At 37.8% G+C, this 60948-nt stretch overlaps 3 protein-coding genes across 4 annotated transcripts; 2 read left to right on the forward strand and 1 right to left on the reverse strand.

Annotated features, from left to right (window-relative positions):
* Positions 1–132: 132 nt before the first annotated feature.
* On the forward strand, positions 133–4729 carry LOC120418162 (DNA replication complex GINS protein PSF1-like). The gene is made up of 3 exons (XM_039580463.2): positions 133–333; positions 394–458; positions 4003–4729. The coding sequence occupies exons 1-3, from the start codon at positions 262–264 to the stop codon at positions 4448–4450; spliced, it is 585 nt and encodes a 194-aa protein (XP_039436397.1). The 5' UTR covers positions 133–261; the 3' UTR covers positions 4451–4729.
* Positions 4730–14339: 9610 nt separating this feature from the next.
* On the forward strand, positions 14340–23084 carry LOC120417688 (NF-kappa-B inhibitor cactus-like). Of its 2 annotated transcripts, none has more exons than XM_039579836.2 (5): positions 14340–15289; positions 15776–16128; positions 21062–21150; positions 21492–21752; positions 21883–23084. In XM_039579836.2, exons 1-5 carry the CDS (start codon positions 14880–14882, stop codon positions 21883–21885), a joined length of 1116 nt encoding a protein of 371 aa, XP_039435770.1. In that variant the 5' UTR covers positions 14340–14879; the 3' UTR covers positions 21886–23084. The 2 variants fall into 2 exon arrangements, with proteins under 2 accessions (XP_039435770.1, XP_039435762.1); XM_039579828.2 differs by having other exon boundaries at positions 14341–15289; positions 22510–23084.
* A 17227-nt stretch (positions 23085–40311) lies between these two features.
* On the reverse strand, positions 40312–59089 carry LOC120417533 (glycogen phosphorylase). The gene is made up of 5 exons (XM_039579619.2): positions 58638–59089; positions 47149–47380; positions 46789–47085; positions 45127–46733; positions 40312–41416 (listed from the first exon to the last, which is right to left on the reverse strand). The coding sequence occupies exons 1-5, from the start codon at positions 58878–58880 to the stop codon at positions 41267–41269; spliced, it is 2529 nt and encodes an 842-aa protein (XP_039435553.1). The 5' UTR covers positions 58881–59089; the 3' UTR covers positions 40312–41266.
* Positions 59090–60948: the final 1859 nt, after the last annotated feature.

Below are 60948 nucleotides of genomic sequence, written 5' to 3' on the forward strand. Positions count from 1 at the left end.
TATTGATTGAAATAAAAAAAAAATAATTCAAATAATGCTTACTCTACCCTACACAATTCCCACCATGTACTTTATCAACCTTGTGCACGCTACTTGACATTTTGACGCAAAGAAGAAGAGACAAACAAAATAACGAAAGCGCGCGAACCATTCAAAACAAACTAAAATTTAATGCAGTGCGTATTTAAGCTAGTGTAATTCGTGGATTAAAAAGTGAAATAACTTTGTTGATTAATGTTAAATTAGCCAAGGGAAGGCAGAATGACCACCGACAAAGGTTTCGAACTGGTGCGGGAGTTGACACGGTCCACCGAAACGATTCCTCCGTTTAATGTTAGTTAATTATTCAATTTATCAGATTGTTCCTAAAAAAACAAAAATTACTTTTTTTAGGATGATGGCGTTCGTTCCGTTTTGGAGATCATAACAGAAACTTACGATAGCAACTACACCCTTGCGTGAGTACAATTAAATTAATTAATTAAATTAAATATATTTCTATTACACTGAAACCCCGATGGTTTGACATAGATTGTTGTCAAATTTAGTCCATTTTTAGTTTGTGTAGAGGGTATACACAGAGCTCACACACTATCACGCAGAAAAATGTTTTGTAGAATCAGCCTGTACGAGGTTTGTTTCAACAACAAATTTATTGAATATAATCAACACCGATTTTGCGTTGAAACAAACCTTGATTTTCTCAATTCCACAAAAATCTTTTGTTGTTTTGAAAAAGTTGTTTTGACGTTTAGCGTTGATTCAACAGAAATCTTGATTTTTAAATCAACAAAATGTTTTGTTGATTCAAATATGCCTTATTTCTCTGCGTGATCAAACGTTTATTTTGATAGAGTGAGTGAGCTTCGTGAAAAAAGTGACAGTTCCACACTTTTTGGTTTGACGGTAAAACTAAAAAGTGTCCAACGAAAAGTGTCCAACGAAAAGTGTCCAACGAAAAGTGACCAACCACCGGGCGTTCAGTGTATTTTTAAGCGATAAATAAAAAATTAAGTTTGCACCTAAAATTCAACTTTATGTACGTCTGCACTCATTTTAAGGTGAAACGGGATGCCAGTTCCCAGTCAACTTCTAATCAACTTAAACCAATTTCAGAACTCGACAGATCTGCTATCGACTTATTTAGCGTCTGCAAAATTCAAAACATCGTATGTTACGGCATTTTACTTAAAGGTGCTTCCAAAATCTCGAGTCGTGGTTTCAATATGGCGCCGTCTTTCCGTTTCACCTTAGCAGTATATTTCTCGATGAGCTTAAGGTGAAATGGGATGTCAGTTCTTACACAACTTCTGTTCAATAAAAAAAATCTAAACTGTTGCTCGAAATCGATATCTATTTATCGTTTCACGCAGAAAAATAAGGCATATTTGAATCAACAAAACGTTTTGTTGATTTGAAAATCATGATTTTTGTTGAATCATCGCTAAACGTCAAAGCAGCTTTTTCAAAACAACAACAAAGGACTTTTGTGGAATTGAGAAAATCAAGGTTTGTTTCAACGCAAAATCGGCGTTGATTATATTCAACAAAAAATTTGTTGATTCAAACCTCGTACAGGCTGATTCTACAAAACATTTTTCTGCGTGTTACAAGACTCAGAACACTCTAAGTGAATATGGCGTTGTCCTGTGTCACCTTAAGGTCGTAGATGATGCAGGGTTGTTACGGACGGCGCGGATCGCGCGGATGGCGCGGATGGCGCGTATCGCGCGGATCTGGCGCGGATTTGCTGGCTAATTTTGCTCAGGCGCGGATTTCGCGCGGATAGCAATTTTGATAAACAAAATAATTGAGAACGATAGAATTTCTTTCAAATTACAAAGGAAAATATTATTAGGAATTAAATAAATTCAATCTTATTCGATGAGTGCGAAAACACCAATTTCTAAGAAGTTGGTAATGAAGAAAATTTTCTTCTAAAAATTATTGACTTTTTTTCTTAATACGAAACTTTGAAATAATCTTCAAGGAGCGATTTGTTGTATAAATTTAACATAACATTATAATTCATTATTTTTAAAACATCTGCCTAACAATTCAAATAAATACCAATTTTAATTAAATCAAAGTAACAAAATTCGAAAAAATTACAAAATTTAAAAATTTAAAGCTATGAAACTTTTTAGATTTTCTATGTTTTTTCAATATAAAAATTTAATTTTTTAAATTTTTGGTTTATTGAAAAAAATCTGTTGCCACTCTGATTGAGGTAGAATTGATTCTACTCCCAATTATCACAACATAACGAAATCCACTTAGAAATCTGCTAAAATCTCCGTCTAAAAGCGAATTGTAATGTTAAAATAAAAAAAAAGAAATCTGGAGTTCAACAATTTTAAATTTCAGAATTTACATATTCAAATAATAAAAAAAATAGAATTCATTATTTGAAATTGTCAAAACTTACAGACTCAAAAAACGTAAAAAGTACGAATTATTAAATTGAAAAATTACGAAAATATGACAATTGATATTTTTTTTGTTAATCTTTTATTTTTCAAGAATGTTCTTAAGTTATTAAATTATTAAATTATTAAATTTTTAAATTATTAAATTATTAAATTATTAAATTATTAAATTATTAAATTATTAAATTATTAAATTATTAAATTATTAAATTATTAAATTCTTAAATTCTTAAATTCTTAAATTATTAAATTATTAAATTATTAAATTATTAAATTATTAAATTATTAAATTATTAAATTATTAAATTATTAAATTATTAAATTATTAAATTATTAAATTATTAAATTATTAAATTATTAAATTATTAAATTATTAAATTATTAAATTATTAAATTATTAAATTATTAAATTATTAAATTATTAAATTATCAAATTATTAAATTATTAAATTATTAAATTATTAAATTATTAAATTATTAAATTATTAAATTATTAAATTATTAAATTATTAAATTATTAAATTATTAAATTATTAAATTATTAAATTATTAAATTATTAAATTATTAAATTTTTAAATTATTAAATTATTAAATTATTAAATTATTAAATTATTAAATTATTAAATTATTAAATTATTAAATTATTAAATTATTAAATTATTAAATTATTGAAGTATTCAATTTTTAAACTATTAAATTATTTTTTTGCCGTTTTCTTAGCTCGGATCATTTTCGGAGTCATATTTTTGTTCAGAGAAATTTAGAGAAGAAAATAATAGAAATTTCGTGTTTCCATTTTCCAGAGTAAAGTTTTGGCGAGAATTATCAATACTAAATCCCTAGATTTTATTATTTGGTGATTTATTTTATGGTTTTAATTTTTTTTAATTTTCTAATTTTTTTTTCTGAATTTGTTTTTAATGCAACGATTTTTAAAGTGTTGCAAAAAATGCTAATATTGTTTCAGAAATGGCAAAAAAGGTTCCATTTGGTACAGGAGGGATATGAATCCACAACTGATCAACGGTACTGATCCAAATGCCTTCTGTATTATTTTTTTTATCGTTTAAAGTTTCATTCATTATGTTACTCTCTTCTATGTTTGTAGCGATTTTTTTATATGGCGCGGATTTCGCGCGGATTGGGTTTTGGGGTCGGCGCGGATCTGGCGCGGATTTTTTCTCGACTTTTCCGTAACAACCCTAATGATGTCATTACAGCTAGGAATGGGCAAATCTTTTATGTCAGATAAATGTGCTTCTAAAAATGTGTTATAGAACCACGTTTTCTATGTAATACCACTTTTTGAGTCTTTATTGAGGTAATATAAAACCTTCCGGATTTACTTTTTTTTACTGTGACGATCAACTCTGCTTACATTACGGCGCATGCAAAACAATCATAACGCGCGCGAATCATTCTGAGAAAGTAGTGACGCATTTTTTCGAGATCACGGGACAGACGGGTTTTCCGTTGTTTGATCGCGCTGATTGATGCTGTTCCGGCGTGAGTGATTTCATGTTATGAGGGGGTTTTGAATTTCTCTTTTTCTTCCCCCTTTTTTTCTTGCAGGACCACCTATAACCAGTCGGGCGAGCGCAGGTTCTATCCGCTGATTCTGTACCGTCACAAGCTGATCGGCCGCCAGAAGCGCTGCCTGATGGCCTATCTGTACAACCGGCTGCAGAAGCTGAAGAAGGTCCGGTGGCATCTGGGGGCGACCCTGCCCCAGGACATCAAGGCCAACCTCACGGAACCGGAGCTGCAGTGGTTCAACAACTACTCCAAGATTCTCGCCAGCTACATGATGACGATCGGGGACGGCCACGGGCTGAATCTGACCAACGACATCAAACCGCCAAAGTCCCTGTTTATCGAGGTTCGCTGTTTGACCGATTACGGGAAATTCGAGCTGGAAAGTGGTGAGATCGTGCTGCTGAAAAAGAACAGTCAGCACTACTTGCCAAAGCTGCAGTGCGAGTCGCTCATTCGGCAGGGAATTCTGCAGCACATCGTTTGATAAGGAGGTAAATTAAAGGATAAATATAATTTTATTGGTAAAAAAACGAATGGTAATTTGGCTGAGAAATTCCTATGGGAAAACAACAACTGCTTACCATATGCGGGAAGTTCGCCGAGGATTTCCACGGTTCGAGAGAGACAGATAGAGAGACAAAGAGGTGGGCAATAAATTATTTAAAGAGGCAAACAAACCCAAAACCGAAGAAAAGAAATCCCAAAGTCATAAACATAAACGGCACAAATCATCTGGCCAGCTTCTGCTTGGCTGGGTAGAAAATCTCCCCCCGAAGATCATCCCTCCCTGGCGCCAGAATCTCTGGTCAACGAGGGAAAATTTAGAAATTATTTTATTTACTTAATAACTACGAATAGGATTACCTATTCTTCCCGTGAAAACATCAACACAGCTCTGTTTGTCCATGTGTGTGCCGCTCTGCTTTCCTGCGTGCGAAAGCGGAAATAATTAGGGAATTTCCGCCGAGGAAAACCATCCAGGCTGGAATTCCGGCCAGCCGGGGCAACCCTTTTCTCCGGGGAACCCCTCACTCACGGGGGAAAGAGAGAGAAAGTCAAGGGGTAGAAAGTGCGAAAGAGCGAGATGGGCATAGTTTTATGGTAATTATGTATTTAGCATAGGAAGAGGCGCCTAGCAAACAAAAGGAGCCCATTTTGGAGAGCTGGGATTCCTCTTCCGCATAAAAGTTAATCAACATAACCGTGTGCCGCATGCGCCTACATCTGGAATTCTGGGTAGGGGATGTTGGGCTTTGGTGGGGAGATTTGTGTTTCGATTCATGTCACTGTTGTTCTTTATTTGATGCAACTGTTTTGTTTCAAAGAATCATACTTTTATTGAATAAAATTGGTTAAAACATAAAATTACTTTTTTACCTGCACACAAAAAAATATTTCTGAATGTTACATCATTTATGATGTAACAATTTTGCACGTCATTAAACATTTAAATTTAAATGCAATTCAAAACATGATTTTACGTGTGATTCAACCGTTTACGACGAATCTCAAGTTTACATCAACTGAGTTTACATGTAATTAATTTTTTGCGTGTCGAGTAAATTCACATATTTTTTTCTGTGTGTGCTTGGTTTTGGCCTTCCCCTGTGAACATGTTGCTTTTGGACTGCATACCTTTTGAAAAATTCTACAAATAGATAATTCTTCTCATATTTCAGAAATTTGATAATCTGAAAAAAAAATTAATTATTTTTATTGAAAAGGTAAGAGAATTTCACAAAACCGATAGTTTTCGAGATATCGTTAGTCTAAAATTATAGGCTAATTAGATGACACTTTAAAAACTCATTTTCATTGATTAAAATTTTTGTGATGCTGTATCTCAAAGACAAGTAGCCTCAGCAATATTTTTTTAGGAGTGGCTTTCCTCTATAAAGCATTTTTTTAAACGAAAGATGTTAAAAAATTTAAAAATTATAACTTAAAAGTGGTTATAATTATAAAACGGAGCACTCAAACAAAATTTCGGTATAATACTTTTCGATAGCATTTTCATTTAGCAATTTTTTACCACATTTAAGATATTTTTCAAATACATTCCAGACCGAGGGGCAGGACACAGCTAATTAATTTTTGTACCACTAATCAATTAGCGCTTATTGTGGTCAATAAGTTAGTTAATTAGCGCTGATTTGACATGTCGTTTCCCACCTTCCGGCAAATGATCTTTGTACTTGAAGAAAAGTCATTCTGACAGCTGAAAAATGATTTTGCTCGGAAGAAAAAGTAGAAAGAGACAGTTTCAACGAAAATTCGATTTACTGCATGGTAAGTTTTAAAAAATGTGAATTCCATTGAAATAACTATCTATACTCTTCCTCAGAAGCTGGCTCGTCAAGATTCTGCTGATATCGGACAAAACCGTTTTCAGAAAACATTCCCCAATCGTAACCGGATGGCCATACCTCGGAATCGCTCTCCAGCAACCTGGTACCCGTCGAGAAGTTCCACAATCACCTCTCCTAAGCACACGACACAGCGAGAAGAAGATAGGATTAACCGAAATGACCCCAGCAGCGTCGTCGTTCGACTTCAAGATTCTGCAACGGATGCCGGAAAATCTCCTTCAGCGACTTGTCCAGGTCGTGAAACATTTGCAACGCACTGGGCTCCACTCGGAACAGGGTTCCCTGCGGGATCTTTTAGCCTGCGACGCGGGCGTTTCCAGCATGTTAGCGCAGCGTAGTAGCAGCGTGGAGTTCAACTTGCACGTCGCGTTATCACCCAGCACGGCCGGATAGTTTTTCAACCAATGGTTTCGACGATCGGTGGCCAACTCGCCCTGGAACAGATTTTGAGCCTGCTCTCGCAGCACCTCCGAAACGATTGTATTTTTGCCAAGTTGCTGACCAAGCCCAGATCGGACGATTTCTGAGCAATTCCGTAAATCTCCGTGGCGTCCACCGCGACCGGTTGCTTCCGCAGGCTGTTGATTTGTTGCAGCAGCTCAATTCGACTGTGTTCGCGTTTCACCCGTTTCACCGTAACGTAATCCAGCAGCACTTGGACGTTACATAGTTGCCTTAGCAGCGCCATCTTCGCCTACTGGAAGCTTCTGGCTCGGTCCAGCGCGGCCAAATCCGCCAGCCCGTCCTTCGCCACGAAGGTGTCGTCGATGACCAGCAAACAACCCAGATTGTGAACCTCGATCTCCATGTCGGCGTGGAACAGCTCTGCTTGCCGACCTTCCACGGTGTCAACGCATCGATGGCAATGAACTCGCCTGCCTTTTGTCAGATCCGTCCGGCATCGATCCGACAGTCAGTCGGATTTGCTACGTAAGTTTGCACTCAAGGTACCTGAAACGAAGAACTAATTCTGGTTTTCTTTCCACAGAATGAACCCTGACTATTCCTAGCGCAAGTCGTCCCACAAGTGCTCCAACTCTCAGGCCAGGTTTGGCTTGGAAACCCGAGTAATAGTACTGAAAACCCCACTGGAAGATGCCGATCAAGCGTTCGAGGGCGTTCACAACAGCGCTATCAGTCCCGAGGCCGTTCCCGGTCATCCGCGGAGGAGGTGAATGTGTCTCTGGGCGACTTCCCGTAGCAATCCCGTGGTCAATGGGGGGAAAAAAACCCGGCGCCAGAAGAAACGCGGTGGGCGTCCGGGCTTGAAGGCACAATCTGACCAGAGTCAAAGGTCGAGGAGAGGTAACCGTAACACGCGTCCCATGTCCGCTGGCGGATTCCGCGGATGCGTTCCGAGTCTGAACTTCAGCTGATTAAGGAGAATATATACAGGAAACGGATCGTGTCGTAAACCGAAGCGATATCACGTTGTATTTTTTTATGATAATTCAATAAAATTAAAATTCTGTTGTGTTTCTCTCTGGCCAGCACAATGTTGCGGTTGTCGACGGCAAGTCACTTCCTTACCGTTGATTTGGGACAAGAATGGCCCAGGAATGCAGAAGTCTAGGTTCTCGGTGCTTATAGCAGAAACTCGCAGTTTTTCATTTCGGAATATTAACAAGCGTGTAGCAGGTTCCGTAGCGCTTCTAAAACGTGAGGTGGTTTAGTTGAAGTTCATCCGATCGCGGAAGGAGTCGATCTACGGAACTGACTCCTACTCTGGGTCATTGCCCTACGCTTCGATCTTTACGTCGAAGATGATGTTGTACGCACCCGGAACATGGTCCCACAAGGAATTCACTTATATGAGTGAGGAAACGTTTACATCAGTATCGGAAAATGTAGAACCATCTGCTTCCGGCTGAGTGAAACGCTTCCAAACCGGACCATGCTGCAGCTGAATGCGCTCATCGCTCTTAAAGACAAGACATACATACACGTGTGCAAAGTGGGGGCGTCGTAATCGCGTACGGCTAAAACCACATCCCAAAGACCCTCCCGGCTACATTTGAACCACCTACAATTTCGGACGAAGACATATTTCGCTTCCGCTGCTTTCCTTTTCGTGGAGATAGTCTGGCGTGCAAGCTCCAAATGTCGCTGACGATGGAAATTTTACTGTTTCCAGCTCCACATCAGCCGGTAGTTGATTCGGGGTCAGTTTCCGCGAGAAAATAAAGTTTAAGGTTTATTTTCGTTGGCTTCAATTTGCAAACGTTTGCGTTTGTTTTGGTTTTCTGACGTCTGTTCGACAGGCCAAGATAAAATAGCATGGTGGGAATGCACTAATCGATTAGTGAAAAGTTAATCAACCAACTAATAATTCTTAATCAATCAGAAGAATATTATAGTTGATTAGGGCATGTGTCTCACCCCTCGGTCGGGGCAACTGCTGTGTGAGTTGGCGGAGAATGACCCAAATCCAAAATGGCGATGATGAAATATTGAAAAAAATGCATTGCAATCAACCATTCCAATTTGACTAAAATGGGGTCGCAGAACTCGAATTTGATGTTTAATGTAAGAAAATAATAAAAAACGAAAAAAAAAAAACATTTTTTGTTGTTCGTGATTCGATTATCCGAAGTACAATACAAACCTTCGGATAATCGAAATTTCGGATAATCGAGGCTTCGAATAATCGAGTCTGGACTGTACCACATCACAAAATAGGTTTTTTGGGAATTCAACTATAAGTAATAAAAAGTTGAATTGAAAAGCATAAGCATAAGCATAAGCATAGGTGCCCACCCAATAAAAAAGTTGAATTGAAAAATCGTGAATACAAAGAGACGAGTTGTTCCTTTTAATTCCGCTATATATTTTTAATATCTTGACAGATACGTATTTCGTCTACTACTTGCAGACTTCATCAGTGTTCTGTTCTCGACTGAAGGTTCATCGCTGGTGTATCCGTATTTGTAGTTACTGTAGGTACTACCTCCTCGTTCTTCTTTTGTGCCTGTATAGGTAACAGCTTAAACAGCCACGTTGAGCCGTTACCTGAATCCTTGTTGAGTAAACGTTTGTTGCCTGCCTTGAAGATTTCCAAACTTTCGGCGACAGCCAGCTTCGATGGGTTTGTTATGTGTCTTAAGATGACCGCGTCGCTAGTTGTGATGTTATGTTTTTCCTCGATGATGTGTTCGGTTACTGCTGACTTGAAATGGGGGACAAATCCTTTCCGTATTTCCTCCTTGGCAATTCTGACATATGTGTTTATATGCTCATCCAACCTGGTTTGCAGCAATCTCTTAGTTTGTCCAATGTAGCTCATATCACAGTGGCCGCAGGATACCTCGTAGATGCCGGGTTTGCCTAAAGTCGGTATGGGGTCTTTCGTTGAACCTAAGATGGATTCCAACTGGCTGTTTCTACTGCTGAACACTAAATCGATGCCAAATTTAGCCAGTTTTTGTCGTAATGGGCGTGTTATCCTGTAGTCGAATTCTACTGCTGCTCTTCGTAGTGGCTCTACTGATGGCGTAAGGGTCGTAATCGATTTTTTCAGAGTACCATTTTTTTCAAAAAGTCCTAGCTTTGAGAAGTTGTATCTCAGCAACTAGCATTCGAATCGACAAAGTTAATTATTTTTTGTAGATATGCGTTTTCTTCACGAACAATTTTTAAATTGCAAGAAAATGCATATTTTTTCGATAAATTTCTGCATAAAAAGTGGTTAAAAGTGTTGTCCCAATTAGCCCCATGTGTCCCGATTGACCCCAGTTTACGGAACTTGTATGAAAACCAATGGTGCAAAATGACTTCTTTTAACATGGACAAGTTTCATTCAAAACACAACATTTATAGAAATGTTGATTTGCGAAATCGTTAAGAATTTTTCTTTTTATGTTTATTTTTCTACAATTTTAGAGAATGAGACGTCATTTGAATTTGCTGGGGTCGATTTTTTGCCTTCCTCACTTTACTGAGAAAAGGCTATAAAATCACTCGAAAAACGAACTTTTTAGTTAGACTTTCTAGACCTACCTTCATTTGTACATATCGACTCAGAATCACCAGCTGAGCAAATGTCTGTGTGTTTGGCTGTATGTAGACATGTGTACTAAATCAATGTCACTGGAATATCTTGTCACAGGCTCAACCGATTTTGGCCGGAATGGTTTTAATCGATCCGTCTTAGCGTCCCCTAAGTTGCTATTTAAATTCATGCAGTTTGATCATGTATTTGAAAAGTTATGTTAAAAAAAAAACTGTTTCATATTAAATTAAAATTATGGTAAAAAGGGTGGTTTTTTCATGAAACTTTCACATGTTGTATATTCTTAGAAAGCATATGAGAAGACCTTTCTTGTGGATTAAGAATTTTCAAGATCTGACTTACCTATCTAAAATTACAAGCAGTTTTAAAAATGGTCTGAATTTACATAACCTCAAATGGTCCCGTCTGATCGCCACGAAAAAAGCCTTGTAGAGGGATGCCATTTTCCTGAAAGGCGGTGTCTGTATAATCTGACAAAAAGTCTGTAGGATGTCTGTTTTTTTTTTACTCGTCACTTATTTTTTTTAGGACCTCATAGGTGCTGCGATCACGTTAGGGGGGATCCATAAACCGTGTGGACACTTTAGGGGATTGTAATCACTCTTTAAATTAGAGGAAGGCACCAACCACCTAAAGGTGGATTAAGTTACGTTTTTTAAAATACCAAACTCTGAAGGACTGTACCGAGCTCCAGAGTGCTCAAAACTTCAATGTTCTATGCACTAAAACATTCGCAAAAATCTGGCCTACACGCCAATAATGTTGAAAGTTAACGCATTAGTGGCCTAGCAAATCTGAATCCTGAAAAAAAATTACATGCTAAATCCCATTTAAAATTCAAAATGTCATATCCTGTAACGTCCAAACAAGCTTACATTTGGGATTTGGGCTCAGTACGGCCACCGGAACAAGCTTCTTAATGCCCGCCAAAAAGTGATTTTTGTTACACTCTTATACTGCCGCTCTAATCGTGTCCGTCCCATATGTAAAAACAGAAAGCCGAGAAAAACGTGAGTCAAAGTTGTCCCATAAGGCTACGTGTTAGAATTTCACAAAAAGTACATTTTCTCCGGATTTCTAGAACAAAGTACTACATTTTATTGGTTTTTCTGATAGTTTACATGATTTTAGCTGCATCATTACCTCAAAATTGACGAAATTACATATGGGACGGACTAGCTTCGAGCGGCAGTATAAACAAACCATCAAAATTTTTAAATTGTTTTCCAACATAACATCATTTTTTTTATTTTTTGTAAAATTTGGTCATGTAAACAAAAACATAGAAAGTGATTCAAGATTCAAGCAATACCATAGAACGGTATTATTCAATAATTTTGGAATATTTTCTAAACCTAAAAGTAAGAAAAAACATTTATTTTGTTTTGCTAGATGCTTGCAAATTTGGGAAATTAAAGATAATTCTATAAATTTAAAAGATTCGTCTTTTGATAAAGAGACTACAAATTTCCTCCTCAAAAAAAAATGATCATTAACTGAAACCTTTTCTCTTCTGTTTAAAAAATCTTAATTGTAAAATTAGTAAACGAAACGAAACTATTGGCACTACGCCCCCCGGGGCATGGCCTTCCTCTAACGTGGGATTTCTGCTCCAGCGCCTCTGACGAGACAGGAGAAACCGGGACCGACGTTTTACTTCACCATCCGATAGAAGCTCAGTGGATAAGGCGGGAATCGAACCCGCGTCTCATAGCATCATCGGGATCGGCAGCCGAAGCCGCTACCCCTGCGCCACGAGACCCACGACAAAAAATTAGTAAACATATTAATCAAATAAATTCATTGACATACCCCTAAAACTAAGAAAATCCCCCCTCCTCAGAGGTACCACCATACGGCCAACTTCCTCTACGTTACATCTGTTTATTACGACCTGGGGTTTTTCGGAAGACGCTCGCTCGAGCCGGAATCGGAAATACCATCACTGTGCGGAAAAACAGCAGATGGCCCTCCAAAATCCAATATCCAATTGCTTATGCTTAAATTTTCCCAGCCAAAAGCTGCTGCGTGCCGCGTTCTAGCTTTTACCTAAACCTAATTCATAAAAACCGGCGCAAGGTAGACTTAAATTTGCAGTGGGTGTGTTTGTGTGTGGTCCTAGGCTTGGGAAAAAGTGAAGAACGATGTGGAGAAAGCGGAGAAGGTTCTTTCTTTCTTTCTTTTTTTCGGTGTGTCGGAGGTTTCGTCCTTGCCAAGATATTTGAGATAGATTACTTTGTGCCTTGCCGCTGTACTCAACACATCGTGTGCGATATCTAAGAGAGAGTTGTTTTTGTTTTGGTAGAATTGCATTTTTATGTGACAAGAGAGTGAAAAGTTGTATTTATTTAGTTAAAAATTTAAAGTTGAAGATATTTTTAAAAAGTGCAGCGAAGCATTATTCAAACAGTGTTAAAAGTTGTAAAAGCTGCTCAATCTGAAATATTTTAAAAGGTAAGTTCTCAAATAGTTCGCGACGCTCTTCAAATGATTCGATCTCTCTGCACAAAACGATTTCATTGCACAGCAAAGCTTAGCCACGACTTCCCAACATTATTCACTGCGGAGTTTTCCCTAACGAGATTGGCTCGGACAGTATCAGTTACAGTTTGTTTCCTTTTTCTGTTTTTGCACAGAAAAGAACGCTCGGATTATCCCACCAAGTGGCCTTTTATTAGCTACGTGGTTTGAGATAGTACTTTGGGATTTATGTTACGAAATATGTGAAATTTTTAGACGGAAATTTGACTTGACAACCAGACTTTGGTACAACATTATGTCGGTTAAGATTTCATAGTCGGGAATTAACACATTATGTATTGATTAATCCTTTTTAAATTGATTTCGCAACCAACTGGTTCGCCACGAATAAAAGGGTTCCCCATGTAAATTGGCTTCAATTTAGTCAGACAACTTTTTAAGAGTTACGTGAATGGGAAATTCTCAGTTTCTTAAGTTGAAGACAACTGATACAATTCCAAGCGATTCATCTTAATTTTTCGGAACCACAATTTCTACTGGCTAAATAGGGTGATTCATATTTTAAACGTGATGGAAATTCCTTAAAGTTAGGCCCATTTTACCACTCCGCATCTGCGCAACAGTTGGAACTGAATTCGCTTCAAAAACTACGAATTATTCATCAAAGCAAATATTTACTCGCGTGCGTTCAGTACCACCCGCGAAAGCACGTGCTGGCATTGACGTGCAAAGCGCGCGAAACGCCAACAAAAATCAGGGCAAGCTTTGATCTTAGTTTTGTTTTTATGACCGTGTCGGGTTATTTTTAAGAAGTTTGATATCTGTTTTATGTTTTTTTATGTTCAACAAATTATATTTTTTTTTTTTACAAAAAAAGCTTCTACAAAACTTGATTCATCCAATAATGCGTCTTTGACACCATATCGAAGAAACTTTAAAAAGGGTGTATCCTGCTCACTTCAGTGGATGTTTACATTAGGAGTGAACTCTTTGTTTACCAACTAATACTCATTTACATTGTTTTGATAGAGATGCGTTTTTACATAAAAGATTATGTAATAATGCAGATAACATGATTGTCTACAGTTCAAAAGGAATAATCTTTGTTTAAAAAAAATCATTGAAAACTTAAATTTTCAATACATAATTATCTTCATATTCATTGCAAGTTCAGAGAAAATTGAAGGAAAAAGTACGTTTCAAGTCTTCTTACTTCAAATCTAGTGCAACTTTTCAAAACGTCACGTGCATTCTTCGCGCACTGCGGGACACACCTTCCCCAAACGGACCCACATGGTCTCAATATCAGTCGCAAATCGCGCAATAATTCTCTCAAACTCAGGATTTCCCTGCTTTTTACGCTCTTTACTCACACACAATATCTCGCAGCCAGCTTGGATTGTTTTCATTCCCTCGTGATTCCGCGCGGGGGTTTTCTCACCACACCGCATCGCATACTTTGTTGGGCCTTCATTCTCGCGGCCCGTGCACACTCGACGTTAGTTTCGATCGGTCTTTCGCCAGGTTTGGACGTGCTCGTTTTACGCTGCCGCCCCTAAGGGAAAATTTCCGCATGTGCTCTTCACCTTAAACTTGCGTGTGTACGCGATACGGTTGTGTTTGTAGCTGCGTTGGCGCGTGTTTGTATTGGTGTATTGGGCACTTGACAGCAGCAGCACACTGTTGATTGTGTCATTCTTGCAGCCAAGTTGGGTCTGATTTGACACGGGAAGTGAATGTATCGAGGAAGAAGAGATATATTTTGGGCTAATTGGTGGAATTTGAGGATTTTTGGAGGGTGATATATCGGATTATTGAGGTTGACTGTGGTTGATAACATGCGGAGTGCGTTAAATTGGTGGAAAATTACTTAAGGGAAAACCAGCCTGCTACGCCATTTTGTGATTGTGACAGTCGAGCGCCCATAGGGTCAGATACCAAAACAGCTGTCTATTGTTTTATTGGGGCCCTTTAAACGCTATTGGAGTGTTGATTGTGTGCGTGTGCAGCACAAGAGATCGAATCATTTGAGTAACACTTGCGAAGAAGAAAAGATGTATCCCGCAAGAGGAGGAGCAGGAGGACCAGCAGCTGCCGCCGGAGATTTCATGCCCCATTCCCTTGCAGAACAACAGGACAAGGACAAGCTTAACACCGACAGCGGCGCGGTCGATTCCGGGTTCCACTCCGGGTACAACCTGAGCTCGGACAACTTTACGTCGTCCTCGTCGGTGGCCGCGGAACCTGCGATCCAGCAGAGCAGCGCCTCCCAGCAGCACAAGCAGGTCGTCGAGGAAGACTCGCAGACGTTCGACTCCGGCGTAGCGCTAGACTCGAGCGACAAGATGCGGATGAGCGACATGACCGACCTGTGCAAGAGTCTGCTCCAGCTGCAGATGTCCCGGAAAGAGGCCAAGTCCAACCCGTGGGAGCCGTACTTCCTCCAGAACGACGATGGTGATACGTAAGTGTATTGACTCTCTCACTCTTCTTTCTAATTACCCAACAACAATGGCCTCTTTTGTAACTCCTTGAAGATGGTGTTGTTTGAACAACATTGCCTTAAGCACGTACGCCACACACTTAGAGGCTGGAATTCCCATTATTGGAGCAATCTGCTCCAATAGATTGAGGGATTTCCCCGCGCGCGGTTTAAAGTTTGTTTTCTCTCGAACGTTTGATCAGCCTCTTTTTGCTACTGCTGCTGCGCGAAGCGATTAGCATTCCTTCCAGCTGTGGAGAACCTTCTAGCAATGATAAGTCATCCCCTCGCTCAAATGTCGTCATTCGATCCCAAGGACGAGCTAATTGCCGCGCAAATCCGAGAAAATCACACTCGATTCTCCGTATCGAGCACCCTTCAGAAACGGGTTTGCCTCTAACAACAGCAGCGCGCGCCCCGTAACGGGTGAAAGGTTCTAACGATGAGTTTTTTCCCCGTCCCCTCCAGGTACCTCCATCTGGCCATCATCCACGAGAACGTCGAGGTCGCGGCCAAGCTGATCCGCGGCGCGACCCGCACCTGGCTCGACATCCAGAACGACATCGGCCAAACCGCGCTGCACCTGGCCGTACTGACCGAACAGGCCCGCATCGTGCGCTGGCTGCTGGTCGCCGGAGCCAAGCCCGGTGTCCGCGACATCGAGGGCAACACCGCACTGCATCTGGCCTGCCTGCACCGGCGGAACGAGTGCGCCAAGCAGCTGCTGACCCCGCTCAGCCTGGCCGAACTCCAGACCAGCCCTGCCGTTCAACAGAGCCCAACCAAACTTCCACAAGATCTCGAACAGTGGAACTACAATGGTAAGTGTGTCTTCTTCCTTTAACCCCGCTCCAACAATCCCACGCGCGATCAGTTCAATGGATTCAAGCTGCTGGAATTTCCAACTCCAGTTTGCGCAAAAAAAAACAAGCCTTTGTCTCTATGCCTCAACCCCCCGCGCTCACCACCCAACTCTCGTTGAGTCGAGCTGGGAAAATACATAATTTCGCATGACGCCGATCGTAATGATCTCATCTGAGACGCGCAGCGGTTGGTCATCCAATTGTCTCACCACCACGACGCTCCGCGATGAATGAAACTGGGAAACAGGACTTTTTATGGTCAAAAGTTGGTTCCCAAGCTTGCCTCCTCTTGCGCTCATCTTCCCCTTCAAGTTGCTGGTAAAAATAGAAAATCGCTCTGTGCGCGAGCGCGCGCGGTCTCGAAAAAACCCAAATTACGCTGCTGCTGCTACCGGTCGTCAATCGTGGGCAGGGGTGTCCGAGCTCGAACACTTTTGTTTCTCAATAAATTTTAAATCCATTCGGAATGGTGTGAACTGACCTTAACGACGGGTTGGATGCGGGTAGGTGCGAGTCGACCATAGCCGAACCCAACCGCAACTGGAACGTTTGTTTTGACAAAGAACTTTGACCCAAGGGCTCTATACGGGGTTAGCAATCCAAAATTTCACGAAGCGAAAGCAAAATTTACGAATTCTAGCATTTTCACGTTAAAATTGTGCAAAATTGAACCTCACTTCAAACTCACTTGACACTTGCAACGAAAAGCCTGCTGTTGGGCTCGCTGCGCGAGCCTCCACTGTGACGTAATCTGTCAAACGCACCTACACTGCGCTAAAAGTCCACTAATATTTCTTGTTCGATTTAAGTTGAATCAAATTACGCAAACCTCAAATTTGACAACCCCTGACAACGCCTTCACGATGACGATGGCGATATTTTGCCAACATTTTTCCCTCTCTCTCTCGCACAAGAAAAATAACCCGTCGGTGGAATTTTCGCATCACGCGCGCCGCAGCGCGCTCTAAAATTAGGTTTTCCCGACGATTTAAAATTAGGAAATTTTTGCTCTTCTTCAACTTAATCTAAAAATTCACCCCACTAAAAGATGGAAAGAGGAGGAAATAAGTGGGACGATGACACTCTCGCCACTCCGGTTTTGTGTGTGTTTGTGGTAAAATTAGCTGGGAAGTTTGCGGATCTTAAGAAATACCCAAGAGTGCGACGCTCGCGCGAACGCGCTCAGGTATCAATAGTAAAGTCATGTGAATCACGAGCATCGCAGCCCGGTAAAACCGCCTTTGCCGCGGCGGCGATGGGAAAATTCCAGCTTCGTGCTGAATTATATTCGCGCTGGAAAGAAAGGAAAGGCAAGGCGGAAGGCGCTTCTCGCGTGACGACTCTTTCACCTGGCGGTTGTGGTCTCTTTCTTAATGCTTGGCTTTTCCCAGCCCGCAACCCTAAAATAACTGGCTGGCGTGAGATGCAATCGAGGTCAATCGTCCCGGGGTCTCGCTCTGTCTCTTTTGGGAATTCCCTGAAATTGCAGCTGCTTGCATAATGCGTCCAGTTTGGACGACCGACGTCGCGGTTCACGTCGAGATTCGCCTGGTCGTCTGTCCCCGCGCGCGCTCGCCTTTAAAACCGTTAAATCGCATTCAAACAGACCTCGACTTCGTCGTCGTCAATTGTTGGGTTTTCCCCAATGTCGTCGCCTCTCTATCTCCCACGTGGGAGTGTGTGTGTGAACGACCCACACCACCTCAGCAGGCCATCATTGCGGTAGGAAACGCACACAGAGAAGCAGACATCGTTGAGCAAGTATTTGCTATTTTTGTTTTGATTACCTCGGTTCGCTGGGGCGAGCATAGTGAGGGGGAGGTTTCCCCCCTTTTCCATCGGAACAAACCCCCCTTCGGGTGTAAAAATACCGACATCAATGAGGGCGAGAGAGTGAGCGAGCGCAGTTCGAAATAGAAAGATATTTATTATCGAGCGAAGGAAAAGCGTCCACCATTGGAAGGTGGTTGTGCCTAAATACTTACCTTTCTTCTTTGTACCTGAAGGAGAGCACACACTTACACAAATGAAAAAAATACACCTCTGTATAAATAGATTGATTGGCGCAAGTCTGGGGGTGATAAAAAGTGGTTTTTCCTGACACAATCACTTTGTGCGGTTCGGTTGATTGGGTTTTTGGGCACCGACCAGCGTTGCATCACGGAATCGCGCACACAAATCATCGTAAATTCACGTGTTCACGATTTAGTTCGTGGTCGTGATCCGATTTCTGGTGCGATTTGTAGCTAGGCCAGATTAGAGCCGGTATCGATTTTCTATCGTAGTAGGCTGCTTCAAGTTGGAACTTGTCACGCCTAGCGAAATGTGTAAAAGACGAAGCATAAACAAACAAAGTATCATTCTTTTGTCAGTTGATATTTACACTTGGACGAGCTATTTGTTGATATTTCATCTTTGACATTTAGCATTATTTTGTTAGAAAGGACCAAAATCGATTTGCAAGACGTGATTGACATTTCGGGGAAAGAACGATTGAAAAACATCCAACTCTTTGTTTTTGAAATTTGGAGTTCCAAATACTAGCCTTTTAAATTCACTGATCATTTTTTGTCCAGTGTAGTCTCAAACTGACATTTCTCACGACCTTTCTATAGTTTGGAGAGGTTTGGAGCGATCCGTGAAGTCCGTACTAGCTGTCAGTCGTCAAAGTTGTAACTAGTTACAACATCATTAAGCTAAACATTGTAAATTGGCCAATGTTATTTTGCAAACAATGATTTTCTACTGCTCACACATAATGTCGATTTTTTTTAACTTTGTTTGTTGTTTTTTTTCATTTCAATATTTTTTTCGTAAAATTTAAAAAAAGTGACATTTTTTTCTTTTTTTCTATCCGGAAAACGTATTATTAGTTCTTTTTCACATCATTTACTCACTTAACACAAATAAACACTTTTGTTTATTTTGGTGTTTAGCGCCAGCCAGCCGGTACTAAATGTATCGCGAACTAATAATAGTGTGTCGAGAGTTCTCAAACATCCGGAACTTTTCCGATATGTTTTTATAAACATTCATTACTAAAATTTCTGAGAAAAAAAGCACTTGCATTCCTCAGAGTCGGATCAAAACTCTTAAAAACCACAACTTCGTTATCGCTCATTCTTTCCCCGTGTCAGTATTTTGGGATTTTTTCTCGTTATCATCCCCCAAGATTGGCTGCAGCTCAGCTGTTGTTCATTTCAATTTCCTCGAATCGGCTTATTATTAGCGAAAACTGCGCGCAATCTCTTCGCAGAAAGTTGAAAAATCTCAAAGAATGTCCGCGTTGTAATGACCAACATCCCTTTTCAAAATTCCAATGAGTCTCGCACAGCAAGTTAACAGTCATCATTCCCTTATGACTAATGCAAGTGAACGCTTAGAGCGTGGGATCTTTTACCCAACCCGACAGCATAAACAACAACAACAACAACAACATAGTTCTTGTCTTTGTGCTGCAACGTTCTTATCAGAACAGTGGTTGACTCAAGTGCCTTGCCTCTCTGGAAAGTTCTTCACTTGTCTGATTAGAACGGAAATTGCGAGATTACTAAAGTGGCCTCATGACCTCGCAGAGCGTGCGAGTCATTATATGGCAGGGAATCCCTCGAATTTTTGTTCGGTAGATCGGTTTGTGCTGTGTCATTTTTCAAGATTTGGTTGAACTTTGCTGTATGAATTTCTTGGCAAACTATGCTTTGCTACTTAGGACGAGAATGCATATATACGCCCTTGTTTACTTTAACTCAAGCAAGAAATCAGCAAGAACGATGTGTTTTATCGGTAAACAAGGGCGTCTATGCGTACGATCGTGATGAGAATTTTAATTTCAAAGATTCTACTAACTTGCGTCAGGAGTAGAACTAAGCCGTTTTAGCAAACACTCCTTCCCAACCGGCAAGTCTGCGTTTCATCAATATTCATAACCCTCGAGATTTGCGTATTTACGCTCGGCTTAACTTGCATCAATCCTAACAGCTGCGTTTGAAATCAACACTCTCTCGCGCGCGCTGTATTGCTCAAAAACGAGTATGTTTTAAATATAGCGTGATCGAGCGCTCTTTCGAGGTTGATTTTTCAAAAATATCCCGCACATTCCACAGTGACAGCGTAATCGACTCGGCGTCGTAGTCGTCGCCGCGCGACGATGATGAATTTGGGGATATTCCTTTTGGTCGACCCTACTTGGAAGTTGGTCAGAGCTTAATCAGCGCAACAATGAGGATGTGTCTTGAGTACCAGCACCTCTCTGGGACGCCACCACCAGCGCGTGTGGAAGTGCTTGACTCCCTGCGAGGTTGAGCGCCGCCAGCTCACGTGAACACGTAGTGGCGGTGGGTCTGGGAATTCCCGGAGGGTTTTCACGTCGTTCGACCACTGTTGTTGTTGTCTCTGTTTCGCTCCTGCCGCACTCTGATCAACTGGTTTGAGTTTCGCAAAGCTCAGGTATCGTCGCACACAATGGCACCTGGAACCCCGCGCGCTCGCGCGATAGACAAAACCGGGCCTTAGATAAGACCGGCTGGCTGGCTTGTGTTCCGTCAATCAGTACATGATTGAGCGATTTATTTATGATTTTTTTGTTTGTTGTGCGAAGAAGAGAAGCAAAAAACCGTGGGCCTGTCCCAAAACCGGTCGCGAACCGGTTCTTGCGTACGTGCATCTCCGTCGCCTACGTTTCCCAATCATCAAGCGATCAATTTGCGTTGTACCACTTTGCACCGGGGCTTATCTAACCACTCGTTTAGTCAATTCTACTTAAAATTTCGCTGATTGTTGCGGCACATTCCATGGGGAAATTTTCGGGTGACTACCACACCTGCGTGACGAGTCACGCTGCGGATTAGTGTGAACGGACTGTTACTAATTGGGCTTCTTATTTCTTTTGCAGGAAAACGATGTGTTCATATTGCCGCGGAAACGTCCAACATTGAGCTGCTGCGGTATCTGGTCAGCGCCGGAGCCGATGTCAACTCGCGGGTAAGTTTCACACAAAATCACACGATTTTTTGGGAAATCTTGACGTTTGATTACAATTCTGGACTTTGAACCTTTTGAAATGCACGCTCGAGTTTGGTTGAAATCAAAGCAGGCGACCTTGCATTGATGGATCTTGCCAGCGTGAATTTTGACAGTTGGCGAGAAAAAGTAAACAATGGCACGTGTTGGATCCGTTGGATCCTAAATCGGCAGACTTTTGGTCAATTGGAAGTGTGGTCATGTTGTAATCAAGCCGTAGGGTGTTCCCCTGGTCGTTCGCTGTGAATATTTCAAAAATCGGGAACCGGAATCTAAGATATCTGTCTCTTTTCCGCATCCAGGAAGGCAAAGCCGGCCTCACGCCGCTGCACATTGCGATCGAGAACGGCAACGAGCCGCTGGTCAACTTCCTGCTGGACGAGTGCCCCAAGCTGCGCCTGGAGGCGGTAACGTACGCCGGCCTGACCGCGTACCAGCTGGCCGTCATCCAGCACAACCAGACGCTCCAGAACGGACTGAAGAGGCGCGGTGCGGAACCGCTGAGCCCGCCGGAAAGCGACGAGGAGACGGACGAGAGCGACGACAGCATGGATGATGAGCAGGTAAATTGGGCGGGAGATCAGCTGAGGGTCGATCTTAGCGAGGAATGAATCGTTTAAGACTGCAGGGCAGGGCAGCTTCCAGGGAATGTTGTCACTAACGCTTATGTTTTATTTTCTCCTTTCTCTCCAGTAATCGCTGTGTGTCTCTGTGTACTAAAGAATAGTCCTTATCACTTCTGTATGCCTCTTCTGTCTGCGTGTGAATGTGAACTCTGTCGTATGTGTCCACGCGAAAGATTCCAAATGGTGGCGGCATCTCTCTATCGCGCTATCGTCGGTGGTGTTGGTCGTCGTCGTCGGAACTGGGAATGCGTTCATCTCTGTGTTGTTAACTAGTTATTAAGAGATTCTTTGTGTAGAGGATCAGCTAGGTTTCTATCCCACTTGTACATACAAAAAAAACAGTAGTTTAATGCAATGCTAGCAAGCTAAGCAGTCATGTTCAAATATAGTCTATCTAAAATAGGAAATTATTTATGTTTATAAGTACTAAACTCACACACACAATACGCACAAATTTCTTGCTAGGCTAGGTAAATGGTTTAACACTTAAAACAAGCAGAGTGCGCGTGTGCGAGCAACAGCAAACTAACTTATCTGTAATAAGGACAGTCGTTTTGTTTTCTTAAACGATTCATTTCCACTACCCACTGATTGTAATCTACTGTCGAAAGCGGATTGTTGTGTTTTAAAAAAATGCGATCCCACAAAAACAAACTAAACGAACTGTGTGTCTGCTTGTTTCTATCCACCACAGATATCATCGTATTACGGATCCAATGCATTTGGTAGCAATTTCGCAGGACTTTCCACAATCAATGTAGCGTAATTTTGTTCTCCCCCTCCCCCACTTTCTGTCAAACCTTTCTAACCGTTTTGTTTAGTGACCAGACAAACAGAAACTATGTAATCACAGCGGAAGGGATTGGCCCCAACTACAAAGCGCTGACCCTTCTCCACTGAAGAGTTCTGGCAAACGGAATTTTTCCGTGTCAATTTCCACAAAAAAAAACTCGCTTTAGTTGGGGGCAATCCCGAACGAAACAAACACAAAAAAAAAACATTTTATTGTACCAAACAATATACTACAAAACAGTTAATAAAAAATACTAGCAAAAAGAGATGATTCACGAGCATCTAGAACGAGAGCGAGATTTTGCGTATAATCTGTAAGTTTCCTGTTTTTATGTTATCCGCCCCCATCCCCCCACTTCCCTCTTCGTATTTATATAAACTTACCCTAATTTAAAAGTAAGACAGTGAAAATCTTAAAACAGTTAAACAAAACAACTATACACAGTAGCTATGTAAATTAACACAAATAAACACACACAATTGAAAACAAAAAACCCAAAATAAGGCGGTGTGACTCGTTTGGGGGTCGTGCGCGCATCAATGTTTTAAGCTGTAATAAAAAATAGTTTATTTTTCGAAAAAAAAAACCAAACAAACTTCCTCACTGATTAAGAAGCGAAAGAACTGTCCCTTTAACCTGCTGACCTGGATTTCCACAGAGAGACGAAAAATATGATTCAAGGTTGACCGCGCTCCCGCGTTGGTTTGAAGTTGAAGCCGTTATCAACCCGAAAATTGAATGATTGAGAGATTTTGAATAAATTTTATGACCGCTTAAAATCGAAGATTATTCCCTCTCTGAGTCATCGCGATTTAAGCGTTTTCGCAGCAGGCACTGATTGATTTTGGTTGTGGATATAAGATGATTTGACAGAAAGGCTTTGGGGTGAGTTACAGATTTATGCACATCAATTTAAATTTGGCATTCAGCTAGCTGCTCATAATCACGTATCAGTCTCATGTGCACAGTAGGCCGTGCAATCTTGGTCTCATTTACAACTGTCTTCATTTCCGAAACAGTTAAGAAAAACTGATGTAAATCATTACTTCTAATGTAAAAAAAAAAGAATTTAAAATTTCAATGGGACCACAATGCGATTATGGCAAACTCGTACCGAAAGGCAAAACTGCCGAGTCATCGTGGCTTGCTGAACCAACAGTTTTGGGACCCGCTCTAACCGGCTTACGCTGGGTTTTTTTTTTCGATTTTCATGTGGTTTTCATCGCATTTTATGCATAACTTTTTGGAATGGAAAAGACCTTGGCAGCAGCTCTGCGGCTGGATCTGCTGAGCATAAAAATATTAACGTGTTTGGTTAGAGAGACCTAATTGGGAAGAGCGAATTTGAAGTGTCTCTTTTCACAGAAGCGTCCGATTTGAGCTTGGAGGTGATAATGCTGTTTGGGTTTTAAGTTTAAAAAATAAGCATCAAAATGGCATGTTCGTTTTCGTAAAAAAATTTTTTTTAAATTTAACCAGGGCTGCAGAGTTCGATAACTTTTGAAGCGACTCCGACTTGAAAATTACCACAGAATCCTTTAGCCGCGATTATAGTTGAGCAACTCTTTAACATTTAGCAATTTTTTTCGCGGTTTTTAATTTTTTTATTTTTGTATTTGTATGATACATCAGCCATTTTCTTCGAGTTGAAAATATTCGCATATTTTCTGGTAGGTTTGGTGTCTTGGAAAAAAGATTAAACTATAAACAGGACTATTACATAGTTTTGCCCTTTTAATATGTTAATCGTGATTATTATTTTCAATCGTGGTATTTTTTCTAATTTATCAAAAAAAAAAATCAGAAAAATAAGGACTGCGATAAAATCATTTTTTTTATAATTTTTATTCTCTACAAAGCTATATCTCTGCAACCAAAGGTCAGATCAACAATGTTAGAAAAGATAATCCAGCTAATTGAAATAGTAGTTGCGATAAGTGGATTTTCAGAACGAGGCGTAAGATTAACGATAAAAGATTTATCTGATTTCAATAAATTTTCAGTTCTGGAGATTTGTTTGAAAGGGTCCAATAAACCAAATTTCCAGTTTTTGCTTTTTAAGTGTTTTTGAAATCGCCTTGAATAAGGGGTATGAAAAAACACCCAAAAAGCAAAAACTAAAAATTTGGTTTATTGGACCTTTTCAAAAAAAAAAAAAAACTCCAGAGTTAATTTATATTTGTAATTCAAAAAAAATGATTGACGCAATTTCAGCAAAATAACTGAAATTTCAGCAATAAAAAACTACTTATTTTTCCTGACAAAAAAGATGTACCCATTCCCAGATGTAATGTTACCATGATTTTTTTACTGTGTGCCAAACTGAACCGAAAAATGCTCTTAGTTGAGTTTTATGTTGTGAAAACATTTTTTCGTTTCAAAGGTTTTTTCGGTTCAATTTGGCATGCTGAAAATCCCTACTGTAAAAGTCCGGTGAAATTTGCCCGGAAAATTATCAAATATATTGCGAAATTCCTACTAACTAATTCAAAACACTTTCTTTTTTTTACAAAGTTTAACTACCGAGCTAAAATGATAATATTTCAAAAAATATTTTTTTTTTTATTTTACAGAAGTTCTTTTTGATTGCTAATTAAATTTTCCATTCAATAATGATTTTTTGAACTTTTATCTAGTAATTTTTTTCTAACTTGGACAATACAATTCATCCATCATGCACTGAAGAGCAAAAGTTGAAAATTTGAATAATAATTTTATTTTTTCAATTAAATATCTGGTTTTGGTTGCAAAATTAAATGTACGCTAGAAAATGATTAAATAGTGCGACCTCCTGTAAACCGACAATTAAATTAAGCAGTTAAGAGCCTTATCCGTCCATTTTTGGTCGCATTTTCGGTTTACACCTAAACAATCTTGAATTTTTTCATGCGGATTTGTGATTCCTTTCGTTTTATCATTCCCTAATGCACATCAACAAAAAAAAAAGCATCTTAGAACTAATAAATATTTTTATTTTGAAAGTTAACATCTACTTGTCAGTGAAAACCGTTTTTTATGTTAGTAAAAGTACTCCATAACCTTTGATAGGACGTTTTTTCCCTCCAAGCTATTTCTGAATTTAACATTTTGCGATAAGCAATTCACCATTTTATTACTGTCAAATCAAGTTTAAAAGACCAGTTGATCAGAACGAAACCAACGCGAGACATAAAAAGAATTGCCATTTGACTCAGAAGGATATTCTTAGACGTGGGTTGAAAACTAGTTTTTTAAGATCGGAAGATCGTTGAATATTTATGGATTTTTTTTTTATTTCAACACCTGACGATATCTAATAAATTATCGAAAAAAAGCTATGTATTTGAAACGGATAAATCGTAATATTCAAACAGAAAATTGCAGCATTTGGTGAAGTTTGATTTCACTCACTTTACTTCGCTTGAAAAAAAAAGTCCGTAAGACGTTATCAAAGCTGAGTTGTTAACATTTCTGCCGAGTCATCGTGAGATGGCCGAAAATTGCGAAATCGGGAATCACCCAGTCGGGAAGTCGGGGAAATTCCAAAACCGGTTCCGCACGCCTTTGTGAATGGTCGAGCTTAACCCTTTGTCGTCTTCCAGTGGAGTGGAGTGGAGTTGGTAAATATTTGAACTGCATCCTTTCTGTGAAGAATAATTTTAGCTCGGTAAAAAATAACATTCAGGAGTTGATCCTTATTTAAATTAAAAGTAAATAGCAGAAAGAAATTATTCAATAGTTTTCAAACTAATAGTTTTGAATAGCAAAAGCATTCATAACAAAAATAATTTTGTCTTTTTAATAACTAAACAAATGTCAGGGGTTGATTTCAAATGTCTTTTCTGCTCTTTCACCCAAGTGCCTGATAAGAACCACTGTGGGAACAATCTACATTGCAGACAAGATTAATAAGGAAAATTCGAAATATTTTTTAGTGTAACACGTGTTTAAAGACATGCTTTATAAAGTTAGAATAAATTAGTTGTAGTTTCTCTGCATTATTTCAAGTGCTTTGTCTGTTCTGGATTTGCCTTCGTAATTACCCAATCACCGGTAAAGGCACCGAACCCGGAGCTCTGGAAAGTACTGTACCTGATGGCTTTTAAGTGCTGTTCTTTCCTTGCAAATACACTAACAATCGTCGAATACGCATCTTTTTCTTTGTGAACTGTAGGTTTATTTGCACCGCGAACTCCGGCCGGCCCAGAGTGTCACGTTAAACCCGTCCGTGGTAAAAACCACCAGCCCAGTGCTTCTTGCAAATCGTGAAATGTATAAATATAACAAGTATCGTGGAAACCCAAGTGCATCACTTATCAGTTTGGGGCAGCCAAACCGCAATGTGGTTTTGGTTTATAATTGATGGTTTGTTTTCGAGTTTAAATATTGCTTGTGTTTGTTGTAAATAACATCTATTCTATAAACTTTTAATTTTAACAGGATTATTCTTATCCAACATAGTTCAACTTCATCGGATAAAACAGATAATTACAAAGTATTTTTTATGTACAGACTTGATTTTGTCTAATTTGAAGTTGTTGAACTCAGTTATGATAGTCAAAATAAGGAATCCTTGTGATAAAATTAAAAAAAAAAAACTTTTCAATAATCGAAACACTCAAGAAAATTCAAGAGAATTTGGTTTGAAATTGATACTTTTGCAAAAAAAAATCTGGACCTGGATTTAAATTAAGTGGTCAATATTGTGTTCATAACGTCTGCAAATACAACAGATTTTTTACAGTAACAGTTTATGTAAGGCGTTTTAGGAGTCATCCATAAAGTACATACAGAAAAAATCAGTAGAATTTGCAACACTGAAAAAAAATAAAAGTACCAAATTCCTAAATTCTAGGAATTTTGGCTCCTTTCCTTATTAAGTAATCCAAAAAACCCGATTACTAAATAAGGAAAAGAGGCAAAATTCCTAGAATAAAGGAATTGGGTACTATTTTTTTATTTCAGTGAACGTCTAAATATAATAAATAAAAATATAAAATATATTAGAACTTAGTAAAAAGTGGTTCACTCTAATCAGGAAGTCTTTTACTAAGTTTCCTAATCCCACTTAGTGGCATCATCAAGTGCAATCGTACGATTAGTGTACACAAAATTGAATCATATTGTTGCACTCACTCGAACGCATTTATCACCGGTGAAAACCGGTTTCACAAACGTTACCGTTATGACTTCACTGACAGTATGACGCTGACGTCCAAGTGCTAATCGTACGCGGATATTGACCACGAACACGTGTGTGAACTCGGAATTTCCAGGATTCGGCTTGCAGCCTTTATTGTCTACAGTCTGTGGAAGTCTCTAGATTTGGAGGAGCGCGATGAGTTGTGGTTGATGATGATTATTATTGTTATTAGCAGTAATTGTTGCAAATTTCATATGCATTAAATGAATGATTCAAGTAACAGTGTTTTTTGGCAAAATTTGTTAAACAACACACGGAGAGACCATGCCCAGAAATTTTAACAATTTAAATTGTTGATTTTACTTTCGTAAATTTTAACAAAACCGTACTTGTCACTGCCAATTTTCAGTTAAATTAACCAAATTCAGTAATAATTAAATAACCTGTTTGTTGAAAATGCTAAAGGCAAAAAGCTAACAGATTTCCCGAACTCGAATGAACGTGCTCGTCTGTTAGCTTTGGTTTTAGGAAAATCAAAAATTTTGTTGGTTGAATATAATTTACATTTGGTTGGATATTTAAAAGATGAACTTGGATTTGTTTACGTCTGTCATTTGAAGTGAGGATTCGAACGAGAGCGGTCGATTTGTTGAGTTTGTGTTGTTAATTTTGAAGTGAGAGGATGTGAAAGGTGAAAATCACACTAAAGTGTTGCAACTGGAAAGGTGGAATTGGTGAGTAGATTTGTTGATGATTTCTTTGCAGGTGATAAACTATGAAGAGCCTCTTGCCATAAGGATCTCTGATGCGAGTGAGTTGAACACGTTATAAGAATGTATGAAGGAAAGAGAAGGCAGTAGAAGGGTGATGCGGGCCCGGGCAAATTTAACAAAATGTTGGTTAATCCAAGTAAGTATGGGTTTATTTTTGCATAATAATTTATCTAATGTGATTCTTATTAGAAAACCGAATCATTAAAAAGCTTGGTGCTTACGACGGATAAAATCTTAATTAATCCTTTTTTTCAGAATCATCAATTATAAAATACATAGAAATGCGTACACATGACAACATAAAAAATAGAGATGAAGTAAAATATATAAAAAATATATATAAAAGAAGATAATTATATTAACTTGAAAGTTTCGTAGCAATACGTCTGCTCAATAAACTGGTAAGTAAAACTCTAAATATTTTTTTCAGGAATCGGAGTACGTTGAATACATTGAATCAAATGCAATGAAAGTTTGATGCCAAAAGTAAATGTTGAATTGATGCAAGCTTGGTAAGAAGCATTATTGATATTTTTTCTTTCCTCAATATAATTACATTTATTTACGTTCCTTTTTTCAGTTTATAGCCGAAATTAAGAATTTTGTAACACATTTCACATGTCTATTTGCAGCCAAAGGTTTTTTTTTTTTTTTTCATAAAATTATTTTTATTAGGTCCTTTTCGGTACTGGGACCTGGTTAGGACCGAGTCGGCTTTTGTAATTACAAAAAACTTAATAATTACAGAGGATCTTGTGTGTAAATGTTAGTGGGAGGGGAGCCGATTACCCGCGGCCTACTCGGGGTTAGTAGGGAAGGGATTGATGTTAAAGACAAGGCATGGGATGGGAAGGGGGATTGTGTAGGGGTCTTGGTTGGCTCTGCTGGCCTTTGCGTTTTGTCCTCAGCCGCAACTCGGTGTCCAGCTGCTGGGGCGATCTTGCTTTGCTTCCGGTGCAACCAGAAACGACGGCTTTGTGTGAAGGCGAGTTATACTAACTGGAGGAAAACTAACTGAAGGAAAACTAACTGGAAGAAAACTAAATAGATATTTTGGAATCTGAGAGGAACTGATAGAACAGCCAAAGGTTCACTTTAGTGAAAATTCTGTGTCCAACCACTAGAAAAATAACTAAACCTGAGACCATTGTAGATGATGATGACTTATCTGATGATTTCACAGTGACGGGAAGTGAATACAACACCTAATTTTATACAACATAATAAAAATATAAGCTTAAAACTTGGTGAAAATTTTGCTCGGTTTCTATTTTTAAGGAATTCACGAGAAATTAAACATCTTTTTTAAATATGTAAAACAAAATTTGTAATATGCTTTATTATTATTTTTAAGTTTAATGCAACGTAATTTTTTAAAACATTAATCAAACTTTACATGTTTTATAACAACAGTTAAAAAAACTTTTGTTTTAATGCTTTTTAACAGTAATTTAACAACTTCATGCAAAAAAAAAAAAACAAATTAGTACAAAACGTTAAATTTTTAGGCAGAATAAATCAGGGCTGTGGAGTCGGAGTCGGAGTCGGAGCCGGAGTCGGTGGAGTCGGGTCTTTTTGGGGACCTGGAGTCGGAGTCGGAGTCGTAAAAATTCGAACAGCTGGAGTCGGAGTCGGAGCCGGAGTTGGCTAAATTTTAAGAGCTGGAGTCGGAGTCGGAGTCGGAGCCGAAGATTTCTGATAACCCGGAGTCGGAGTCGGAGCCGGAGTTATCTTAAATTCAACAAAAAATATGTTTTTTTTATTGTTCAGTATTTCCTATATAACAGCTTAATTAACAAAACAACTTATATTTTTAATTGATTTTCCAGATGCTATTAGGTTTTTGAAGCTTTTTATTGTGATTGTAAAGCTCTAATTGTGTTTTTACACTATAATCACTAAATCGTCAGCTGTGTGCTATCTTGTGACATAGACCATTTTGGTCGAAAATGAGTTAATGATGACGTTTTGCTATACTTAACAAACACTACAAGATGCTTTAACCCGATTTTGAAAACTCGCTTCCGTTTTCCGGATATCGCAGTACACACTTGTGACATAGACCAATTTATCATCAAAATGATCGTGCACACTTGTGACACGTCATACATGGTGTTGGAAAATGTGGAAAATTTTTCTTGTTTTTCACAAATTTATGTTGATACACATTTTCTGAAGGCAATGCAATCTTTTGTTTTTGAAAATATACTGATTAATTGTGTTTTGGTTGAGCGTTTTAGCAGAATGCATTACTAAGAATACAAAGAGACGAGTTGTTCCTTTTAATTCCGCTATATATTTTTAATATCTTGACAGATACGTATTTCGTCTACTACTTGCAGACTTCATCAGTGTTCTGTTCTCGACTGAAGGTTCATCGCTGGTGTATCCGTATTTGTAGTTACTGTAGGTACTACCTTCTTGTTCTTCTTTGGTGCCTGTATAGGTAACAGCTTAAATAACCACGTTGAGCCGTTACCTGTATCCTTGTTGAGTAAACGTTTGTTGCCTGCCTTGAAAATTTCCAAACTTTCGGCGACAGCAAGCTTCGATGGGTTCGTGATGTGTCTTAAGATGACCGCGTCGCTAGTTGTGATGTTATGTTTCTCCTTGATGATGTGTTCGGCTACTGCTGACTTGAAATGGGGGACAAATCCTTTCCGTATTTCCTCCTTGGCAATTCTGACATCGGTGTCTAAATGTTCGCCCAACCTGGTTTGCAGCAATCTCTTAGTTTGTCCAATGTAGCTCATATCACAGTGGCCGCAGGATACCTCGTAAATGCCGGGTTTGCCTAAAGTCGGTATGGGGTCTTTCGTTGAACCTAAGATGGATTCCAACTGGTTGTTTCTACTGCTGAACACTAAATCGATGCCAAATTTAGCCAGTTTTTGTCGTAATGGGCGTGTTATCCTGTAGTCGAATTCTACTGCTGCTCTTCGTAGTGGCTCTACTGGTGGTGTAAGGGTTGTGAGTGACGTTCTGTGGAGTTTTCTTTCCTTCTTATCGATGATTGCTTGGATAGTTGTTCTGCTGTAACCGTTGATTTCCGCTGTTTCAAAAATGTACTCCAATTCTTTTTGTTTTCCTGCTTCGCTGAGGGGTAAAGTTGTCATCCTATGTATGAAATAATGGTATGCTGCCATCTTATGTTGGAATGAATGGTTCGACGTGGCTGGGATTGTTCTTCTGGTGTTTGTTGGCTTCCTGTAGATCTCGAAAGAAAACGAAGATGGGCAACCTGGTTCTCTTAGGATCAGGATGTCTAAGAAAGGTAACTTTCCTTCGACTTCCATTTCGTAAGTGAACTTGATGCTTCTGCGTGCACTGTTTATGGTGTCCAGTACCGTTGTTAGTGAATCTCTTTTGATGATGCAGAAGACGTCATCCACGTATCTCCACCAACGTTCTGGTAGTAGGTTTTTGGTCTGTAGTTCGTGTTCCAAAGCAGCCATATAAACATCGCTCAGGAACGGTGACAGTGGGTTACCCATCGATGCTCCCATCCTCTGTTGGTAGATGCAATCCCTGAACTGGAAGTAGCTCTGTTCCATGCATAATTTGACGAATGTTATATACTGGATCGTTTTTTGTCTCCATGGTTCACCCTCGTATTGTGATTGCAGCCAATCCCGTAGAGTTCCTATTGCGTTGTTTACTGGTATGCTTGGAAACAATGCTTTTACGTCGAAGGAAACCATTATTTCATCCTCAGCTATCGGTCCCGACTCTAAGAGCTCCTTTGTGAACACCTGTGAACTGATGATCGATCGGCTCGGGAAGGGTTTCGGCATACTCTTGAATTCCTCGACAAGCCACTTTGCGATCCGACTGGTTGGGGCATCCACTGCTGAAATGATTTCTCGCATCTCGTTGCCTGGTTTATGCACCTGGAAAACATTGTTATCGACATCGAAACTGTTATCAATGCTAACAGCATCGATAAAAACCAGACCAAACCTCCCCCGCTCCTTCCAGCACAAATCAACAGCGTCAGGATGACGGTATCCAAATTGATACGAGAAACAACAACAAAACACCAGGACAACGCCGAGGTACGAACAGTGAAGGAACTCAAGGAGAAACCAGTATACTACCTAAAAGCGGACAAGGGAAACCGGGTAGTAATCATGGACCGAGACGAATACGACAAGGAACTTCTTGAGAAACTCGGGAACAGGGAAAAATATTCACTAAAACGAGGATACACGTTAATTGATATGGTCAAAAAAGTCGAGAACACCATCAAGGAATGTGCAGGCCTCTTGAAATCGGTTGGAAAAACTGCAAAATCGTTGAGAGTACCGAACCCAACTCTACCAAGGATTAAAGCACTACCTAAAGTGCATAAACCAGGCAACGAGATGCGAGAAATCATTTCAGCAGTGGATGCCCCAACCAGTCGGATCGCAAAGTGGCTTGTCGAGGAATTCAAGAGTATGCCGAAACCCTTCCCGAGCCGATCGATCATCAGTTCGCAGGTGTTCACAAAGGAGCTCTTAGAGTCGGGACCGATAGCTGAGGATGAAATAATGGTTTCTTTCGACGTAAAAGCATTGTTTCCAAGCATACCAGTAAACAACGCAATAGGAACTCTACGGGATTGGCTGCAATCACAATACGAGGGTGAACCATGGAGACAAAAAACGATCCAGTATATAACATTCGTCAAATTATGCATGGAACAGAGCTACTTCCAGTTCAGGGATTGCATCTACCAACAGAGGATGGGAGCATCGATGGGTAACCCACTGTCACCGTTCCTGAGCGATGTTTATATGGCTGCTTTGGAACACGAACTACAGACCAAAAACCTACTACCAGAACGTTGGTGGAGATACGTGGATGACGTCTTCTGCATCATCAAAAGAGATTCACTAACAACGGTACTGGACACCATAAACAGTGCACGCAGAAGCATCAAGTTCACTTACGAAATGGAAGTCGAAGGAAAGTTACCTTTCTTAGACATCCTGATCCTAAGAGAACCAGGTTGCCCATCTTCGTTTTCTTTCGAGATCTACAGGAAGCCAACAAACACCAGAAGAACAATCCCAGCCACGTCGAACCATTCATTCCAACATAAGATGGCAGCATACCATTATTTCATACATAGGATGACAACTTTACCCCTCAGCGAAGCAGGAAAACAAAAAGAATTGGAGTACATTTTTGAAACAGCGGAAATCAACGGTTACAGCAGAACAACTATCCAAGCAATCATCGATAAGAAGGAAAGAAAACTCCACAGAACGTCACTCACAACCCTTACACCACCAGTAGAGCCACTACGAAGAGCAGCAGTAGAATTCGACTACAGGATAACACGCCCATTACGACAAAAACTGGCTAAATTTGGCATCGATTTAGTGTTCAGCAGTAGAAACAACCAGTTGGAATCCATCTTAGGTTCAACGAAAGACCCCATACCGACTTTAGGCAAACCCGGCATTTACGAGGTATCCTGCGGCCACTGTGATATGAGCTACATTGGACAAACTAAGAGATTGCTGCAAACCAGGTTGGGCGACCATTTAGACACCGATGTCAGAATTGCCAAGGAGGAAATACGGAAAGGATTTGTCCCCCATTTCAAGTCAGCAGTAGCCGAACACATCATCAAGGAGAAACATAACATCACAACTAGCGACGCGGTCATCTTAAGACACATCACGAACCCATCGAAGCTTGCTGTCGCCGAAAGTTTGGAAATTTTCAAGGCAGGCAACAAACGTTTACTCAACAAGGATACAGGTAACGGCTCAACGTGGTTATTTAAGCTGTTACCTATACAGGCACCAAAGAAGAACAAGAAGGTAGTACCTACAGTAACTACAAATACGGATACACCAGCGATGAACCTTCAGTCGAGAACAGAACACTGATGAAGTCTGCAAGTAGTAGACGAAATACGTATCTGTCAAGATATTAAAAATATATAGCGGAATTAAAAGGAACAACTCGTCTCTTTGTATACTGATTAAGTCGGTTGAACTATTGATTTAAGTCTATTTTAGTTTGTATGGGAATTTTGTGTACACTTGTGACACGTAGTACAAGTTTACTTTCGAAACACATTTGTGACACGTGATTACATAATTTATTGTATCTTTTAACTGGTGTACCCAAATTAGTTGAAACTTTGAGCGTTTGTTAAGCGATAGTATACGGACCGATTGCTTCAAAAAGTTTGGCTCTACCATTCATAGTTTTGAAAATATTTATCATCAAACTTTAAAAATCGATTTTCTCGAAAAGTACTAAATGGTCGTTGTCACAAGATAGCACACAGCTGACGAAATGATAACCTCTTACCCAAGTATGAAGTATCATAATTTAAAAAAAAAAAGTATTGGTTATGTAGTCAGACATATCTAATTGATTCTTGACTGCTTCTTTTTGCCTATATTTATGTGCCCTTTCAATTCAAATTTGACCAAATTTCATCCAGTTATTTCTGAAAAAAGTACACACACAGTCATCTTTTACCCCGATAGCGAATGTCTTAGAGGTTTTAAGTTAAATCATTTTTCAGGAAAAAAATACGAGGTACATAAAATGATTATAAATAGTAATCACTGTTTTTGCAGATCGAAAAAGAGTCACTGACAGTGTAACTTTTGTAACAAATAATCAACAATAATAACAATCTCTTACTTGGAACTCAACATGCGCATTTTGTTTATAATTGAGTACAAGAAAATCAAAGTTTTGCATTTAAAATAATTGAAACTAACAAAAAATGTCAAAAGAAGCTGCAACAAATTTGAAATAATCATTGATTGTTGATGTTGATGTTGATTTAAGGTAAACTTTTTTGATATCATTGCAAATTATCGTTGAACCAATCCTTAAGAATTCAGTACAAAAATGAACTAATAAAAAAATATATAGAACAAAATATAGGATTTTAATTTATTTTTTAAATATTATAAATAAAAAAACAGTATCAAAATATTATCAACAGGTACTAATTTTCTCATACTGTATATCCCACGCCAATATGACGGAAGGTGATAATCATTGCAAATCAATGTTCCTTAAAAATGAAATATTTGTGACCTAGAAAATATTTTACTTGTGGATACTTGTTTTTTATTATATTTTAAGTTTTTTTTTCAAATATTTTGATAGAGGCGCTAGATAAACCATAAAGCTTCGTTTTAGGTGAAGATTCACGAAGTATCGTGCGCCTCCTTTGTTTAGATACTTTGATTTGCAATAATAATCTCCTTCAGTCATGGCGTGATGTCCATGTACGTCTTTAAAAAAAAAAAACAAAAAAAATGTTTCGTTTAAAATTGTCATTTAAAAAACAAGGTGTCTGTCACTGTGCTTCTTACAAATGTCAGCCTGAAAGTGAGCAAATTGAATTTTAATGTTCAATAGATCATTAAGGCCAGGTTTCTTTTAGTTATTCATTCAAAAATAACAATTTAATATTTAAATGTATTAGCTTTGAAAAAAATATATTTTCAAATTTGAGGTTAAGCAAATAAATCCAAATTTACATACAAAACTGAACCTCTAAAACTGAAGATATTTTTTGATTTCTGTTTCCATAACGTATAAAACTTGTAACCTAGAAACTTTTTTTTCCGTTTATTTACTTTACTTTACTTTTACTTAACTTATTTTTCTTGGGAAAAACATGACGCTTAGAGATAATAATTTTATAAATGTTTTAAAAATTATTAACTAATAATAGTTAACTAACTTTTGAAATATTTAAAAATATGTGGAGTCGGAGTCGGAGTCGGAGCCAACCTTTTGTTGAAAGCTGGAGTCGGAGTCGGAGTCGGAGTCGGCTAGAGTTGGTAGGCCGGAGTCAGAGTCGGAGTCGGAGCCAACCATTTGTTGAAAGCCGGAGCCGGAGTCGGAGTCGGAGTCACCTAATCTGAGAAAGCCGGAGTCGGAGTCGGAGTCGTTTGAAATATCCGCATTAATTTGTGAGGCATTATTACAAAATTTACTAGAAAATTCAATAAAAATATTGCTAACAACTGCTAGTTATTGACTATATATACAAATATTTTTTTGTATTAAAGCAAGACATTAGTTAATATATAGCTAGAAATTCGGCCCAGCCTGTATCGTTAGATAATTAGAGAAAATATATATCAACACTTACATAAATTATGTCTAATTAAGAAATGTTTTGTTATAAACCACTAATAATTTGCTGCATGCAAAAATATTTCGGTTGATACAACGAAAAAAAATTGTTGAAAAATAGTTGAAAAATATTTCCCAGCCAGTTTTTAACAGAATATTCCACAATATTGCAGCTGAAAACAAGAAATTTTTAGTTAATTTTCTGAAAAAAATATTCTAGCAGTCGACTGCTAGAATTTTTTTCGGCCATTTAACCAACAAAAATGGCAATTCCAACTATTTTTTTAGTTAATTTTAGTTACTGGTGGTCAGCAATTTCGGGTTAACAAAATCAACAATCGATTGTTGAAAAAAAGCTATGTAAAAAATTAACCCATACTTTAGTTAAATTAACCAAGATTTTCTTAGATTTGCCCCGGCCGGTCTCTCCGTGCAATATTTGAGATAAAGATAGCTGATACAGACAATCTCGATAATCCAAAGTGTACAGAACATTTTCACATCGAATAACCGAATCAATCATGATTTGGGAATTTGTAAGTCATGATGGTACCCAAAAGCGTGGTGATGAAATATTGATGCAAATGCATTTGGGTATGTGACAAACAATCAACCACTCAAAATTTACTAAAATTAAGATGCTTACATGTAAGATAATTCGATTATACGAAGTTCGTTTCAAAAATCAAAATCAAATTATTCGCTCTACAGCATTGCCTTGGCGTTCTCGATTGCGAGATTCCTACTCGAAACTAGGTGTTCGAAGGCTTGATTGTTGACAAACCTCTTTTTACACCTTAGCTTCCATCCACCACGGGATTCGAACTGACGACCTTTGGTTTGTTAGTCCAACTGCCTACCAGCGACTCCACCGAGACAGGACCCAGGGAGACGACTCCTACACCTGGACTGAGCTAACGACCTAACCTTTTTAGGTTAGTCCGGGGCCAACATTTACTTCTCGTCCAACGGAAGGCGTTATCAGACAAATCTCGTCTCGAAAAATGCCACCACCGGGACCGTCTAGAATCGAACCCAGGCCGACTGGGTGAAAAGCAACTTCGATTGCCTCTACACCACGGTCCCGGAAGTTCGTTTCAATGTACTTGTATTTGACAAATAAAATAAATGTGAGATATTCTGTACGTTTTTACAAGTCGACTTTTCTATATATTTTTTGATTTGGATGAAACATTGTCCATACGTTTCTTGTTTCGAAAGATTTTTTTCTGATTTCTGGTGTCTTGGGATTTGCGGGCTGCGTGAAATCCGTGAAATTTAGTACTTTTAGTGAAAACCCGTATTTTTTTTACATTTCTGAAATAATCTTTTCATTAAGTTAAGCAATGAAAATTAAAGAAATCAAAGTTGTTAAAAATGTCGTTACTGTTTTGTTTATGCAAAGTTTTGCATACATTCTGTTATTTATGAAAAAAAAAAACTATCAATCTTGAGTGTTTTTCCGGCTAGCACTATTTTTTTTTCAAGTAGTTAGAAAGTGTACGTTTGAGTTTTGTCAATAAAAGTTTATAGATAGTAATGTAAATTATTTTTGAACTCCTTGATCCCAGTACAACAAAAAAAAAATGAAGGAGATATTGAACTTTTTTTGAGTGTACACTAGGGTGCCCAGAATATGGGACTTTTTCTCAAAAGTTTGCTCCACAAGCTGAATATTTTTCCTTGCGTTGTTTTAGGACTCTGGACCAAATATGAACAAAATTGGTCAACATTTACCCATTGATACTCGAAGGTTAAGTTTCCAATTTTCTTACAGTTTGGTCTGTAGGGCGCGCTACTTCCATCCAAATATTCCCAAAAGTGAGATTCTCATTGGAAATTGATTGTTCTACAACATGCCAAAGCTGTTAAACTCGATCCTAAAAAGTTATTAGCGATATAAAAAAGTCATTTTTGTATGAAAAACATTTTTTTCAACAACTTTAGGCTCGGGTATCAATGGGTCAATCTCATCAAATTTCGCTTAAAATTTGCACAGATGCTTAAAATAACCCAAAAAACCGTTTTCCGCTTGTGGAGCAGGGGGTCATTTTTTCTGGGCACCCTAGTGTACAGTCCCACGTATTTTGCCTTGACCAGCGTTTATTTTTTGTTTAAATTTCGAATTCAGTTCGTTGCAAATATTTTTCATATGTCACCCCATTAAAAGTGAGCCCGAAAAATCAGGAGATAATCAATATTTTTTTTTTAAATTCTATCATAAACTTTTTTAAAGTCTATCATAAACTTCTAAAAAAAGGAAAGGCCTTAATAAAGTTCAAAATACAAAATATACCGTATTGGTCAAAATTCGTTTAAAGGTTTATAAAAAAAAAATTAAAGTGTACAAATACCGTCTATACATTAAATATGAAATTTTCTTGTTTTTTTTTTACATGTTTAACGTTCCGTGAAATAAAAGTTCCCGTGAAATTGGCTATTTTTAAGCGTGACAAATGACTAATCCTGTTTATTCTAAGAGGAATATTTTTTTTAATGTTTTTTAAGCACAGTTTTAAAATTACAGATATTTTTAGGTAAAGTTTTTGGAAAAATGTTAATTTTTTTTAATTTAAAAATTATACTTTATGATTTTTTTGAATGCTCAGAAAATTACCTTTTATTGTTCTTTGACTTTGTTGATCGGACTTGCTTGCTTGTTGCTGAAATACAGCCTCTTTATTTTTAATTTTTGTGAAAAATAATTTTTCTCAGTGTCATAATATCTCGGAAACTATTGGTTCGGATTTCAATATTAAAAATAGAAACCTTTGTAAAAAAATCTGCTTTTTTTCAATAAAAATAATTTTGATGTTTACTAATCAAGGATAACATTTTGAACGGGCTTGTTTTTTCCCTCGAAATGTTGGCCTTGATTTTTAAATTTCAAAATTTAACAGAAGTATCATTCTTTGAAACTGAAAATCGAATCATTCAATAGTTTTTGAGATATCGCGAATTGGATAAGAAGTCAAACTAGGTGATAGCGAGAAAATATTTTTTTTTTACAAAATGTTAGATTTAAGATGCTGTATCTCAGCAGCCAGCCGACCGATCAACAACTTTAAAAAATAAAATTTGCAGGGGCTCTTCAAAAATATTGTATGCAGAGGTATTTTCCGTCATAAAGAATTTTCAAATTGCAGAAAAAAACATGGAAATGCAAATATATCTTGTAAACGGTGCAATTGATAAAACAAATTACAGTAATTTTCAATTGAAAATTTGCATCCAATCATGATTTTTGAAAAAAAATCTAAATCCATTTTTTTCAATGTCTGAAACTCTTATGGATTTTTTTTGTAATAAAAAAGCCAATTACTAAAATCAGGATTGTTTTGTGTACCTATTTGTTCTAAAAAGATAAATTCAAAAAACAAGATTTTTTGTGAAATTCTAGGGATTTACTAATATTATAAAATACCCCATAAATAAATGTTGAGAAAACATTCAAAGAACAAAAACTGATATAATTTACCAACATAGTTTTTCCTAAAAACCAGGATAAATTTGTTAAATTTTTAAAATATCCAAATAAAATAAGAACAACCTAAGCCAGTTTGGACATTTTTGAACAAATTTTAAAATTTTCTCTAGAATTTCCCTAGTTTAAAGCCCAGGTTATAATTTCAACAGAAATATTCATAAACTTTTAAGTGGGATGTATATCATCATTACAAGTAAAACGCTTAATTTTTGGTAACTCCAATTTATTTATTTATTTCGTAAAAAATAAAGGAAATAATATTATTAACAGTAAGATGCTCCAATTTTGCAACAGAATATTATGGGTTAGTTTCTTTTGTTTTCATCTTCTTCTTTTCACTATGATTGCGGCTTTGCTCGTAGCTCACCTATTTAGTCACATGGAGTGTGTTAGTAAACAATTTATTTTTCTTTTCATCGAACCTAGTTTTGCTGCATTTTTCCTCTATTATAGTCTCAAATATCATTGTTTTGTATGCTGCGATTTGTTTTTCTATTATTTTTTTCTCTCTCTTTTTGCATAGCCGTTTGCAGTAAACAGGTAAAAAGGAAAAAAAAAGCATTTATAATATCTAGATAAAATGGCACCCTAATCTCAATGTTTCCGCCGTGATTATTACATAACCGTGTGATTTTTTTTCTTTCTTTTTATTATGTGTGTGTAATTAGTGTGTGTGTTCTTCACTATGTGTTGTTTGTTTGATTTTTCATGCATTTTACTACATCTAGGGGACATATTTAATAACAATTTTTCACTTCTTCTCCTAACATTTTCTCTCATTGCATTTTTGTTTAAGGATTTCAATTAACTAGTGTTTTTGTTTTGTTATGCGTTCGTGCTTTAACGATTACAAACATATTCGAGAACATTGCAGTTTGCAAGGTTGCGAATGTTTTCCCGCACAATTAGAGGTGTAAGCCCTGATACAGACACACAATTTAGATTTTTTTTTGTTTTAAAATGAGAAACAACACAACTAGAACGCGGTTTGGACGCCGAATTTTGTAGTATGTAGATGTTTTGAAGTAGATTTGTTTTTTTCTTTCTTTAGTGTTTTGAGTTTTTTGAGTGTTAAATTTGTTTGCACGGTGGCAGTGGCAGTTTTAAGCTGCACGTGGACACGACGATACACGACGACGATGACGACGATGGTGACGACGTTTACTTGTACTCGCCCGGGTTGGGCAGCTTCTCCCACGACGGCTCGACGCCCCAGATTTCGCGCGCGTACTCGGCGATTGTGCGATCACTGGAGAACTTGCCGCTGGACGCGATGTTGTTGATCGACATCTCGAGCCACTTGGACTGGTTCTGTGGTTCGGAGAGTGGTTGAAGGAAGAAAGAAAGAATTTGTTAGTTGATAGTTGTGAATTTGAAAAAGTTCTGAATTTATACTGATATATTTTTCTTCAAACTGAAAAAAAATCTATCCAAAACAGGATTATTGACCGGTAAAAAAACGAATATTTTAAACCTGAACTTATTTTATTGCTCATCAACAACCTTTATAAATGAGTCATACAATACTCATTTGTGGTAGTAAATTATTCAATTATCAGATTCGGTATATCAAACAAACTAAAAGTACCATGTTTTTCCATTGAAATGAGTTCCCAGTGAGTTATGCTGGAGACGCATGGTGCTTTATGCTCAATTAATTTTATTATATCTCAAGATGTGTGCATCTAGCAACTCTTATAAAATTCGTGCCCTTTTTGACAAAATTTTTAAAATCACATAAAAGACAAATTGAGCAAAAACAAAACCGCGATTCGAGAAAATCCCTGGCGAAAAATGAACAACTATTTTCAATTCCTATTTAATAAAGAAAACTGGTGGTATTTTTACTGATCATACAATAAAAAAGTTACATCTTTTCACATGTTGATTTTTGCAAAAAAAAATCACAATTTGAAAAAAATCGCATTATCGGTCAATTTAAATTTCGAAGTGTTGTTTACGATGGGCCTTTTCTAATGCAATTTAGAAGTTAACTGTAAGGGCACAAAATCTCCGTCGCCTGATTATTGTTTTGAATGCTGATTATGGGCCCTTTTATTCTCGGGCAAGTGGGAGTAACAAAACGGAGGTCATTTCAATAAAAAGTCTTGTTAAAATGGTAATGAGAAGAAAAACTAATAACATCCTCAAAACATATGTTAAACATTGTTATTGATCAGATCTAATGAGATGCCAAAGAGTAAGACAATAACAACTCAAGTTATGGCACATTAAAAATGATTTATTGATTGCGTTATTCATGTGAAATTCCCACTTAAAAAAAATTGCATTCATTACCAAGTTTGTTATTATTTTTTATTGCTGGATTTTACTTTAACTATGGGATAATTTAAACAAGTTACCATAGTCCAATTTGTTATATTTTTTTAAAATTTAGCTAAATATAGCCAAAACTATGGGAAAATTTTGACTAATTTTGTCAAGGACATTATTTTTGCTATGAAATGTGGTGTTGGTACAAAAACTTTTATAAAAAGTAAAAAATTTGAAAGTTGATTTTTGTTTAATTACAATCCATAACCCATAACCCAAATGTTTTTATTTTTTATTTTGCTTAAACTATGGGAAAAATTTGATCAATTTTGTCAAGGGTCATGAAACAAATCAATACTTGTATAAGCAGTAAAAACAATTAAAGCTGTTTTTCAAATAACTAATAATTATTGACCCCCAAAGGTAACCAATAATTTATTCGCAAACTTGTCAAGTGTGCATAACAAAATATTTTATTATTTTTTATAAGTTCACTATTTTTGTTACTGCCCAATTGCTCACTTTTTACAAGTGTTGGACAAAATTTTAAAGCCGTCAGCCAATGCTTACTGGTTTTATTCACCATTTGTAAATATGTAATATTTAATTGGAACCAAGCAAATATTAAAATTTTCAATATTTTCTTGGTACTAAGTAAACCAAACTTGGTTTTGTAGAGGATTAGAGTTAAGAATGCATGAAAAATTCACTTTATAACACACAAAGTACTAACTAAGAAAAACTAACGAAAAAGAAAAGAGGGTACTTTTTGTGCCCTTACATTTTTTTATTTTTTCAAAAGGATATTTCTCGGGTGAGTTTTCAAAAAGCCGTAAGAGCCGCCGAGACCTCCGGCACTAATTTTCGTTTTCTCCAAATTGAAACAAAATTTCATTTTTTAAGTTTAGGGCGATTGAAGGACGTGTAGATGAGCAATCTCAAGCATTTTTGAAATTGGTTTATCGTAAGTAGTTCGAATACCGATGCAAAAAGGGCTTTGTTTACCAATGGCTCTTACGTCTTTTTGAAAACTAATCCGAGATTTCTTTTAATCAATCTGATTCTTGGAGCGCATGTAGGGAGTGTACAAATAAATGAAATAGTGGAATAATCTCGAGTGTTTACAATTTGGTTTTGTGCCCTATTGAAATGTGTGGCTCAAATGCAACTGCAAATTGCACAAAAAAATATTTTTTCCAGAAAATTGTAGATAAATGTTGTTGCATAAATGTAAAATGGATTTTCACCAGATTTCTAGAAAAAAAAGTACTGGATGTTTTGGGCTTTTCTGAAAGAGCACACGATTTTGAACCAAACTGCATCACTAACTCAAAAGTGATGAAAATGCATATGGGACATTTTTGCGATCAGGGGTAGTTTAGCAGTTGACGAATTTTTAATTCTGCATTTGATTTAAAAAAAAACCTATGTGCAATGTGTTTCTTATGCAGATAGGACGTTAACCCTCTACTGCCCAAATATTTTTTCGAAATTTTTTATTTTTCCCGTGACCTCCTTTTTGAGAAACTTTTGTTCTACAAAAAACATCACTTCTCTTGTTTTTCTTGTTTTATTTTGAGATTTTTTTTTAATTTGCATCTATCTTGTTTAGTTCATCTTTGTTTTTGGTAGTATTTTTCCTTTCATTACATTTTACCTATCTAATTTTTTCATGTTTTTAAAGTCACTTTTTCATTTTTTTTTTTGCTTGTTTTTCACATGTTTTGCTATAAAATGATACCATTATCATCTAAAATGTAAAAAAATGCGTAGAGGCATAGTCTGGGACGCTACAAAAATTACTGCATACTTGCAGTATATATTGAAAATGTTAGTAAAAAACACAGCCAAAGTTGTACCCTAAAAAATTGACATTTTTACAAAACATTGGCAAAGTTACATAAAATAAGTTAAATTTCCAACCCTTAATTTGTCTAAAATTTTGAGAAGAACTCTTTCCAATGCTTTTTGAAGATCAAAAATTGGTTGACAAATACCAAATAGGTAATCTGGCCTCTTCCAGGATACCCAGAACTGATTTTAGAGTGGCCAGATATGGTGCAATTGGCTTTTTACTTGTTCTAGAGAATAACAAAAAATTCAAATAATTCGCTCTACAGCATTGCCTTGGCGTTCTCGATTACGAGATTCCTACTCGAAACTAGGTGTCCGAAGGCTTGATTGTTGAGGCAATTGCAAACCTCTTTTTATACCTAAGCTTCCATCCACCCCGGGATTCAAACCGACGACATTTGGATTGTGTGTCCAACTGCCTACCAGCGACTCCATCGAGACAGGACCAAACCCTAATTTCATAGAGTTTGCTAAATTTTCTAATGAATTTATCGATATCAAATAAAATCGATATGCTAACCAGATAGGAAAACCAGCAAGCTTAGTACGAGAGAGCACAGAGGCATCGATATATCAGAACTAATGAAAACAAGTGTTCAGGAACCTTGTTTCTTTGAAATCGATTTCCAGGGACCAAAGTGACCAAATCGGTTACGAGTCGTAGCATAGGTGCCTTTCTAAACGTCTATACCTTTCATTTGCGTCCAAAAGATCGAGATTTGGTAATTTTTTTTCGATCTGTTATTTCAATAAGTTATCCAACCTTCTCAATAACAAAATTAGTTATTAATTTTATAACCACCTTCTCAGGATGACAAAAAGCAGGCTAGCAAAAGCTATCCTCATAATAACCTGACAAATCAGCGATTAACTGTACCGTACTCCGCACTTACCTGATACACAGCGGACACCTCATCCTGGGTCTTGAGGTACGATTCGTAGTCGGCAAACAGATAGTAACGGTCGTACTTCATCAGCACGTTAGCAATGTCCTGGAACTCGTGCGGGTTGCCCGGGCTGAAGAATCCACCCTGGATCTGGTCGACGCACTGCTTAATGTCCTGGTTCGTGTTGTAGTAGTGCGTGGCGTCGTAGCCCTTCTTCTTCAGCTCCTCGACCTCGTCGACGGTCATACCGAAGATGAAGATGTTGTCGTTGCCCATCTCTTCGGCCATCTCGACGTTGGCGCCGTCCAGCGTTCCCACGGTCAAGGCACCGTTCAGCATGAACTTCATGTTTCCGGTTCCGGAAGCTTCGGTACCGGCGGTCGAGATCTGCTCGGACAGATCGGCGGCCGGCATGATCTTCTCGGCCAGGGTCACGCGGTAGTTCTCCAGGAAGATGACCTTCAGCTTGTCGCCGACGATCGGATCGTTGTTGACGACGTTTCCGACGGAGCAGATCAGCTTGATGATCTGCTTGGCGATGTAGTATCCTGGGGCGGCCTTGCCACCGATCATGATCGTACGCGGGGTGAAGTTGGCGGTCGGATCACGCTTGATGCGGTTGTACAGGGTGATAATGTGCAGACAGTTGAGCAGCTGGCGTTTGTACTCGTGGATACGCTTGACCTGGATGTCGAACATCGAAGCCGGGTTCACCTTGACTCCGTAGTCCTTCTCCAGCAGCTGGGCCAGCTTCAGTTTGTTCTCCTGCTTGACCTTGGCGACGGCGCGCTGGAATGTGGGATCCTTGGCGAAGGCCTTCAGCTTGGTCAGCTGCTCCAGATGGACGGGCCATTCGTCACCGATCTTCTCGGCGATCAGATCGGACAGACCGGGGTTGCACAGCAGCAGCCAACGACGCGGCGTGATACCGTTGGTCTTGTTCTGGAACTTTTCCGGGCACATGGCGAAGAAGTCACGGAAGATGTCCTTCTTGATGATCTCCGAGTGGATGGCGGCGACACCGTTGACGGCGTGCGAACCCACGATCGACAGGTTGGCCATGTTGATGCGCTTGTCTCCGTCCTCCTCAACGAGCGACAGGGAACGCATTTTGTCCCAGTCTCCGGGGAAGTGCTTCTCCACATTTTGTAAATGCAAAAAGTTGATGTGGTAGATGATCTCCAGGTGACGGGGCAGAATCGACTGCAGCAGAGACACCGGCCAACGCTCGAGAGCCTCCGGCAGAACGGTGTGGTTGGTGTAGGCACACGTGCGAGTGACCACATCCCAGGCCTGTTCCCAGGACAGCTTCTCGTCGTCAACGAGAATGCGCATCAACTCGGGGATCGCCAACGAGGGGTGAGTGTCGTTCAGCTGGATGGCAACCTTGTTCGGGAAGTCATCGAACGAGGTGCGCACGGCGGCACGCGATCCAAACTTGGACGCCTTGTAACGGCGCACGATGTCTTGCAGCGTAGCGGCGCACATAAAGTACTCCTGCTTCAGACGCAGCTCCTTGCCCTCGAAGAAGTTATCGTTGGGGTACAGAACACGGGAGATGTTCTCCGCCAAGTTACGGTCCAGCACGGCCTGGATGTAGTCACCATCGTTGACTGTAAAACGAAATCGTTAGTAACAGAACTTCAGGTTCATTACTCAATTACTCACAGAACTTCAGGTTGAAGTCAACCGGCGACTTGGCCGACCACAGACGTAGCGTGTTGACCACGTTGTTGCCGTACCCGGGGATCGGGTTGTCGTACGGCATCGCGAACACGGTCTGCGTATCGACCCACTTCTTGCCCTCGGGCGTGTCGATCACGCGGCCGTAGAAGTGAATCGGGATCATGTACTCCGGGCGGGCCTTCTCCCACGGGTTTCCGTAACGCAGCCAATCGTCGGGCTCCTCAACCTGCTCGCCGTTCTTTATCTTCTGGGCGAAGATACCGTACTCGTAACGGATGCCTACAAACATGAAAAAGCCATTAAGACACAATGTATTCGCTAACAATCATTAAGCGACATTACCATAACCGTAGGCGGGCATGCCAAGGGTGGCCATCGAGTCGAGGAAGCACGCGGCCAACCGACCCAAACCGCCGTTTCCGAGACCGGCGTCCTCCTCGAGGTCCTCCAGCTCCTCAATGTCCAGACCCATCTGGTACATGGCCTCGTCGCAGGACGTCTGGATGCCCAGGTTGATCATGGTGTTTTGCAGCGAACGACCCATGTAGTACTCCAGCGAGAGGTAGTACACGCGCTAATCGAGCAAGAGGAAAAGAAAAATCGAATTAATTAACACAAATAATGTGACTTCTTGTGCATAATGAGCGTGGTGGTGGAGATTGTGTAACAGAGATTCTGATCCCAAAAAGAAAAATGAAAAGCTTTGACCTTTTTCTTGCCCTTGAAGCGAATTGTTACAGTTTCACGCAAGAGCTCTGGCGCGTATCGGGCAAACCTGGCGGCAAAGGTGTCCCATTTCAAACCGTAGGCAAATCTTCAATAGAACACGTGATTCCAGAATTTCGCAGAAGCAGCGAAGCAATTAGCGGGTTTCATTGCCCTGTGGGAGTTGGGTGGACAATAAAAATTCTTGAAAAATGGGATGAAAAAAATCTCTTTTTGTGTATATTAATAGATAGGCCAGGAGAGACAATGCACCGAATGCACCAATTCTGTCTTGAGGTTGAATTTTTATTTTTGAGTTAATTATCTGACGCAGTGAAACGACAATGAACCTTTGAGATGTCCAGACAGTTGAATTGGAGCGAGTTCAAATAGCGGACTTTTGTAGGTTGTCTATAGAGCAGTTCTCTAGGATTTCGGTCATTCGATTTTTTTTGTATTTTTTAATCCGACTGAAACTTTTTTGGTGCCTTCGGTATGCCCAAAGAAGCCATTTTGCATCATTAGTTTGTCCATATAATTTTCCATACAAATTCGGCAGCTGTCCATACAAAAATGATGTATGAAAATTCAAAAATCTGTATCTTTTGAAGGAATTTTTTGATCGATTTGGTGTCTTCGGCAAAGTTGTAGGTATGGATACGGACTACACTGGAAAAAAATAATACACGGTAAAAAAAATTTGGTGATTTTTTTATTTAACTTTTTATCACTAAAACTTGATTTGCAAAAAAACACTATTTTTATTTTTTTTATTTTTTGATATGTTTTAGAAGGCATAAAATGCCAACTTTTCAGAAATTTCCAGGTTGTGCAAAAAATCACTGACCGAGTTATGAATTTTTTAATCAATACTGATTTTTTCAAAAAATCGAAATTTTGGTCGTAAAAATTTTTCAACTTCATTTTTCGATGTAAAATCAAATTTGCAATCAAAAAGTACTTTACTGAAATTTTGATAAAGTGCACCGTTTTCAAGTTATAGCCATATTTAAGTGACTTTTTTGAAAATAGTCGCAGTTTTTCATTTTTTTAAATTAGTGCACATGTTTGCCCAGTTTTGAAAAAAATATTTTTGAAAAGCTGAGAAAATTCTCTATATTTTGCTTATTTGGACTTTGTTGATACGACCTTTAGTTGCTGAGATATTGCAATGCAAAGGTTTAAAAACAGGAAAATTGATGTTTTCTAAGTTTCACCCAAACAACCCACCATTTTCTATCGTCAATATCTCAGCAACTAATGGTCCGATTTTCAATGTTAATATATGAAACATTTGTGAAATTTTCCGATCTCTTCGAAAAAAATATTTTTGGAATTTTCAAATCAAGACTAACATTTCACAAAGGCCAAACATTCAATATTACGCCCTTTTAAAATGTTTGTCTTGATTTGAAAATTCCAAAAATATTTTTTTCGAAAAGATCGGAAAATTTCACAATTGTTTCATATATTAACATTGAAAATCGGACCATTAGTTGCTGAGATATTGACGATAGAAAATGGTGGGTTGTTTGGGTGAAACTTAGAAAACATCAATTTTCCTGTTTTTAAACCTTTGCATTGCAATATCTCAGCAACTAAAGGTCGTATCAACATAGTCCGAATAAGCAAAATATAGAGAATTTTCTCAGCTTTTCAAAAATATTTTTTTCAAAACTGGGCAAACATGTGCACTAATTTAAAAAAATGAAAAACTGCGACTATTTTCAAAAAAGTCACTTAAATATGGCTATAACTTGAAAACGGTGCACTTTATCAAAATTTTAGTAAAGTACTTTTTGATTGCAAATTTGATTTTACATCGAAAAATGAAGTTGAAAAATTTTTACGACCAAAATTTCGATTTTTTGAAAAAATCAGTATTGATTAAAAAATTCATAACTCGGTCAGTGATTTTTTGCACAACCTGGAAATTTCTGAAAAGTTGGCATTTTATGTCTTCTAAAACATATCAAAAAATAAAAAAAATTAAAAATAGTGTTTTTTTGTAAATCAAGTTTTAGTGATAAAAAGTTAAATAAAAAAATCACCAAATTTTTTTTTACCGTGTATTATTTTTTCCAGTGTAGTCCGTATCCATACCTACAACTTTGCCGAAGACACCAAATCGATCAAAAAATTCCTTCAAAAGATACAGATTTTTGAATTTTCATACATCATTTTTGTATGGACAGCTGCCGAATTTGTATGGAAAATTATATGGACAAACTAATGATGCAAAATGGCTTCTTTGGGCATACCGAAGGCACCAAAAAAGTTTCAGCCGGATTAAAAAATACAAAAATTAAAATTGAAGAAAAAAGACCGATTTCGTAGAGAATTGCTCTATAACAAAAAAAAAATACAGAATTGGCCGGCGTACTGAACCCAAATCCCAATTATGAGCTTAATAGGACGAAACAAGAGCATTTGAATTTTCAATAGCGATTTTTCCGTAAGTTTCGATTTTTATTCAATGTTCTGAGTAATCATGAGCTTGGTACAGCCCTACAAAGTTTGTTTTAATTTTTTTCCAAAAAATCGGTCCTAAAATCCAGAAATCAAAAATTCAAAAAAACTTATGGGAAATTAGACGAGCTTTCCGGTAAAAATATTTACGAGACTGAAAAACCAAGTCTGTCATATAGAAATTGCCAAAAAACCCATTTTTTCATCATTTTTATTTTTAAAACCGCTGTATCTTCCCAAGGAATGGACATAGGACAATAGTCAATATGGAGACTTTTATGTAAAATTGTCTGGGGAATCGATTCCCACTATGGGTTTTTAAAAATTTTGACGTTTAGACCACTTTTCAAAAAAACAGTTCTAGTAAATGATTTTTGAATTTTTTTAGGAGAGACATACCATCCTGCATTTTTCGTCAGTCTTTTGGTAACATCTTAGGCTATTTCCTCAAAAATTTTGAACGAAAAAAAATCGTGACTACACCTTTAAATTTAAGTTTTAGACTTAAAAATCAAAAAATCTCATAGAAGTGGTGTGTATTTTTGTTTCAGTGTATTTTTTCAGAAAGCCCGTCCAATTTCCTACAAGTTTGTCTTTGACCACTTTTTGATACGACGCAATGGCTTCGAGATACAGTAATTTTTAAATTGCAATATACAAAAATATTTAAATACCTTACGCCCTTCTCAAATGTTATTTTCGAGTACTATTGGCTCCATATACACAAAAATGGCTTATATAGGCCTAGGATAACATGTCTAAAAAGTTTCATTGAAATCGGAGAGGGTCGGGTACAAAAGTACCAGAAAAATTCCTGATTTAAGCTGGAATTGCTCCATATACAACGGGATTTAATTTAAACTTGATCACTTTTATTCGATTTTCGTCGACGTTTGTGTTGCGGTTGCTGGCAGTACGGGAAAGATCAAAAGAAGTTTAGCGAGATTAGACCCTTTGGGAGAGTATTCTACAATTGCCAAACGTCTAACCCGCTAGAGAAACATGGGAAAAGGAAAACAAACAAATACCGGAGACACATAGACATCAAAAGTGGATTCTAGATAAATGTTGAATAATTTAATTAATCTTGATGTGCTCAAACAAGTGATCCTCAAAAAGCAATTTAATAACAATACTTGCAGCAATTGTTGTGGTCGAACGATAAGGATTGCACCTACAGAGGAAGACTAAATGTGAGATTTTTATTATTAACCTATTTTGCTATACAATAATAACAATAAAATGTTTCAGCTTTGAGCTGCGGCTAAGAACAGAATCGATGTCGCTGCTGCAAAAACTTTCTTTAGTTGATCCGAAATTCGTCGTCACAACAGTCTGAGTTAAAAAAATATATTGTGGTTCAAAAAGTTACAAGATTTGACCAAAACTTAAGCCATGGCAAATGTTATTCCAAGTTTCTGTTCCTCCTCCCCTTTAAAATTTCTTCAAAAAATCAGTGGACAAAAAACTTGTTTGAATTAAACTGAAATAGGGGAAATATACCCATTTTAATCACACTAAGCCGTTCGACCAATTCTCATCACTTTTGACGTTTCTGCTATTAAATCAACATTTTCAGATGTTTCAACAATGGAGAGTTGCTTGCTCACTTTTATTTGAGCTATTTATTACTTTGAAACAGTCAAAAACACTCTATGAAAGCTGTAATTCATGATCAAAGTGCTGATAGGCCGATAATAGAAATAGGCTGAGAAAGGGTATAGTTCCCCTATTCATGGAAAACACTTGTTAAATCGATTGTAAACTCTTCAGAATAGATAAGAAAAGCTTTTTTATACACTTTTAATAAAAAATATATATTTTTACAAATTATTAATTTTGGGATCACAGATCGGTATGAAATATAAAAGTTTTCATAAAATATATTTTAAAGAATTTATTGATATTTTACAAATATTTGATAGCATAACCGTTATGTTGTATAAAGCATTATGCGATAATTTTTGTTTCAAAATTCCAATGTACAGTACCCCAAAAAGTTTTTTTTTTCGCAAAATTTTTTGTTGTCGTCAAATCTTAATTTTTTTTAAACTAATGATAGCAAAACAACTGAACTAGTGTAGAATGCATTTATTTTGCCTTAACTTTAATGCAATACACAATACACTGAACTAATGCTTACTTTATCATTAACTTTCATGTACCCAATATTAAAAATACATTTTTTGCAGATGTTAGAGTACCGTGAAATTGCGATGAAAATCCGATATTTTTTTTTATGCCAAGAAAAATTACTAGCTCTAGCCATGTTTTAGATTACTTTTTAAAAACAACCAATAAGTAAGCGAGAATTAATTGTTGATACTTTTTCGAGAAATTTTTAAGGGTGATGGGGGGAGGGGGTTTACAAAAAACTTGAAATAAAATTTGCAATGGCATCAAATTTAATAAAATATTATTTTTTTTAAAAGTTGAACAGTACAGAGGAAATGCGTTCTGAAATAAACTTTGGAAAATATTTGCAAAGGCCTAGTTAATATAAAAGTATAGCGATAAAAAAATTAAAGATTTACTTCTTCTCAAATTCCTATCGAAAGAATTAATTTTATTTCGATTTTGTCAACCTAGCTTTAATGCAAGATATGAAAAAATATGTAAAAATAAAAAAAAACTAATTTAAATGATTTTAAAATCATGTAATTTTTCAAAAATTGTAAAGGTCCAAATTTAAATGCTGATAATTAGCAGATGTCATGGTTTTTATTTCCCAATTTTTTTTAATACTATGGTGACGAATGTTTACATTTCGGTTTAAGACACCTTAATTTAGGCCGTTGCAAATATCTTTTGAAGTTTATGTCCCTCGCCTCTGACCAAAATCGAGGGGGAAGGGGGTGAAAGAAAAAGTTGAAAAATTGAATTTACGAGCCATGGTTTCAACATTTGAATTAAAAAAGTGTTTTAAAATGCATTATACACCTGTCCAGTTGTTTTGCAATCATTAGTTTCCAAAATATCAAAGTGTTAACGGAAATTTTTTTTTTGTGAAATTTTTTTTGCGGTGCTGCGGTCATAACAATTCCAAATATTTATAATCCAGTCCAAACATGCTAAATATGATTATCAATGCATTTTAGATTGTTTTCAGCTTTGACCTCTATTTTAATTAAAATTTTGAAGTTTTTTGAAAAAATCTGTTTTTGCCCCCTGATTTTTCGAACAAATTTTGGCGACATAAACTTTGAAAAATATTTGCAACGGCCTAAATTAAAAAAAAAATACAGCTGTGACAAAGTTATTTTTGGATTGAACTCCATTTCTGTAAAAGTTTGTGGGGGCTGTTAATTCGAATTTCGTTCTTCCTTGTTCCCAAAATCTACCTAGAAAATTTGAGCCCATTTGGTTAAGGTTTAGTGGTTATGGTTTTGATTCGAAATTTGTATTGTATTTTGAGTTAATTACTACATTTTACATCTTGTTAGGACATAAATCTTAAAACTCAAATAAATGATCTTATTCTCAAGTTGAATTATAGGTTTTGATCCGAGAAACAAATTTGTAGACCATATCAAAGCGCTGGGAATCGATCCTTCAAAGAAACAGTCTGGCTTTCGAATACTATATTTTAATAAATATGATTATTATCGCCCGATTTTTTACTATAATTTTAAATTGTTTATAAAGGAAATCAAATTGAAAAAAATAATATAAAAATTTAAATATTTACATTTGTGGTAAAAAACTCCACATTAAATGTTTTTTTTTTCATGTAAAACATAATTGGGATCTTTGTTATATTTATTTTGAGCTGTATTTAAATCTTTATCACAGCACAACAAGTGTTTGGACATTTCTAAAGTTATGTTAAAGCATTAATAATTAAATTTAGTTTTGTTCAAATTTAGCAGACTAGTGAGTCAGCACTACAACTTGCAATTGCACAATCTTAACAGGATTATCAGCCTTGCAATTCGATCAAAACAAGTTTATTTCTAGAAGTTTAATTTTCCATGACGGCATGGCAATAATCCTTCGACAGCTGTTTTTTGTTTAGTTTCAGCCAAGAGCAAAACAATGGACGCCACTGATTACGGCGTGTCCAACTATATATTCTGTAATAATCGTGTGATGTCTATATTCTAGAAAGTAGCAATTAAAACATCCCGGTTCCAACCTAACCTCGAACCGCTCGGCTTATCAGCTGATTCGCATAATTAATGCACAGTGTGTGTTTATAGTTTTCGAAACTGGCGCGCGCGCCCGTCGACGTCCCTTTTGACATGGTGTCAACCCAGCGCTTCTAATCACTTCCCGGCGCATCCAAGAAGGCCGCGCGACTCATTGAGAATAATCTCGTCGCAAAGGGGTTTATCAATTGACCTTTCGGCGTCTGGGGTTGCTGGCGCGGCCATTGTTTGGTCAATTGTGTCCTCATTTCGCCACCATATTGTTGTTGTCGCGCCCGGCTATTAGTCTTCTTCTTGTTGTCAGTAACGCGCTTTTTTCCACTCGCTTTAATTCAAACGGTTGATCCCGAACGCGCCCGCCTCAAAATTCGCCGTAGAGGACTTTTGAAAGACATTCTCCAACGGGGCAATATCACTACGGGCGCTATTAATAGGCCCGAATTTGGGGTGCGTGTGTTGGCGGGCGGCAAACTGTCAGCACGTCTCACGCCGTGCTCACGTGGTCGCCGGGTGGTCGCCACCATGCAGTTGAGGGTTTATGTTTTTGCAGCGCAAAAAACAATCACGCTTGGTGCATTTTAAAAACCTGTTTTCAGTGGAGCACCTCCAAACTTGTGCAGAAATCCAAGCAACCCGTCTGAAGCGTCGCGACGACTCATACTGGGTCGAACATGTCAAGCAGAGCCGATCACGTGACGCAAAACACATGATCTTGGCAGGCGATGCGCAGCGTCGCGTTCTACCCTTGCAATTCTAAAGTGTTCCAATTTAGGCCGAATAGGGTAAAGTGGGATCGCTTATCGCAATGTTTGTCGATTTTAGATGCCAACAAAATTAAATATTTTCAAATGTCGCGACGAAGAATTCGCAAACAAAAATATTTTCGCAAAAAAAAAAAGAATAAGCTGTGATTATTTCAACCCGTCACTTCAAGTGGTGACATCATTGACATGCTCACGCTGAACGCAGCAGGCGCTGTGACTGGTTCTAGAGCACACTGCACACAGGAACAGGTGGGTGGCATTGTTTTGAAAAAAAAAAGAGGCTAAGAGAGTGACTATATCAGGATTACATTGGATTGGCGCGCAGCGCCACTTGTTGGTTTTGTTTGGGAAAAGGCCGGCTCAAGTGTGGGGACGACAGTGTTTGGCGCGTAGAGGTGACCTTTAGAGGTTTGTTTTCATTGTTGGAAACGTGGTTTCAGAGCCTTCGCGCCGCTCGTGTTAAGTGCGGGGGTGAAATGTGTTTTATGAATATTAATGGCATGATAATGTGGTAATTGGACCTTGTTATAAATAGATTGTTATCAAACTTTCATGTCAGCAAATCAAAATATTTGCAGCGAATAATGGTAACAAGCAATACCTCTCCTTGGAAACAAGTACAATTTCATTAAGCTGGCACCAAGTGTCACCATCATTGAAATTAGCATTTTAATTTTTGGAGCTTATTTTTGTTGAAAATGTCCAATAAACAAACATTTTTTTTTTGCTTTATGGGTGTTCTTAAAACAGTCCAGACTCGATTATCTGAAGGTTATTCTTTGTACTTTGCATTAACGAATCATGAACAGCAATATATTTTTTTTTTCTTTTCTTGGTTTTAACAACAAATCTGCGACCCCATTTTAGTCAAGTTTAAATGGTTGATTCCCTATTAAATCACTTAATATTTCACCATCGCCATTTTGGCCGCCATCTTGGCTTTCAAAACTCTAAATCCCCTTAGAGTAGTTTAGTGGTCATACTTCGTCAACTTCGATAACCAGAAATAAAAGTTTTTTTTCGTGATCGTCTTCGGATAATTGAGTCTGAACTGTACCCCTGACTCAAGGCGGTTTCAACAACATCCAAAAAGCAAAAATAAGAAAAAGTTTTATTGAACCTTTTAAAACACTCCAGATTTTATTTTTAGTCCTTTTAGTCAAATTCGAATTCGACCCCATTTTAGTCAAATTTAAACGGTTTATTGCCTATCAAGTTGAAAAATGCATTTTTTCAACATTTCATCACGCCATTTTGGCCACCATCTTGAATTTAAAAATTTCTAAATCACTTTAGAGTAGTTTAGGGGACATATTTAAGCAAGACAATCAAAAATGTGTTCAAAAATTTATTTTTTTTGTTATGCGATTATCCGAAGTTTTCATTATCCGAAGTGAAATTTTGCCAAAGCTATCGGATAATCGAGTCTGGACTGTATAATAAATCAACACTTTTTTTTTTGAAAATTATTGAAATCGATTCAACACATTTCCAATCGATTTATCAGTTTAATATACATACTAGCTCGCTTTCTTGTAATCATTGACAATTAACAGAAATTACAATATATTGATAAGCAATTTTTCATGAGTAATAATATATCATTGTATGATATTGGTTATCAAATTGTGTTCATAAGGTTAACTTTTTAATTATTTTAGATTAATCAACTTCAAAACATGATGATCCGTAGGATAACATATTTTAGATCAGAGACCCAAATTTTGTTTAAAAAATCGTGATTTGATTATTCGAAGTGAAATTTTGGGAGAGCGGACTGTACAAATTTGTCCGTCAATCTTAATTTCTTAAGATGAAGAATTAATATAAAATACACACTTCCTTTACTCACAAAATAAATGCAAAACATCTTAAGTTATGTTTGTAATAAACTAATAAATTTTATTTGATTTTTTCGTTTCCTACCTTAATTATGAAAATTTCTTGAAGAATGAAATTTTGTTTTACTCATAGAGAAAAAAATATTTCAAAGCATGAGAAAGGTAACTATGAATCAAAAATAAATGGTGCTACCATAAGACCTAAAGATTTGAAAATAGTTACAGATTCTAAAGAAAAATAACTGGACAAGCATTTCCTGGAATATATATATTTAAAGCAAAGTGCAAAGCAAGGCTTAATTAATATTTAAATTCGTTAAGAAATTCAAAGCATCCTGGAAAAATATGAATAAATTTTCCAAAACCTCAAAATAATTGAATTGATTTTCAAATCAAATTCACCTAGGAAAATATTTCATTTAACTTCTATCAGCAATAAAAAGATTGTTCGTTTAAAAGGAATACACGAAGGAAAAAAACATTAACTGTTCTTCTATAAATATTCGATCACAAAACATGAACGTAAATTATAATCATTTGAAAATAACTGTTTGCTCTTGTACGAAGTCAAACAAAAATCTTTTCTGTATGTAGCAGAAAGGTTGAGCAATGAAATGTTACAATTCACCATGCGATTACAGATATCATTAAAATATTGTAAATTGTGAACGAATGTCTTCGATTATTGTACAAAAACATACAATTAAATGTCTTGACATATGTTTGACGACCCAGTAAAAGCAAACAGTAACTTCCCATTAATAGCCAGTAATGACATCCATAAATTTCAAGGACACCTCTCTTCATCAAAACCCTTCCAGTTTTGGAAAAAAAACACGCGTGCCGGGTCGGCTTCAAGTTACGCAACGTGTCCCCTTCCAGCCGGGGCCATATCAGATGACTACAACTTCATCGCTTTGTCCTTTTGCCCTTCCCAAATTCCCCGCTCCGCAATTCTGGGGGTGGTGCGTTGACCTTGAATTTTACGCGATTGTTCCCGATATTTTTTTTTTTTCGCAAACTCAAAAAAGATGACTTGCTGAAAGCGATGAGGAGCGATTATCGCGTGCCGAACCGCCAGACAAAATGTGTCACTCTAACACGGGGTTAGACGGAATTCACACCCGGAATGGGACTCTTCACCCGACTTGGACGAAGTCGACAACGTGAGGGTAAAAATAGAGCCGTTGAGGTGTCGGGATTGAAAACAACTTGTTTTTTTTTGGTTGCTTGAACGGCTGATTTACATGCGCCACTTGTTTGTTCTGCAAAAAGATTTTCTTGTTTTTTTTTCTCTGTTCTAATTTTGATCAAGTTGGTCGCAGTAGGCACGATTTGGGGCCAGCATCTTTGATTGGAAAATTACTTTCTCCCGCCCCCTCGTTTGGCTGGATGACAGAAGCATCGCGCAGACAGCATAGGGTCAACGAATTCTGCGACCGGCATGCTTGGATATATGACGTTCTTTTTTTTCGCTACTCTTGGTGTAGGAAAGATGGCCGGTGTGGCACGAAGGTACTAGTAGGCGTAGTCTCTTCGTGAAACGGTTTCGATTCTCTCACTCTCGTGAGCACGAACGTGGTCAAAGTCGTGCGGATTCTCGACAGTTCACCGCACAGGGAGTGTGAAAGGGAGATTGGGCGAGAAGGAGAAAAAAAAACCCAGAGAAATTAGGTAATGTTAGAAGATTTTAAGCTTTCACTTTCCTTTCGGTGATAATTTTATGCCTTCTTGTTCCAGAAATGGCGAACGGCGGTCAATCCCTTATCAAAATGGGTTAAGCCGGTTAAGAAATCAAGAAGAGCAAAACTGTGTCAAGTCATTATCGCTCCGACAAGAAGACAATTAAAGGTCAAACCCCAACCGATGATTATGATGATGGCCGGTTGTCCGAGCTGACTTACCTTGGGGTCCCGTTCGTAGTAGTGCTGCTGAGTTCGGATCCAGCGAGACACCAGGTGGTCCTTGACGGTGTGCGCCAGGGCAAAGTAGTAGTCACGCGTGGTGGCCACATTGCGATCCTTGACCAGGGTGTAATGGAGATGGCGGTTGAAACCCTTCTTGATCTCGTTCACATCCTCCAGCACCGAAATGCCCCGCACACTGATCTGTTTGCGCTTCTGCTCGTCCGACTGTGGCTTCGACATCTTGGCCACTTACAGTACCTTCACTCACTTAAGAAATCGAACAAAGTGTCCCACCAGGAAAGACCAACTGTTCAATAAAAGCGCAGGAGAGAACCACTCAAAGTGCGACCCGATCGGAACCACGGTTGCACTACAAGTGAAAACAGCGATTCTCCACCAGCGATGCGGTCACCTTGGTGGAAGGTCAAACATGCGCCGTTTGTGTTGTTTCTCTGCCTTCAAGCTCAGATGGATGGATGGTGGGATTCGGCTTTTGACGGGAGTCCGCTTGCTGTCGCCGGCGAATGCACGGTTAGCGAGAGTTCGGAGCGAATGAGATTTATGCGGTGAAATGTTCGCGAGGCGAAATTATTGCGAGGGGGAGATAAGGAAATGTTTCAATATTTTCTTGTTTATTTGTCATTTCATTTACATTACATCTCCATTAGGTTGCTTTACTTCATTACCTCATATTATTACCAATTTCTAAAATTAACTTATCAAATACCATGCGTCTCCATTAAAGCAAACTATATCAAACGCATACAATGGAGACGCATGATATCTGGAGCAACACGAGAAAAGGGCGGATAAGCATTTTGACAGTTTGAACTATTTTGCTATTTCTCAAGCTACAGGTAACTTTTTCTCAAAATTCAATGTTTGAAACAAGAGCTGGCCTTCCCAGCTACCGTTTAACAGAATAGGTTTTGTAAAATAGTTACCTATTGCCTGGGAAATTGCAAAATAGTTGCAGCTGTCAAAATGCTTATGCGCCCTTTTCAAATGTTGCTACAGAATATGCGATTTGTGATTTATTTATTTTACGTTTTAAGCACAGTGTAGATAACATGATTCATAAGTCGTGAACTATTCAACCGCCATGTTTAATTCGAGGGGAAGCATGAACGTAAAGTATGCACTTTTTATCAAAAATATTTAGTCAGGGGCGAGGCTGCTCATCAAAGCTAGTATAAGCAACTCTCCTGAAAAAACGAAAATGGTTTTTGCAATTTTAATTTTTTTTATTTTGGTTTGTATTTTTTACCTTAAAACTAACAATTTTCTATCAAGAAACATCGAACAAGTAACTTTTATAAAAATGGGAGACATGCAATCATTTTGATCACAGTCCAGACTACATTATCCGAAGTTCGATTATCCGAAGGTTTGTATCGAATCACGAACCGATTTTTTTCGATTTTTTTTATTTTCTTACTTTTAGCTTCAAATTCGAGTTCTTTGACCCCATTTTAGGCAAATTTGAATTGTTGACTGCCTATTAAATAAGAAAATGTATTTTTTCAATACAGTCGACTCTCGACTCTCAATACTCTCGACTTGTCAATATCCAAGGGACCGTCGAGGAAGAGAATCATCAGTTTACAGAACGATGCAAAATGAAGACTCGATTGAAAATATTTTTTTCTTGATACCCAGCTATGGGAGAGAATCATGGCAACGTCCAGCAAACAAAAACAAACAAATGTCAAACACCCTTCAAAGCTTCGTTACTCAAAGAAAAATGTCTATGCAAGCCATGAGAAAGTGAAATTATTGACAACCGGAATAGATGTTTAAAGCAAATAGAATCCAAGGGACCGTCGAGGAAGAGATCCTTCAAGCAAGAGAAAATATCGAGGAATGAAGATAATTGAAGTATGCAGATTGAAGGGACTGAAGAATTCATCGATAGATGGAGAATTATTGATATCGAGAAGATTGACAGCCAGAGAGTCGACTGTATATCAAAACCGCCATTTTGGCCGCTATCTTGAATTTTTTTTAGAATAACTTCAAAGTAGTTAGTAGTACTTAAGCTCAACAATAAAAAAAAGACAACACATTTTTTTTTCTTGATTCGATAATCCGAAGTGAAATTTTGCCAAGGCCATCGGATAGTCGAGTCTGGACTGTACAGTGGATTCTCTCGTCGTCGAATATTGAAGGGACCGTCGAGAGTGAGAGGTATCGAATTATAGCATTGTTGGAATTCGAGCGAGAAGAAGGAAAGCATTTCTCGCTCGCGAACGAGGGAGAAAACTTGTAGTAGTTCTCTCTTCTCGCTCGCGCTCGCATTTTCGTTCGC

The sequence above is a fragment of the Culex pipiens genome, unplaced genomic scaffold (genome assembly GCF_016801865.2).
Source record: "Culex pipiens pallens isolate TS unplaced genomic scaffold, TS_CPP_V2 Cpp_Un0001, whole genome shotgun sequence".
NCBI classification, from domain to species: Eukaryota; Metazoa; Arthropoda; class Insecta; order Diptera; family Culicidae; genus Culex; species Culex pipiens.

Excerpts from the sequence above, each read along its gene's own strand:
- LOC120418162 (XM_039580463.2), top strand. The coding sequence starts at position 262 with ATGACCACCGACAAAGGTTTCGAACTGGTGCGGGAGTTGACACGGTCC. Across the intron at positions 334-393 it reads AAACGATTCCTCCGTTTAAT|GATGATGGCGTTCGTTCCGT; the intron begins GTTAGTTAATTA and ends TACTTTTTTTAG. Across the intron at positions 459-4,002 it reads GATAGCAACTACACCCTTGC|GACCACCTATAACCAGTCGG; the intron begins GTGAGTACAATT and ends TTTTTCTTGCAG.
- LOC120417533 (XM_039579619.2), bottom strand. The coding sequence starts at position 58,880 with ATGTCGAAGCCACAGTCGGACGAGCAGAAGCGCAAACAGATCAGTGTG. Across the intron at positions 47,381-58,637 it reads ACTACGAACGGGACCCCAAG|CGCGTGTACTACCTCTCGCT; the intron begins GTAAGTCAGCTC and ends TTGCTCGATTAG. Across the intron at positions 41,417-45,126 it reads AGGTGTCCGCTGTGTATCAG|AACCAGTCCAAGTGGCTCGA; the intron begins GTAAGTGCGGAG and ends TCCGAACCACAG.
- LOC120417688 (XM_039579828.2), top strand. The coding sequence starts at position 14,880 with ATGTATCCCGCAAGAGGAGGAGCAGGAGGACCAGCAGCTGCCGCCGGA. Across the intron at positions 15,290-15,775 it reads CAGAACGACGATGGTGATAC|GTACCTCCATCTGGCCATCA; the intron begins GTAAGTGTATTG and ends CGTCCCCTCCAG. Across the intron at positions 21,151-21,491 it reads GAGCCGATGTCAACTCGCGG|GAAGGCAAAGCCGGCCTCAC; the intron begins GTAAGTTTCACA and ends TTCCGCATCCAG.